Raw genomic sequence first — 72,089 nt, forward strand, 5'->3', positions numbered from 1 at the left:
CCGTAGAAAATATTGTGGTCAATATACTCAAATAATGACAATAATGACTTTTTTACTTTTTGCACTAACTTTTTCATTATTTAGTACTGATAAAGATGAAAGAAAGCAAGCTTATAAAGGATCAGCAAAAAAAAAAAAAAAGAAGTAACTTATTCTCAGAAGATAGAAAATAATGCACAAAAAAGCAGTTTTTGGATGAAATTGCAACATAAAAATTCAAATGCATGCAACAAAATCCGTCCCAGATGGATGGATTTAATTAAATTTTAATATTTGGGACGTTTAGAAACACTTTTACTCCAGCGATCCAGATTTAATTAAAACGGAACCAATCGGCTTTTTTTCTTTCTTTCTTTCTTTTTTTTTTTTTTGAATATTTCCAGTTATTTGTATAGTTTTATATAAATACAACATGTGTCGGAATTTTGAGCATTAATCGAAAAGGAAACGTCAGATCGCCAACTGCAACGTTTGGAAACTAGACACCTGCAAGGAGACCTGATTGAAGAGCTTAAAATGGATTGAATATACTAAATTATGTATAAATATAGTGCAAATGCATCAAGAATACATAGCTATATCTGAATAAATTAGAATATTAATAAAACGGCATCGTTTTAAGTTATATCTCATATTGTGAATACCTTCACAACGAGTTGCCATGATATTGCACTACTTCGAATAAGTAACGCTTCACCTAAGGAGAAGACTAATGTTACTTATTCTCAGATGGATACCACCACCCAGACGGCACCGTTTCAGGGCTATTTATGTATGTATGTGAATATCTACTCGAATATCCACTTGTCCCTATTAGACTTAGAAAAGCAAAAAAGGTAGAGGGAAAGTTATAGTAGGAGTGGAAGAGGAAAAGAAACGGTGTAGAAGAATGAAAGGGACAGTAACTCCTTCAACTCACACCACTCAAACTCCTCGAATAGGCAACGCTTCCCCAGTGGAGAAGGCTGTTGTTACCTATTCTTGGAAACTCCGGACATCATCAAGCTCCCCATAGCGGCACCGTTTCAGGGCTATTTGTGTATGTAATGTGAATATCTACTCGAATATCCACTTGTCCCTATTAGACTTAGAAAAGCAAAAAAAGGTAGAGGGAAAGTTATAGTAGGAGTGGAAGAGGAAAAGAAACGGTGTAGAAGAATGAAAGGGACAGGAACTCCTTCAACTCACACCACTCAAAAACTCCTCAAATAGGCAACGCTTCCCCAGTGGAGAAGGCTGTTGTTACCTATTCTTGGAAACTCCGGACATCATCAAGCTCCCCCTAGCGGCACCGTTTCAGGGCTATTTGGCCCTTCTTCGGTGGGTGGGTAGGTACCCGAGTGATGCAATGATGGCAAAATAGTTATGAAGTATAACTCCACAATATGAGAGATGCCTGATGGTGTATCATGTATTTAGACTCAAGCGTTTAGGGCATAAGCCTCAAGCTATGAAGGAGTCTAGACTATGTATAAATATAGTGCAAATGCATCAAGAATACATAGCTATATCTGAATAAATCAGAATATTAATAAAACGGCATCGTTTTAAGTTATATCTCATATTGTGAATACCTTCACAACGAGTTGCCATGATATTGCACTACTTCGAATAAGTAACGCTTCACCTAAGGAGAAGACTAATGTTACTTATTCTCAGATGGATACCACCACCCAGACGGCACCGTTTCAGGGCTATTTGGCCCTTCTTCGGTGGGTGGGTAGGTACCCGAGTATACTAAATACTAAATTACAAATGCTGATAGCATTCTTACCCCTTTCTTGTTTTCACCCAGAGTAATTGATGTTTGCAACAAAATTTCCATTTGATGTTGTGGAAATGGGTAGCATGTTTAGGCAATTGTTAGAGTGAATGTAGAGATAAGATGGATTTTTTTTTTTTTTTTTTTTTGCCGTATAGGTTTGCTTTCTTCAATTATTTATCACTACTCTGAACAAGCGATACTAAATTTTCAGGATCAAATCAGTTTTCCAACACATTCTCATATTCCCATTCGACAAAGACAAGAGAGATGAGGACGAGTGGAAGTCACGGCTTTAGGCCTTAGACATTGTGAAGGGTTCCGGATATGGGGTTCGGATCCCTTACTTGGGAATGATCGGCTAGCCTGCTGAGGCTCTTTGCCCCTGGGTGCCCGATGGCTCTCGATCGATGGCCCATAAAAATTGGTATTACTTTCGGCTGTTTGAGCATTACTTGAGAAGGAAATCTCTGATTGACACCGCATTTTCAACATCCTCATTGGTTTCTGGGAAGCTTTTACACACAAATAATCAATCTCGGTTCCATTGCTTTATGTGTTCCCCCCATTCCCACTACATAAATCTATACAAGATACACATAATATATGGGCCCTACTTGCAGGGTCATCTGTTTATAAATGATAATTTCGGGCATTACTCGAGAAAAAAAGGTGACAAAATCCCTCCCATCCAATTATCGTCCCATTGCAATTACTTCTACTCTTTATAAAGTAATGGAGAAGTCAATTAACCGCCAACTCTTAAACTACCTAGAAACCTTCCGTCTGATCAACGATCGCCAGTATGGATTCCATTAGTATCGATCCACTGGTGATAGTCTGGCTTATGTTACTCAATTATGGACAAATTCAATGGAAAAGTTTCGTGAAACATAAGCAGTTGCTCTTTACATCTCAAATGCTTTCGATCGTGTTTGGCATAAAGTTCTTCTAAACAAGTTTCCATCTTATGGTTTTCCGACTGTTTTTTGTAATTGGTTATCCAGTTTTCTCTCTGATCGCTCACTGAGGGTGATGATAGATCGCTCTCTGTCTTCTAACTTCTCCACTAATGCTGGTTTCCCCCAGGTTCAGTTCTTTTTCCCACTCTTTTCCTCTTGTATATTAATGACCTTCTTTCATCGACTGGAAATCCTATCCATAGTTTTGCCGATGATAGCACATTGTATTCCACTTTCCATTTTCAGAAACCTTGCCCTGCCCAATCAGCTTCCACTTCTCGAATATCCGCTACCAATTCCTTAAATGCCGATCTCCAGTGGGGCAAAGACAACTTAGTTGATTTCTATCCTTCTAAAACTCAGTCTTGTCTTATATCTCGCAAAAAGGATTCTTCTGCTCTTATGCTTATCTTTGGTGACACTCCGATTTCTAGGCAAAATGATATATCTCTTTTGCGGATTACCCTGACTTCTAATCTCTCTTGGCACAAGCACAATACAAATATTACTTCCTCTAATCTAAAAAACTTGGTTTTCTCTTTCTCTCTCGGCGTTACTTTTCTTCCAAACACTCTGTAAAAATCGCAAATCCGCTCTACCATGGAATATTGTTCCCACATCTAGGGTGTTGCCCCCAAAACCTCTTTCAGGCTTCTAGATTCCATTCAGAAGAGGGCAGTTAGGTTAATTAATGACTCTTCTCTAACAGAGTCTCTCCACTCGTTGTCTCATAGACGTACTATTTCTGCTGCATGCCTTTTCTACAGATACTTCCATGGGTACTGTTCTTCTGAATTGGCTTCTATAATATCCGCTCTCTCTTTCAAAACAGTCCGAACACGTGCCGCCACCAGCCAACGTTCATTTACTGTCCAACTTTTCATCTTCCTCGTTTATTCATTCAACTGCCGTTTTCTGGAACAACCTTCCTTCATACGTATTTCCTGAAAATTACAGTCTACAGTCTACTGTCAACAAATTTCGTCTTCTCAACCTCCAACCCAAGCACAGTACTAAGTACTATAGGTTCTAATACCTCTCGTGTTTGGGGTTTTCATACAAAAAAAAAAAAAAAAAAAGAAAAAGGGAAAAATCATAAAATTGTACACATCGCTTTAGGTTATTCTCGTGTCTCTGGTGAGGATTGGGCCCACTTTTGACTGCATATCAGTTCCTTTCCCCTAGATCGAATACCGAATTTGCGGAGATTTTTGTTAGTTACCGATTCTGACCTAACCGTTTAGGTCACGAAGAAACGTGATAAATTTTGAACAGTAGCTCCAATTCTTTACAGTACTTTTTTTTTTTTTTTTATAGATTTATTATTAACATGCACTACATGACCAAGTCACTAGTTCTCATCTACACAGAATAAAGCATATATTGCTTTTAACAGCATCTTGGAATGTCGTTAAAAGTAATAACAATGAATAATTGACTATTGAAATAGGAAGCAAGAATAGATTAGTGAAATCTCGAGTTGAGAGGAGAAACTAAAAAATTTACATTATTTGGTTTCTATTGATAAGAGTAGGAGAATCAATAAAATTATAACGCGATTGTAAATAAACTTAAAGCTATGCAAATTGCTCCGAGCACGAATAGAAAACAAATTGTCCCGAGTTCGCAAATAACTGTAATTCTTGTGACGAAACTTTACATGATTCCCATAACACAGAAATGGGTTAGTAATTTTACGTGGATTTGCTCAACGTTATCAGAAAAATGTCGGCGACTAAACAATGTAACTGTAATCTAGAATAGTGGTTCTCAACCTTTTTTCTGTGGCCCCACCCCTCTGTGGCCCCACCCCTCATATTGTTTAATTATAATAAATGTAATATTTATAATAAATATGTACTTTATCAACTGCACTTTTTATTTGTTTATGATATAAGAAATATTAATAATAATAATAAAAGGGATTTATTAACTACAATCTTTATTTATAATAGAATTTTTACTCATATAATACTGGTATTTTGTTTATTCGCAATATACAATTATGCTCCTAACAAAAAATATTGCATTAATATTATTGTCCCTTAGTTTAGTGAGATCCTTGCGGACTTCACTAATTTCTTTTTTATATTAGTAATAATTCTATTTTAGAAGTGAACTTTTCGTGGCCCACTTAACAGTTCCCATGGCCACCAATTTTACGACTTTTACCTGTGGCCTCCTCAGAAATACAGCATGGGCCTCGTTGAGAACCACTGATCTAGATTACGAAGAATAAGATGCTTTTAGAGTCAAAATAGCGGGATTTCCCTCTAGAGGAAGACGCTGAGCGTTTGTTTTGTTTGGCTTTTATACCTTTACCAATGCGTCCTCGCTCTGGATTCTCATAGCATTTCTTGAAATCGTGACTGGATCACAAATCTTGCATAAGAGCTATACGATATTATATTGCTTGTTCGCCATGTCGTGCTGTCTTATGTGATAAAGCACCTCTGGAAATTGTCATCGATAGCCAAAGTTCTATACCAATCTCGAGTTGAGAAGAGAAACTAAAAAAATCACCAAAAAATCTATTCACCTTAATTTAGCCCTAATTGTTGCTCTAATTTAGCCCTAATTGTTGTAGTGCCAAATCCCAAAAAAATCTACAAACAGAGTAGCCATCCAAGAGGAGAGTGAATTTCGCCACTTAACGAGATTTCTATCTACTAGCAGAAATCCGAAGACGATCATATTATTTTGCCTTTTAGTGTCATCTCCTACCGCAGTTTGGTATTTAGCGTTCCTCTCTGAAATAAAATCATTATATGAGAATTTCCAAGATTTTCGTAAGACTTGACCGTGGTATATTTAAAACTGAGCGAACAAAAAACATAGTTGGTAGACTAGATACAATCAGAATAAGACTGATTGGATCTCTAGTCTATCAGTCATTAAATAATCTTATATCTGTTCAAGAATGCGTCCATAAATATCAGAAGAACTCGCTTCATAACTTCGAAAACTTAAAACTGGCAGATAACCTTATAGAAAAATCTGAACTTAATTATGAAATCATGCTACAACTAAAGCAAAGTGCTATTCTCTAATAACGCTAATAATATTGGATCTCCCTTAAATTATAATAATAATGCTTTGGTGGATATTATGCAATGCAAATTATGAAAAAATCGTAATCCACATTCAGTGACATAACCTTACCTTCTAGAGAATAAAATCCTTTTGAGAAAGCCGCATTCACTGCAACGAAACCTGAACACCCCGTAAATCTCCCAAACATGTTAGCAGTATAACGGATAACCAACCCGTAACTAATATTTCCGATTCCGTTACAGTTTCTAAAGAATTGGAGGATTTTTCATCCCTTCCTAAATTAAAATCGTCCTCCGGCACCTTCAGTGAAAGTAACGAAAATATTCTTCCAAATCCGCCTGAAACCAACATAGGTAATGTTGGTTTCAGCTTCTCCCCCTCAATCTCAAAAACAATTCAAACAAACCAAGGAGATTCGGTTAAAAATAATGGATTTTTAACATTACAGTAAAAACATAATTTAGATACAGTGCAATGCAGTGACCAAACCTCGATTCTTTATTTCTGGAATGAAACTTGAAATCACAGAATACAATATTATTCATTATTTCCTGGTTAAATTTCCCAGTTAAAGTTCCTTTTGTGTTCAGTGTAACAAAGATCAACCATATATATTTTAAAATCTAGTGAGGTGTTCCCTGTGGCCGCTAGGAATGGCAACACGGTTAGAAATCTTTGGAAAGTAATCGCGCAAGAAACACCGTTCTATTAAACACTGTCGAACAAACTGACGTACCTAAAAAAATGTATTCATCACTTCAATACATGCCTATACTTGTGTAGGTAAAACTACTTCACTTATAAGGGTTTCATAAAAATGAAAATAATTTTCAATGATATACCAATATAGTAAGTACCTATATTGCTGTTCACCTACTGGGACGAAAGTTCAAAAGGGTCTCCTTTATTTGTGGGGACCAAACTCCTCCGGAGCATCCCATTTTAATGGTTCTATTTGTACACTGCTGTTTACTAAATTGTCCAAATCAAGTAAACCAATTTCTCTACATTTTCAGATTTAAATACATTACAGTATCTAAATCTGACAATTTAGAGACTGTAATGACCAAACCTCGATTCTTTATTTCTCGAATGAACATGAAATCACAGAATTATTCATTACATATTATTCATTATTTCCTGGAATTGATTTTGCAATTTGCATTTCTTTTATTTATTTTTTACTTAAAAATTATTAAATGATACTCATATGGACAGCGAGATGTTACGTCTGGCAATCGTGCATTTCTTCGTGACCCCAATGGAATAGGAGGTGAGAGTTTAGGTATTTTTGAACGAAAATTTAAAAATTATTTTCTGTGCTTCATTTGATGATATGGATGCATATACCGAGTGGTATAAAATAGGTTTCCCTATTCAGGAAACCCTAGTGTCAAAACGGTTAGAGATAACGCTGTGAAAATCGATGGGTACGTCATTTAGGGTATGGGGAGCGATTTGTAGAAACAAAAAAAATTAGTTTAAATTTCCCCCACCAAGGGAGAAATTGGCACCGAAAACATGTGATGGAATACTTAACTTAGGATTAGATTTTAATATCAGACCTTCTACAGATATTGTTCTATGTGCTTTCCTTCTTTTGAGATGACATTCTCAAAACGGAGGACTGCGTGCGACACAGTTTCGTGTAGCGTCTCATTGAGGAGAGAGAGAGAGAGAGAGAGAGAGAGAGAGAGAGAGAGAGAGAGAGAGAGAGAGAAAAGCTTCATTGCAACTGAATGAATAATACAATGTACATAGATGTAAGTGAAGTTGCAATTGTCCCGTCACGGCCGAAGGCCAGGGGCTCACATCAGAATAGATAATTAGTTATGTGCACACTGTCAAATTAAAATGTAAAAATTAAAAATGTAAACATGTTATTACACTCCCTCACATTACGCATAAATGGCATTATATACATAAGTGGCATTATATGGCACTTTTCTGTCAAACGAATTTTGTCGTGGCACAGGAAAGCTTGGCAGATGATGTGGAGAGTGCACGAACTTGTTCTTATTGGATTCTGGGATTGGAGCGAGCTTCTAACACTTCTTTCCTGTAGATTTAATTGCTACAAAACCTATGCAAGTCAGCGTCGAGGTGCTGTACTTCCGGTAGAATTTGGTTTGGGAGGAAGCGGTCTGAGATATGAAGCCTCCGATTCTTCGAGCAGAGCATCGGCGTTGACCGAAGTTCTGGCTTGTGTATTCGCCGGTAACACGAATCCCAAATGGACAGTGTTGAGATCTGCCCCGTGATCATTTTAACTGTAGCTATCAGTCGTCTGTGGGTGTAGCACAGTGGTATTGTCACCGTTCTTCTTACACCGGGTGGAAAAGGCCCAGGTTCGAGTTAGTCGATGACGCGAGGAACTTTAGTGAGCTTTTTTCACTCCGTGGCTGAGTTAGTCGGTCTCAGGCGTAGATAGCAAGGTTTTCCCCCCAGAAACTGGGGTTTTTTCCGTCCAGAAAAACAGGCAAATCGACCAGAGAACACATGCAATTTACAGTCATAACACATATATGAGTATATGTAAGAGATTACGGGTGGCCCTAATATAATAATTTGAAATTTGATTTTGTAGATATCAGTCGTTGTATTTCGATGATATCAGGCAGTCGCTGTATCCCCATTGAAGTAGCTAAGGCTGTAATTCTGTCCTGTGTTGGGAGACAAGCTTTCCATTTAGTCCATTTTAGTAGTCAGAATTCTGCAGCGAGGATTGGTTTCTTCGTTGCAGTAGCTGCTGATGCCAATACTTCAGCAGCATAGAGGAGTGGAGAATAAATTACTGTTGTGATGAAATTTATAATTATATGAGGCACCTTAACATAAATTAGTTGTATAGCTTGTAGCATGAGCGTGAAACCGAAGGTTTTGGGTCAAATATTATTACCAAATCTGCATGGGTGGGAGTGGCACAATTACATCTAGTGTTGGGGCTATTATTGTAGGGGTTGGTTTGAGAGAGAACACCATTAGTTTTGTTTTTTGTGGGTGATTGAGAGTCCATACTGTTTGAGGTAAGAGGCGACGTTGATTAAACTATATTAATACATGCTGTAACCCCAAGGTGATTGTCGGAAGCAATAGGCGTTAGAATTTTTATACCATCTGTTTACGTTATGATTTTCTCATTTTTACGGACAAGAGGCGTAATGATGGCTGTAAATAATATACCAGATAGGACTCCTCCTTGTGGAACACAAGCAGAGATCGTCTTCTTGTGCGATTGTCCATGGGCATCGATCTGTAGCATCCTATCATGGAGTAATGAGTGAGGAGTGATGCTGTGAATCAGAGGATGTTACCTTGGATTAGATAGTGGTCTTCCAGTAAGCGGAGATGCGCCGACACGTTGATGGCATCAAAGGCAGCTTCAATATCCAGGTACGTGATTACGAGTTCCTCGTGCTGTTCAAAGGCGGACAATATATTTCATATGGTTGCAAGGAGGTTCATCACTGTGGATCGGTTTCGATTGGCGTAGTGGATCTGTGGCGGCTTATCTCTGATAGAATCTAAAGAATCTGATTCATTAAGGTGGGCAGCATAATTTTTTCCAGGATTTGAGGTGCTTTGAGGGGTTAGATATCGACCGAAAGTGCTTAGGTAGAGTGGAGTTTGAACTTTTGGATGTGGTCTGACAAGGTAGCTATTCCAGCTTTAGGAAAGGTTCTTGTGGTTAGAGTTCCATTGGAGTATGAACGGACTGAGGCATTTTACTATGAATTGTAGCACTTTGTTGGCCCCCATCTCTACACACCTGCTTTCAGCTGGTGTGCAGAGATGGTGATGGAATGCAAGATGTCTTCTTGTAATTCATTGCTGGGACATAAAAGAGGGTTTAGTTGACCTGCGGGCATATTGAATCTGGTAATATGATCTTTTATGTCCCGACAATTAATTACAAGAAGACGGGTCCAGCTGACTAGGAAAGCTATGGGATCTGAAGTGGTGAAGTTGGGTGCCCAGGTGTGCTGTTATTGCTCTTGATTTCTCCCTATTAAACTGATGAATACTTTTCCAGATCTGATGTAGCTGCTGCTTTAATAGGAAGGCCATGTGTCCATTTCGATTCCATTAGGCTTTGGAGTAAGATGAGATCCTTATCTTTTTGATGCGGAATATTGTGCAGTGTTGGTTAATAGTGTTACATCCAGTTTGTTAATAGTGTTACAGAAAGCGAGACGTCACACGTTTCAAGGACATGCCAAGGTATAAGGGTGGCAGCTTGCAGGCATTTTTGGATTATCTACGCAAAATTAATTATTCCTACTCGGGACCACCTGCAAAGGTGGTCCCGAGCAGGAATAATTAATTTTGCATAGATAGGTTGGTGATCCGAATTGTAGTGCATCTCAGGTGGTTCTTCAATCATACTTGCTAAGGTGGAAAATAGCATGTCAAGATGGTTTTCTCCTCTAGTAGGGCAGTGATGGATTTTTTTTTTTTTTTTATGTAAACCACAAACGCGAGAGGTATTAGAACCTATAGTACTTAGTACCGTGCTTGGTTGGAGGTTGAGAAGGCGAAAGAAGATATTTGTTGACATTGGATTTGAACTTCTGTAGACTGTAATTTTCAGGAAATACATATAAAGGAAGGTTGTTCCAGAAAACGGGAGCTGAATGAATAAATGAGGAAGATGAAAAGTTGGTTCTGTGAGTTTGAAGTTGGACAGTAAATGGATGTTGGCTGGTGGCGGCACGTGTACGGACTGTTTTGAAAGATGGAGCGGGAATTATAGAAGCCAATTCAGAAGAATAGTGCCCATGGAAGTATGTGTAGAAGAGGCATGCAGCAGAAACATTTTTTTGATTTCAGGAACATTTGCTGACTTCAGGTAGTCGAAACATTTGCTGACTTTAGGTAGTCGAAACATTTGCTGACTTCAGGCAGTCAACAAGGATCTTCTTGTGGGCTGTGAGCTGTGGAGTAGTGAGGTGAAAATTCTCGATGACGATATGCTAAGCTGAGGGGTGAAAGTGGGTTATAGACCAGTTGGCTGCTTCAGTAATGATATCAATAGTGGATACAGGCGGAATATACATTAAGCGGATATCTATTGTAGATGCGTTTCTGAGCAGCGTGATGGCTAAAGCTTCGATATTTGGTGAGTCACTGGAGTTAGCATTGATCAATTTGAAGGCTTTTGAAGAACATGGCAACACCATGAACACATACAACTCTAATACCTTCAACTTTGAGGGAATTTCCCTACTAATCCAAGTTAAGGATTCTCTGCTTCAAATTTATAATATTTATATTCCACGTGGACCTACTGATGATATCATTAATGAAGTAATAACCTGTATAACTACTGTTCTTAAGCCTCAAACTAACATCATTATAATGGGCGACTCTAACCTTCCCCTGCCCAAATATAATTTACAAATGAAGTTGCTGTCCGACTCATTTTTAGTTCTAAGAGCTGAAAAAATCAACGTCCCTGTTACAAGAGGTAATCAAGCACTTCGATCTTGTATATGCAAGAAAAATTTAGCAGCAACATTACATTTAAACCTGACCACAAAAGTACAGAACTGCAAGCAACAATTTTCTGCGGGTATCCTCCCGCCCTCTGGAAATCATTAAAAGAATATCATAAATTAAATTCCTTCAGAAAGAAAAGTTTTTGCAGCTCTTAAAATACTACCCATGGGATTCGGTTAAAATATTCCTATACAAGACGCCATCTTGTTCTTATGAAATGGCTTAATCAACTGAAAACTTGTTAGAATATCTTCCCACTCCAAAACTTGGTTGGTTCAAATCCAATATGAAACCATACTTTAATACTTTAAAAGTAAGCAAACAGTACCACAGACAGTGGAAGAAATACGGCACTTTATAGCACACATACAATATAAAAAGAGCAGAGCATTCTTTCAACTCAAAAAAACTCAGTCATACAAAAATTATGTTATGTCCACGCTAAAGCAAAATAAAAGAGTACTTTCAACAAAAACAACAGTTACCTTACAGCATGATCTAGTTTTTGAATGGATAAGATGCAATTTTGTATACTTTCAGTGCAAATTTCAGAATTGCTTGTTTCCATATTGGAAACAAGCAATTCTGAAATTTGCACTGAAAGTATACAAAACAGATTTATAGCATTTAATTTTTATGAACAAGAAGCCCACGTGCAACATGATATGTCTCCTGGTCAAGCCTTGCTAATTAACCAACTTGTGAACAAGAATACAGTTCAGCATGCAGTTAACCAATTACGCCCTGATAGTAGTAAAGGCCCTGACGGCATCCCTGGTTTTATTATTAGATTGTCCAGCGTATACATCATTGATTCGTTAGTGCATATCATTTCCAGGTGCATTTCCCAGCCATTCCTTCCAAGACAATGGAAAACTTTCAGGATTACGCTGATTCCAAAAAAAAAAGCTTGCAGAAATAGCCATCCCGGCCATCGACCAATTGCTGTTTCCTCAATAAGTACTAAAATTATTGAAAAAATCATGCTCCCATATCTTCGACATGCAATCTTCACTAATGCACCTGTCAACATGCATTTTGGTCCTAGAGGGCGCTCCACAACAACAAGCCTAGCTGACACCATTGTGACACGCATCCAGAGCTGACACGCATCGAAACTGCGTTTCGATAAGGCACAATGCGATGTATATTATTTTGACATCAAAGGTGCTTTCGCATATTATTTTGACATCAAAGGTGAAATCAACATAGATTTCAAAAAAGCTTTTGAAATACTTCATCAGCACATATAAAATATGTGTAAAAAATCATTTTCTCGTTGACACAATGATTATTTCCTATCTTCAATACCGCCTAAATCGCAGACTTCTCCTCTTCCCCACTAGTACTGACAATATTCTCGTCACAACCTCAACAGGCATTCCTCAAGGAGCCGTTCTCTCCAGTACTATATTTTCAACCACTTCTACAAGAAAATCCAAATCTACTGGCATATGCCGATGATTTAAAGTTATTTATAATCTCCAAAGCCAGTGATGATATTCGCAAAGTTATCAATGACACGAATTCACAGATTGGTGAAATCATCAAGTATCTGAAAGACTAAATCTGACTATAAATGCACGCAAATCCGCTCAAATTACTTATTCCCTTCAGAAACAACCCAACCACAGAAATAAAATCGCAGATGTCCCAATCCCAATTGTTTATGCTCAGAAAGACCTTGGAGTTGTTTTTGATAAAAATCTCTCCTTTAATGCCCACTATTTATCTATCGTTCAAAAATTCAAAAAAGCAAAATGGTTAATCAAACAAGAAGCAGCAGCGATTCAAGATAGAAAAACAGCCATTAAGCATGTTCAAAGATGCATCTTTCTCATTCTGTCCTATGCTTCCGAAATCTGGCCTGGTGCTCCTCAAGTAACCATCAAGAAATTCCTTGCCCTAGAATACTGGTTTCTTATATGGCTCAATAGTAAGCTTCTTTTTCCCCATACAATATCCAGGCAACAGCTTTATGCAAACTTAAAAACAAAGCCTCTGCAACAGATGATCAACGAGTCTGGAGTCATGCTTCTTAAAAAGTTAATCACTTCTGAATGCGATTCACCAAACTTAGCCAATATAATAGCTGCCCCAACAGGGAAAATTCAAGAAACCAGCGATTCAAATCCAACTTCTCCAGGCTCAAACAAATGGGCAGAATGTTCCCCAATGCATCCCTTCACCTCATAAATCATCACAACATTGATTTCAACAGGTTAATCAACTCTGAAGCCTACAGGAGTCAGATCTCCGATAAAATGAAGAAAACTAATCCAACCCAGTAATTGCAACTGAAAGCCGAATGTCTTGTTCTGCAAATTCTTGTTTAATTCATAACTGTAATTTCTAGTCATTGTTAATGTCTATATGAAGTCTGCTATTATAACATAAAATATATTCCATTATTTTATGTTATTTCCTTTGTATCTGCCCCTAGCCATGTGCTGGGATGGACTTACTGTATTTGCAATAAATTAATATTTATTTATTTATTATGTTTTTCTAAAACCTCTGTATACTTGATGTGTAAAAATAAAATATATCCCAACTAATATTTTCCAACGTAAAATTTAAAATTAAGCAGTTATTGAAAAGATTATTACCTATTCTTGAAAAGCTGAAATTTAAACCTGTGTGGTTGTTTGAAGTCTTGTCTAGTTTATCTGCAATGATTGCTATTTTCTCAAACCTCTGTATATACTTGATGTGTGAAATCTATTCCCAGGTAAGATTTAAAATTAAATACTGAAAAGATTATTTTCCTCTGTAATACTAAAGAATCATACAGAAGAATCCCTCATTGTAATATTTGTAAAAAAGAATAATTTTTATTGGCTGAAAAATAAAAAAAATAAATATTACAATGAGGAAGGAATGCTTATTGCCATATTTTTTTTACAGCTGTGAATTCTTTTGTTTCGTTCACACTTCTCTGTAACTGCTCTATCATATGTTATTTTCTGAAACTTCTGTGTATACTTGATGTGTAAAATATAGTGAAAACTGTCTGTTTGTATATTTGAAACTTAATCCAAACAATTAAAAAAATGTCGGTGGAAGACATGTACAAAATCCTTTCTTCTGTAGCCCTAGTGGTCCTGACGTCCGTTTGTGTTCATTTTTTCCAAAACTATTTCTCAGTGACTGTAGTTAGTTTTTCCTTAAGATTGTAATTTTTTCATTTTAGTTGTTAACACAAGATGTTAATGTGAAAATTGCCAACATTAAGTTCGACGTTTCAGCTGTTAAAACAACAATAAAAGTGAAATCATCGACGTCAAGTTGTGCGTGCTTGCTTGCTTAAAGTGAAAATTACCAACGTTAAGATTTGGCATTTAGGCTATTTTCGATGTTACCTCAAGAATGAAACTATATATTTTAGCATTATCAAGTGTGGTTTTTGACTCGATCTAAATTTCCAAAAACAAACGAAAACACACATGTTAACCATTTAGTTTTGTCAAGCAATTAAAGTGTGTATGCAAAGCCGACATGACCAACAAATAACATTGTTTTTCTCAAAAACTTAAAATTACCGATATTAACGTTGACATCTACTTCTTAACAAGCCAGCAAATAACATCAACAGTTTAACAATTAAAAAAAAAATAATATATATATATATATATATATATATATATTGTGCTCATGTGTGTGAGTGAGCTCGTCTGTATGTGTGTGCGTGTGTGTATTTTTCAAAGGCATTTTCTTAAAGACTACTTAAACATTCCGAAAGTATTAAGATGATGATTTTTATTGTCAACAGTGAATTTTTCGCTCTCTAGTACTTAGGTTTACTAACCACACGCGCTTACAGAATTTTCAAAAAGCATAGTTGACAAAAGCACACAAACTATTTACAAGCTTAATTAATAAGAGGGACAACAAAGCAGACGCGTTATTTGTAAGTGGGATGAAAAATCCTTAAACTTAGTATTTCTCTGCTGATATGACCACCATCATATTTGTTGACCTTATGCGATGTATAAAGCGGACACTACCAGTTTCTATAGGTAGTGTCACTAACCACACACAAACACACACATGAAAATCACATGGTGATCTACTACATGGGTTAGATTTTAGGCCTTTTTCAATTTATTGAATCTAAATAAGTTTATTTACATATTAACGGCAGAACGCAAATTAAAGCTGCCTGGAGGTAGAACGTACCTCCAGGTACACAGAACGTACATTCTTTGACACAGAACGTACTGCCTGGAGGTAGAACGTACCTCCAGGTACACAGAACGTACATTCTTTGACACAGAACGTACATTCTTTTCTGCCTACTTTCGAAAACTTCCCCCGATATTTTTGGATTGTAACGCCACAAACGATAGAAATGAACTTATTTCATGTTAACAACAGCACAAGGGTACGCATGTTAACCAAAGAAGAAAACACATTTTCCACTTAGCTGTATGAAAACACAAACCATATACAACTTCAACCAACAGAAAGAACGCTGATTCTTTTTTAATCCCCCTTGTTCACTTGAATATCACTAGCGAACACACGCCTGTACACGCCGTTTCTACCAGTTTGACTGATATACGGACGCACAAGAAGAAGTGTCCGACGCGTTTGAGCCCATTTCCGGTCTATTTGAAGAGAACAAAATTACCCGTTTTTATCCTCAAGACATATGATTTTTCTGATAGATCCCAATACGATTTTTCTGATAGATCCCAATACGATTTTTCTGATAGATCCCAATACGATTTTTCTGATAGATCAAAATTGTAGTCTATAAGTAAAAAATACATTTTCCTGATATTTTGCCATTGAAAAAATTGACTGAATAAAAAATTGACATTTTCCAATGTATACAGAATAAAATTATAAGTAATAATGCGTTTTCGCTGCTGTAATCTGAATTAAAACACAAAATGGGTAAATTCTTATTTTTCGCCTGATTTTTCATTGAAAAACAGGCGCGTTTATGTAGGATAAACAAACACATCTTTGCAGTCTACTGCAAAGATGTGTGAATAGTTAAAATACACTCTCGTGTTTTTATTTTATTTAAAATACACTCTCGTGTTTTTATTTTATTTAAAATACACTCTCGTGTTTTTAATTCGTGATATAGTAGCTCCGAGTTTCTTGTCGAAACTCGGAACTACTACATCACGAATACTGTACGATTTTTCTGATAGATCCAAATTGTAGTCTATAAGGAAAAAAAAAAAACATTTTCCTGATATTTTACCATTGAAAAAAATTGACATTTTCCACACCCCCAACTATCACTCTGAAAATTATGAACAATATCTAATTTTAAGGGGCAAAATTTCAATGCTGACGTTTCCTGTAGTTGGTCTAACGAATAGACAAAGGACTTATGACTTTTTAAAGATTATTAACTTTCTGCTTGATCACAAGCAACTCGATTTTCATAGTTAAACTTAATTATGGTGCCCCTCCCCACGTTGGAACCTCAAACATTGAAGCCTACTAATCTTATGGGAAATATTCTAACCCTTGATTATGGCCATGATGGGAATAAAGATTATTTATTTAAGCAAATAATTAGTTAAAACTCTATTAACCGGTCCAAGATATAATAATTCTACATTTATTATAAGCACGCTCTGTAGAAACAAAGATGGCTAATTTGGAGATTCGCAAACTCTAGCCGTAAAAGCATAAATAAATAAACAAATATTTATTGTGAAGTAGAGTTACAGCACAATATCCCATCACCGCGACGAGCGCCAGGGGTTCACATATAGATAAGTACAGCGTACAAATACAAAAGGCTACAAAATACAGCGAACACATACAAAAAGGCTACAAAATACAGCCGAACACATACAAAAGGCTACAAAATACAGCGAACACATACAAAAAGGCTACAAAATACAGCCGAACACATACAAAAGGCTACAAAATACAGCGAACACATACAAAAAGGCTACAAAATACAGCGAACACATACAAAAAGGCTACAAAATCCCAATCACAAATGCAAAAGAAATACAAATACAGCATAAAAACACAGAGCTAGAGCTTCACTGGGCTGATTTTTAGATTGAAGTTTGCCAGGTACAATTCTAGATCCTTAAGTTGGGAATTGATCCTGTTGCTGAGCTGAACGGGATTGTCGCCAGGATTAATTTGAGTCAGCAGTTTGAGGTCATTGGCATAGCATAGGAGACCATTCGTTGAGTCAATAATGGGCACGATGATAGCTGTGAACAGGACACCGGATAGGACACCCCCCCTGCGGTAATCCAGCAGTAATGTCACAGGATAGGGTGTGTTGTTGCCGATGGAGAATGCATATTCTGTGACAGAGAAGAGATTCTACAGCATATCACCTCGAATGTGAAATTTCTCCTTAAGTAGGAGGAGCAAGGCCGGGATCGACACGGCATCAAAGGCTGCGCTTATGTCGAGATACGTGGTTGCTAGCTCAGCTCTTTGTTCGAATGCTGAGAGGATGCGTTCTGTGGTGGCTGCCAAGTTAGTGATTGATGATTTTCCTGCGATGGCATAGTGGATTTCAGGTGGTTTCGTCTGGAGGATTTGTTGAGTGATTGTGGGTAGCAAAGACTTTTCAAGAGTTTTTAACAGACAAGAGGCAACTGATTGAATAATAGGTGCTGAACTGGTTGACGTTTGTGGCAAATTTGTTTTTAGGGAAGGGGTATACTCTGTACTTATTCCACTGGGGTGGGAAATAATGCCCAGTGAGGCATCTGTTGTAGATCGAGAGAAGAGGGTCTATGATGAATGCGCTCAAGCATTTGATCATAAATTGCGGAATTCCATCCTCCCCAACAGTGGCTGTTGTGGGAAGGGAATTGATGGGACGTATGAGCTCCTGTTTCGTGATCTGGATAGTCCCCACGACATCTGAAGGGTTTTCATAGTCAGACTGGACAACTGTAGATGGGACTGTGGTTGTATTTGAAAACCTGGTGATGTATTTGAGCCATTCTTGAGGATCAAGCATATGATTGAATTCACCATGTGGGGCAGCATAGAATATGGCTTTCCTTTCCTCAGAGTGCCGTTAAAATTTACTTGGATTGAAGCAGCTTTCTTTCGATTAAAGTGGGCCCTGGCGCGGGAAAAGCTATTCTGTCTTGGCTGCCATTCTTAAGCTTCCATTTCTTATGTAGGACTTGTTTCATTTTGAAGCTGTTGTTGAGATCAGCAGTCCACCACGATCTGGAACGGGAAGTTACTGTTACTCGTTTGGTGGCAGCATAGTCGGTGACGGATTTAATCCAGTTTGACAAGAGTGTCACTGTGAGGCTGAGGTCGCAGTCAATGAGGACATCCCAAGGAATGCAGGATGCTGATTCTACACAGAGTTGAGGATTAAGGTATTTAGGTGCTGAAACATATTTGACTGTTTTGTTGTCATGGATGTTGAAGTTTGGCACCTGCAACGACCATGTCAAAACTATAGGCTGGTGATCGGACAAGAAGAATGCGATGGGATCATCCTCAGCTGTGCATGGTGTTGAAGCAAAAGCGAGATCCAGTTGGTTCAATCCCCTGGTGGGGTTCTCATTGACCCGTGTCATGTCAATGGATTTGAAGAACTCACAGAGCCTGATAAAGAAGTGATGGCGGTTTGGAGGCAGGTTAAAATCACGACAAACGAGGCGTTGTGCAGACGGACAAAGATGGTTTAAGAGCCAGTTCCGTAGATCTTCAATAATTTCAATTGTAGGCCCTGGGGATATCAATGTGGCAGGTATACACAGATGCGATATCAATGTGGCTGGAGTGGAAGCGTAGCGAGACTATAATCGCTTCGAAAGCTTGAGTTGTAGTTGAGGTCGAATTCTCATATGAGAATAGGGAGGTGTTGTACAGTATGGCTACTCCACCGCCTCTAGATTGCTCCCTGGAGGCAGACAGCATGTGGTAACCAGCAATAGCTGAGCAGAAGAGTGTGTCTTGATTAGGTTGAAGCCAAGTTTCTGCGAGGCAGACCACGTCAGCGACCTGGGAGAGGAAGATCTGTTCTGCTGAGTCTAGTTTGTTCCTAATGGACCTGATATTTTGAAAGTACACCCCCTGATGACAGGTGTTCGACGAACTTCCGTCCTGATTGGAGGTGTCCTGAGTTTGCATGTTCGCGAGCGAATGGCACGACTTCCTAACGACATATGGACTGGTATTTTATGGGGACCATCACATAGGGGACTCAGGATACTCTTATCATGGCGGGGTGGTGCTTTAACTGTGGGGCTTGACAGAGCAGTGGTATGAAAGAATTGCTGAGATCTTTGGAAGTTGTCCAGGAATGAGTCCAGTCAGCTGTGGGTGGTGATGTTGCAAACTTGGTTTTGGTGCAGAGGTGGAGGTTGGGGAAGGTGACTGGTTCTCCTATTATCGAAGGGTCGAATAATGGTGCCAATAGGCCAAATAGATTCGGTTCCAATTAAATTGAACAGGTCTTGTGCGCATTCAACCCTGAACGATGCGCAGAGGAGGTTCCTTGTGTGAAGTTGCTGCACTTGCTGTTTCATTCCTAAATTAATTTTGGATGATAAAGGGGCTTCTTTCCGTTCACAGATCGTGACATTGTTCCCGAAATATTTCGAGCAAGTTTACTGTACTGACGTTCAGAATTTACCTAATTATACCATGGAATACGTTGCCCTCAACACCGAATATTGTTGCGATGTTTGATTACAAATACTGTACTTGTATTGTTGCAAATCATACTCCTCTGACCGTGTGAGTCGTCCCGGAGTATAAGAAGAAAATTTATTTATTTATTGCAACAATACAAGTTACGATAATTCGCTTCGGCGGAAACTGCAAATGATGTTACTTTCGTGTCGCATTTTTCGTGACCGATCAGATTAACTTCACTGAGGTGCCCCCAAGGATGTAAAAAAAAAAACCCAAAAACCTCAACATATTACCCATTATTTCGGAAAAACAGAAGGACAGTCTTTACATTTTCCGAATAAAGAAATAAAAAAAAAAAAAAAAAAACAGGAACATTGGCAATTCTAGCAACAACTGTCTACTTACCTTTTACTTTATTATTATTATTTTTTTTTTAATGTGTATTAATTAAGAGAGAATATATTATTTAAATTGGTATATTGATAATAATAATATACACTGTGCTGCCAGTAGGTACACCCCTGCTGCGCACACAAATGATTTGTCCCACAACGTTGCAAATCACATGACCACAGTTGTATATATAAATGCAGCAGAACAACCTTTCTAGTATCAGTTAATCGTACAAACCGTAGCAAGAATGGGGAATAGAAGTAACTTAACGGAATTCGAACTACACATTTTTCACATACATGGTAGTAGGTGCAAGACGTGCTGGACTCTGAAACGGCAGTTCTCCTGAACTTTTCACGCACCACAGTTTCAAGGGTGTATCAAGAATGGTGCAACGAACAGAAAACATCTTCTCAACGGCACTCCTGTGGAAGAAAATCACTTGTTGATGAGAGAGGTCAGAGGAGGATGGCTAGAATTGTGAAAGCAAATAGGCGGGCCACAATGTCGCACATCCCGTCAGAATACAACCTTGGTGCGCAGAACAAAATATCGCAAAGGACCACTAGTCCGTTGCGATATTTTGTTCACGACAAAGTGCGACAAAGTCGCACTTTGTTGTGAATGGGCTACAACAGCCGACGGCCACATCGCGTACCTTTGTTATCAATGAAGAACAAGTGAGCACTCCTCCTGTGGGCACAGCTATACCAGCACTGGACTATCGAGGATTGGAAAGCAGTTGCTTGGTCTGACGAGTTGAATTTCCTAGTGCATAATGTTGATGGAAGGCTCAGAGTTTGACAAAAACAACATGAATCCATGGACCCGTCATGTCTGACGACTACTGTGCAAGGTGGTGGGGGCAGTGTTATGGTGTGGGGAATGTATTATTGGCATACGTTGGGTCCAATGATACCCATAGGTTCACGTCCGAATGCTGCATCGTAACTAAACATCGTTGCTGACCAAGTGCATCCGTTCATGTTGACAGTTTATCCTCAGTCAGATGGTTACTTCCAGCAGGATAATGCGCCGGTGCAGAAAGCCCGAATCACTATGGAATGATTCCAGGAACATGACAATGACTTTTCTTTGCTGCAGTGGCGCGCTCAGTCCACAGATCTCAATCCTATTGAACATCTTTGGGATGGCGCCTTCGTAGCCAGGTGGGCAAGAGCAGCAGTGCGTAGAACACATTTCTTGATTAGACCGGGGTTCGAGCCCGTGATCACCAAATACGGAGGATGCGGAAAGGTCAGAGAATGACCACCGCATATCCCCGCAGCAATATGGCCTTAGTTGCTAATGCTCCTAAAAAACAAATAACAACCGCATCTTTGGGATGAGCTGGAAAGGGATGTTCGCTGCAGGCCTATACCTCCGTCCGACGAACCTAAGACAGGAGGTCAAAGAGGTGTGGCATATGCAACAAGTATTGATCATCCCGATAATCGTGTTAACCACCGGTATGGTGCCAAAGACAACAGTCTAGAAGCAATAGGATGCAAGGTTACCGCTGTCACCCAGCGAACACCTACAAGGAACTCCAGAAAATAGCAATCCTAAAAACCTGTAGGATACTCAGAGAGTTCCTCGACGAACAGTAACATCAGACATAACAATAACCACCCTGTGTACTTTGCAGCAGTATCTGTAACGAGGTGGAACCCCCAGTCAAGGAGAAATAATATAAGAGCATAATTACAACAATAATAATTATTATTGTAATTATGGTTTCATATTATTTCAGGGCATTGGGCACATCATAATTTGTAGATTTCATCTTATCAGGCGGGCACATAGATGCAAAAGTTAAATTGACTTGCTCAGCCCCAGTCCTGTCTGGTTACGTGTCGTAATCTGGATAGAAAAGACTTACATTTTTCTTTCATATGCTTAGCATGAGGAATAAAACTCAGTGAATCATCAAGCGTTATGCTCAAATAATTTATTGTTGAGTTGTATTTGATTGACTGACCCCTATATTTTATTACAGGCGGACGCTCTCTGTCTAGCTTACCTTTTATATTTGTGAATTCTTACAAGTTTAAACTTGAGGAATATATCTGCCCACTCAGATAATGCATTTAATAGATGGTTAGCCAACTCTTCAGTGGATTTCCTTGAAGTACCTTGAACTAAAATAGTTAAGTCGTCTGCCCAGGAGACCATTAATATCTCATCAAAACGTATAAACAAACCAACAAACCAAGAATCAAAAGGTCCGAGAATAGCGCGCTGAGGGCAACCTCGTGTGACGCTTCTGGAAACCTGGACAATATTACTTTTTACAACCAAGGACGGTTGAGAAAAACGGCTGGTTAAGAGACTGTACGATGGCTTAGAGACCCCGGCCTCCCGGAACCTCGCCAGTGCACTTTGCCAACAAAGAGTGTCAAAGGCCCCTTTGAAATGCACAAAGAGCCGAGCAAATACATAGTGTAGTTTTCCTCTGAAGAGCCAAAAGAGTAACTACAGCATCCTCAGTCCCTTTACCTAGAATAAAGTGAAACTGAGTGGTGAACACATACTTTCAGAAGTGGAAATTAGTATTAGTATTAGTAATGGCCGCATGGTGCAAGAAAGCCTATGGCTTATACTGCACCAGCCAAAAAAAAAAAAAAAAAACCGAATAAAACTGATAAAAAAAATAATAAAATAAATAATAATAATTAATAAAAGAAAATGAAATTAAACCTATCATCCTATGCACTTCCCTGACCCGAGGTACCTTCGGGTCTTCCCTGACCCGAAGGTACTTCCCTGACCCGAAGGTCTTCCCATCAAGTGCATATGATGATAGGTTTAATTTCATTTCATACTATCTAGATGGTACTTTCCCCTAACTGTCAGCCCCTACCACCCATGTAGTAAATTTATTCCAGTAATTTATAACTCGCTGGCTAAAATAAAATTTCCTGCAGTCCAATCTAAACATTTCCCCCCTGTAACTTGCATTTATGTCCACTAGTTCTAGCATCATTTATAATCTTGAAAATTTCGACGTCATTCATTTTACTGATGCCTTTCAGAGCCTTAAACACCTCAACCAAATCTCCTCTAACGTGTCTAGTTTCCAAATTCTGCAATCTACATATTCGAAGTCTTTCTTAATAAGGACGCCCTTTTGCCGATCTCACCAGGCGAGTTACCCGTCTTTGCACCCTTTGAAACTCGATGTCTTTCTTTAGGTTCGGTCTCCATATTTGAACACAGTATTCCAAGTGTGGTTTAATAAATGCCTTATAGAATGGGATTATCACGTCTCTATCTCTACTTGCAAAAGTTCGATAGATGCAAGTTCGGTAGATAGGAAACCATGGGCCTTCCTTGCAACCTGTTTACAATGCTGAGAGAATTTAATGTCTCGCCGTATCGTAACACCCAAGCCCCTTTCCTCCAGTACTGGGTTTAGTTGAACTCCACCAAGTGAATAAGTTATTTTTGGATTACTGTTTCCCAGGTGTAACACCTTACAATTTGTTTGATTAAAGCATAGCTGCCATTTTTCTGACCATTCCGGAAGTCTATCTAGGTGTCTCTGAAGAAGCTCAGCTTGACATCATCATCAACATCAGCCATTTTCAGTCCACTGCAGGATGAAGGCCTCTCCAGCAAATTTCCAGTTCCTTCTGTTTTGAGCACTGGCTATCCATTTACTACCCACAAACTCATGAATTTCATCTATCCATCTCCGCCTTTGTGTTCCAGGTTTTCTTCTAGCTCCTCTTGAATACCATTCTGTTATTTTCTTTGTCCATCTGTCATCATGTCTTCGAGCTATGTGTCCTGCCGAAGACCATTTTAGTTCTTTTGTTTCGATAAGAATGTCCTTTACTTGAGTTTGCTGCCTAATCCATATGTTTCTCTTTTTATCTAAAAGTCTGAATCCCAATATAATTTGTTCCATTATTCGCTGTGTAGTTCTCAGCTTCTCTTCCATTCTTTTGGTGAGTGCCCAAGTTTCACTTCCATAAGTCATGGTGGGGAGAATACATTGATTCATTATTTTACGTTTCAGACAAACTGGGGTATAGCTCTTCAGTATGTGACTATATTTCCTGAATGCTATCCATCCAAAATTTATTCTTCTCTTGACTTCCAGCCATTTATCATTATTACAGCTAATAGCTTGTCCCAGATAAGTATATGACTTCAGCTTTTCAATTACTGCTCCTTCAATCATTATTTCCCTTTCTGTGGCATACTTGTTCATCATTACTTTTGTTTTAGCCATATTCATCTTTAGTCCAAAATCCTTACTAACTGTGCATAACTGATTAAGATTTTCCTCTTATTCTTTGGGATCCTGGGTTATGACCACAATGTCAACTGCAAATCGTAAATGGTTTAGGTACTCTCCGTACACATTGACTCCTTTCTGCGACCAGTATAATCTTCTCAAAGCTTCCTCAAGTGCAGCAGTAAACAGCTTTGGAGATATTGTGTCTCCTTGTCGAACTCCTTACTCAATTTTAAATTTCCTACTGTCTTTGTCTAGTCTAATAAAGGAAGTAGCACTCTCATATATTTTCTTCAAAATCATAATATGTGGGGTATCTGTACCTTGTCTTTCCAGTGCCCGAAACATTGCCTTATGTTGCATGGAGTCAAATGCCTTTTCATAATCCACAAATGCCAGGTATTTGTGGATTATGAAAATGGTGTTGCATATTCATTTGCTTTCTCCATTAGCTGTTATATTACGTGAATGTGATCCATAGTTGAGAATCCTGTCCTAAAGCCAGCTTGCTCTTTCGGTTGATTCTCATCAAGTATTCTTTCTAATCTGTTAGTAATGACTCTTGTGAACAACTTGTAGATGTGGGATAATAAGCTAATTGGTCTATAATTTCCAATTTCTGATTTATCTCCTTTCTTATGCAGCAAAACTATGATTGCCTTATTCCACTGCTTAGGAGTCACACCTTTTCTAATGCACTTTGTGAAGAGCCTTGCCAGTTTTTGTGTTATGTCTCTTCCTCCCAATTTTAATAACTTTACAGTAACTTCATCTTCCCCCGGGGCTTTCTGATTCTTCATTTTCTTCAATGCATGTTCTACCTCATCAGGAAGAATATCGGGTATGTCGTATGTGTTGCTACTTTGCAATCCATCTTCCCCACTGCTGGCATCATTCCCCTGCTCCTTGTTTAATTCTCTATAGTAGTCTTCTGCTATTTGAATTATGCCTTTTCTGCTGTTTATAAGTACACCATCGCTATTCTTCATATTCAGTATCATTTGTCTTTCTGTATTACTGCTAATGGCTGCGGATTTAAATCCTTTGTTTTCCCTTAATGCTTGTTCTACTTTTCTTGTGTTAAATCTTCTTATGTCCTCTCTGAGTCTCTTTCTAATGGCTCTTCATAACTCAGTATACCCAATTTTATCCCTGTCAGTGTTTTTCTTGCTCTTCATTTGTCGTCTTCGGTTCATCATTACAAGTGTTTCTTGACTAATTTTTTCTTCTCTGGATTTCGTTTTCCCTATAGGTTTCTTGGGCTTTATCACTTTCAGAAAGTTGTAATATTCCTCGTCGATATCTTGGTCCTGAGCAGTCTGCAGAAACTCAAACTTGTTCTTAAGTTCCAGTACATACTGCTTTTTCTCCTCATCTGTTATCTCAAAGACCTTTGTATTATTTACTCGAGTCAGTTTTTTCCTTTCCTTTCCTACATCTATATCAAGTGTGCATCTTACCATTCTGTGATCACTTCCACCATTTACCTTATTCAGAACGGTAACATCATTCACAATATATCTTCTGTTAGTGAGGATGAAGTCGATTTCATTAGTTGTTAATCCATTTGGACTCTTCCATGTCCACTTTCTGTTCACCCTTTTCTTGAAAAACAGTGTTCATTACTGACAGTCCTTGAGATTCTGTAAATTCCACAAGTCTTTCACCTCTTTCATTTCTTTCACCAATTCCAAAATTTCCTATAGTTCCCCTTTCTGCACTGTTTTGTCTTTTTCCAACCTTAGCATTGAAGTCCCCCATAAAAATAGTGTAGGGGGTTTTCTGCTCATCTAGAAGACTCTCAATTTCGGTGTATATTTCTTCATCCTGTTCATCATCATGGCTCGAGTTGGTGCATACATCATTATAATCTTTAGCTTGTACCTCTTAGAAATCTTGAGTATTAGTCTTGACACCCTTGGTGATGTACTTTTGAATTCCAAAATGTTGTTTTTAAAATCTTTATGGACCAGAAACCCAACTCCACCTTCACTCCTTTCACTGTTTCCATTGGTGTACAGCAGCTTGACAGTGATCATTAACTACTCTGCCAATTTTAGCATCAACTGCAAATTTAGCATCACTCCCTCTATCTCTCCATCGATGTGGTTTATGAAAATTAAAAACAACAGTGGTCCTAATACTGATCCTTGGGGAACCCCACTTCTTACATTAACCCAATCTGAGGAATAGCCATTTAACACAACCCTCTGCCTCCTACCCTGAAGCCATCCTGCTATCCATCCAAGGATTTTCCCAGAGATTTCAACCTGTTCCAGCTTATAAAGCAACTGCTCATGTGGGACTGAGTCAAAAGCTTTGCTGAAATCTAAATAAACAATGTCGAAAGTATTCCCTAAATCCAGCTCGTGAATGACCCTTTCAAAATAGCGAACCAGATTTGTTAAACATGATTTTCTCTTTAGAAACCAAATAATGCTGAGTATCCTTGAGAATTTCAATTCGATCCAAATGATTCTGAATTCCACCCTTGACCAGCGCCTCCATGATTTTCCCTGCCACTGACTGATTTTCCTCCATGATTTTCCCTACCCAGTCAGAGTAATAGATCGATAATATCCCAGTTACAGAGTTAGGGAGATACATTGGCACTTTTCTAATCCAAGGGAATCTCCCCAGAGTCTATTGATGCTCGCATAAATAGCCTCAATAGTTCAATGCACTCACTTGCCGCCTCCCTTAAGATTATAGAATATATTCCATCAACTCCAGGAGCCTTACTGGCCAGTGTTTTCATTAAATAATCTTGTGAAATTCCAATATCATTAATTACATATTTTTCAACTTCGCTCCCACAATTTCTCATTGCCAAAAAAAGGTTTTTCATTTGTAAATATCGATGCAAATTAACTGTTAAGTTCATGTGCAACGGCAGTTGGTGTATTTAATACCATCCCCTTTCCCTTACGTAAAGGTCCGATCTGGTTTGTCCTGCTCTTCTTGGCATTTGAAGAATTCCTTAACCCTCCCCCCTCTTTGCTCTGTTTGCTAGTGATTTCTCATAAACTGTCTTTGCCTGTTGAACCTTTTCTGTGGCTCTATTACAGATCATCTTGCAGCTGTTATAGGCTTCAGTACTTTTTATTGCTCTGTAACCTTTCCATGCCACCTTTTTCTGCTCAAGTAATACGGCAACTTCACTATTAATTGAACTTGGAACCCTCCTCGTGGAGTATTTTTTTAATGGTATATACGCATTCAAGGCATCTGTGATTAATGTTTTAAAAGCATACCACAGTTCAAAAGTATTCATTCTCTGCGCGATATGTACCCAGTTAATAGGGGCCATGTAGTACCTTAAGGCATCGTAATTTCCTTTTCCGAAATTAAAACCCATTCCTTTGCCTTTTACTGCTGCTACGTTTCTTATCATCATTCACCGTAGAACTCTTTAATCACTTCCTGCTACTGGTTCCTTTACTGTCAGCCCTGTTATGTCATCTGATTCATGGGTGATGGATATTCTTTTCTCTAGTACTTTCCCTAACATGTTGATTCAAATAACAGTCATCTTGTTGATTTAAAAATTTTGTTCCCCATGTCGAGTTCCCTTCCAATTTTTATTGATTGTAAGAAGCCGATTTGCAATAACATTTTCCAAAGCCATGACGGAGAGGAAGCAATTGGTCTATAAGAAGAGGGATCAGACACAGGTTTCCTTGGGTTTTTGAGCAGGAGTTTCAAATTAGGCAACTTCCAAGCCTTGGGAAAGACATTATGAGAAAGATAAGAATTAAATAAGAACAAAATGACATTGGGAAAATTTTTCCCAACTCGCTTTAGCACTATAACTTCTATAACGTCAATATCTGAGCACTTCCCCGATGGCATAGATTTAATAGCTAAATCTATCTCCTCGAAAGTAAAGGGGATTTCATCATCAGGACCCACGTAATTAGTATTTTCCCTTTTAATACCTAGTTGTAATGGGTGCTAATATGCCTCCTCTTCCTGGTGTATGATTACATCCAATATCCTATCTATACTAGGAACCCAGGACAAAGTATCAAAATTATCTTCTGTTCTCACTGAGGCAAAAATTTCGCCAGAAAGAATCTCATTATTATTAAACAATTTGTAGATGAGCCCCAAGGATCACTATTTCCTTGAGTGCTCACAAGGTTTACCCAAGCTACTTTTTTCCTTTTACATATTTCCTGATGGTAATTTGGATGAGTTTGCTTATGTCGACTCTTAGGATGACAATCTCCAAACTAGTACGCGATGTATCCCTTTTGGCCTTTTGAAATTCCCTTCTAGTTTGTCGAGTTATTGATTTTAAATCAGACAGTTCAGGAGACCACCACGGCACATGATACGGTTTCCTTTTCTTATAAAGCATAGACTGTTTACAAGCTGTGATGATGTTTATCTTGAATAGTTTCCACTGTTAACAGTGAATGAAGTCAGATCATTAATGTGATCGTGTATTAGTAACTCCTTTAAGACACTATCAAAAACAACCCATTTGGCATCCCTGACAAGGAATCTGGGAAGATCACTAGAATCCAGCCTGGATCTCCTGACATTACAATTCAATTGAAATGTAGTCACGTTGTCATCGCTTGTGGACAAGCTTGTGTGTCATTTTTTCCCCAGTTATTAAGAATAGGAGCGAAAAGATAAGAAGCAAGAGTTACATCAATAAAAGATAAACCCAAAAGCGTGACACATGTAGGAGGATGGCCCATGGTGTTTAAGATGGTCAATCGACGAGATAAAATTATATCTTCAAACAGTTCTCCCTTTTCATTCGTGCTGGCACTGTTCCAGAGAGTGGAATTGGCATTTGCATCTAACATTAATTTCAATGATTTTCTTCCTTTCCTGGTTTGGGTTTTCATCAAGATTAAGAGTGACACTAGCTGTTTCGGTGGGAATACTCTTCTTCAACCGCTGAAATAATTCTCTTCTTATAACCTTTGAATATAGGGACACATACATCAAGCTAGAACCTGTAGAGCTAGATTTCTAACTGTACAACATACCCCAGTTACAGGAGGAGCATGGAACGTAGTGTGTAGTTCAGTTTACGGCGATTTCAGTCGAGTAAGGCCTACTAAATCCAAATGGACATATTATCTAGATGTTCTGGGGGCAAAAACGTTTCAAGTGAGCGGGTAGTTAATGCCAGGGAAGAGAGCCTAAAAGTATATTTAACTACCATAACACTTCAAGGGTTGTGTTAGGGTAGTTAAATATACAAGAACACTAAGTCTTAATTGTTTATATAGTAATGTTATAAGTGTCGTCAATAAAATGAGCGAATTCGAACTGCTGGTTAAAACAAATAACGCGGACATAATAGGGCTTACGGAGACGTGGTGCCACCCGGAAATTGGGGATGATGAATTTCAGTACGGCTTGTATAATGTGTGTAGGAAGGATAAGGTAGATAGGAGGGGTAATGGAGTAATGCTTCTTATCAGAAGCAGCCTGAGTGCGACGATAGCTTTCCCGGATTCAGACGTTTCACATGCTATTATAGAATCTGTATGGTGTGAGATAGCTGGAAACAAACGTATAATGCGAGTAGGAGTAATCTACAGACCAGGTGATTGTGAAGATTATGACGAAAGCCTCTACATCCAAATGGAATGGGCAAGTAAGCGTCAATGTCTTATTATGGGTGATTTAAATTTGCCTATAATTGATTGGAGTAAATGAAAACCCGACATGGGGAACAAAAGTTTTAAATCAACTAGATGACTGTTATTTGTATCAACATGTCAGGGAAAGTACTAGAGAAAATAATATCCTAGACCTCATCATTACCCATAAATCAGATGACATAACAGGGCTGAAAGTAGAGGAACCAATAGCAGGAAGTGATCATGGAGATCTACGGTGGAAGATGATGAGAGAGGTAGCAGCAGTAAAAGGCAAAGGAATGGGTTTTAATTTCAGAAAAAGAAATTACGATGCCTTAAGGTACTATTGAACTGTTGTATGCTGCTTTTAAAACATTAATCATAGATGCCTTGAATGCGTATATATCATCAAAAAATACTCCACGAGGAGGGTTCCAAGTTGGATTAATAGTGAAGTTGCCACATTACTTGAGCAGAGAAAGGTGGCATGGAAATGTTACAGAGCAATAAAAGGTACTGAAGCCTATAACAGCTACAAGAAGATCTGCAATAGAGCCACAGAAACGGTTCGACAGGCAAAGGCAGTTTATGAGAATTCACTAGCAAACAGAGCAAAGAGGGGGATAAGGAATTCTTCACATATATAAATGCCAAGAACATCAGGACAAACCAGATCAGACCTTTACGTAAGGAAAAGGGGAAAGTATTAAATACACCAGCTGCCGTTGCAGATGAACTTAACAGTTATTTTGCATCGATATTTACAAATGAAAATCCTTTTGTGGCAATGGGAAATTGCGGGAGCGAAGTTGAAAAATATGTAATTAATGATATTGAAATTTAGCAAGATTATTTAATGAAACACTTTCGAGCCTACAGGCCACTAAAGCTCCTGGAGTTGATGGAATATACCCAATAATCTTAATGGGGGCGGCAAGTGAGTGCCATTGAACCATTGAGTCTAATTATGCGAGCATCACTAGACTCTGGGGAGATTTCATTGGATTGGAAAAGTGCCAATGTATCTCCCATGCATAATGGTGGCTCTAATAGTGAAGTGGGAAATTATCGACCTGTCAGTCTAACTTGGGTGCTAGGGAAAATCATGGAGCCAATGATCAAGGGTGGAATTCAGGATCATTTGGATAGAATTTAATTTCTCAAAGATACTCAGCATGGTTTGGTTTTCTAAAGAGAAAATCATGTTTAACAAATCTGGTTCGCTATTTCGAAAGGGTCACTCACGAGCTGGATTTAGGGAATAATTTCGACATCGTTTATTTAGATTTCAGCAAAGCTTTTGACTCAGTCCCACATGAGCGGTTGCTTTATAAGCTGGAACAGGTTGGAATCACTGGGAAAATCCTTAGATGAATAGCAGGATGTATTCAGGACAGGAGGCAGAGGGTTGTGATAAATGGCTATTCCTCAGATTGGGTTGATGTAAGAAGTGGGGTTCCCCAAGGATCGGTATTAGGACCACTGTTGATTTTATTTTCATAAACTACATCGATAAAGGGATAGAGGGCGTGATGTCTAAATCTGCAGATGATGTTAAAATTGGCAGAGCAATTAATGATCACTGTCAATCTGAGCTTCTTCAGAGAGATCTAGATAAACTTCAGGAATGGTCAGAAAAATGGCAGTTATGCTTTAATCCAACAAAGTGTAAGGTATTACACCTGGGAAACAGTAATCCAAAAATAACTTATTCACTTGGTGGAGTTCAACTAAACCCAGTACTGGAGGAAAGGGACTTGGGTGTTACGATACGGTGAGACATGAAATTCTCTCAGCATTGTAAACAGGTTGCAAGGAAGGCCCATGATGTCCTATCGATGATCTATTGAACTTTTGCAAGTAGAGATAGGGACGTGAAAATCCCCTTATATAAGGATTTTTTAGACCACACTTGGAATACTGTGTTCAATTATGGAGGCCGCACGTATGGAAAGACATCGAGCTTCTTGAAAGGGTGCAAAGACGGGTAACTCGCCTGGTGAGATCGGCAAAAGTTTGGAAACTAGACACCTTAGAGGAGATTTGGTTGAGGTGTTTAAGGCTCTGAGAGGCATCAGTAAAATGAATGAGGAGGAAATTTTCAAGATTATAAAATGGACATAAATTCAAGTTACGGGGGGGGGGGAAATATTTAGATTGGACTACAGGAAGTTTTATTTTAGCCAGCGAATTATAAATTACTGGAATAAGTTGCTTACATTGGTGGTAGAGGCTGACAGTTTGGGGAAATTCAAAGGTTATCTGGATAATACCATCGGATCAGGGAAGCGCATAGGATGATAGGTTTAATTTCCTTTTTTTTTTTTCTTTTTTTTTATTCTTTTTTTTTTTTTTGGCTGATGCAGCATAAGCCATATGCTTTCTTGCACCATGCGGCCATTAATAATACTAATATTAATACTAATACTAATGGCAATTATAAAGTCTTATAAAGATTGTTTATAAGACCTTTATGCCAAACACGATCGAAGTCTTTGAGATATCAAGAGAACTGCTTGTATTTAATGGAACTTTTCCATTGAATTTGTCTATAAATAGGTAACGAAAGCCAGAATATCACCAGCGGATCGACACTGACGGAATCCAAACCGGCCGTGGTTTCAGACGGCACGTTTCTAGATAGTTTAAGAGTTGGCGGTTAATTGATTTCTCCATTACTTTAGAAAAAGTAAAAGTAATTGCGTTGGGATGATAAGTGGCGTCGGAGGGATTTGTCACCCTTTTTAGGAATTGGATGGATGTAATCCAGTTTCCAAGCGGAAGGAAAAGCACCTAAACACCTTTGGAATAAGAAAGTGAAAAAATGCAGCAAAGAACAGGAGTAAATTCAGGAGCGTAGGTTTTGAGAACAAGTGGAGAGGACCTGGAGATTTCGTAGCATCAAGGTTCACTCAAAATCCTTCTGACATACTTTTGACCGAAGACCACAGGAGGCATTGAATGCAGCGTGTTGGGAATGGTGGGAGGTGTTTTAGCAAGATCATTAATACATGAGTTGGAAAAAAAATTGGGATGCTAGCAGGTCAGCTTTATCCATGGCTGAAGTGACAACAAAACCATCTGTTTTGGACAGAGATGGGCAAAAGTTGCGGCCAATAGCTTTGGCAAGAGACCAGAATGCTCGGCTAGCATTCACGCAAGAAACAAGTTTTTTACTCTTGGCTTGTCCAAAATCTAATTTGGACTGATTAATAACTACTTTACAATTGTTGCGAGCTCTGGTGTAGGCAGAAAATGAAACTGAAGAATTGGAAACAAGCCAATTACTATATGCAACATTCTTCTCTTGAACAACCTTAGCACATTTATTGGAAAAACAACGTTTACATTGAGGACGTGATTTTAAGGTGGCGAGTGGAATAAAGGATTACATTCATACAAGAATAAAAAAAAAAACAACTATTATTTTTAGGCCACACGAATAATTAAAGTCATTTGCCGTGTTGTGTGTCTTATGTCTGTTAACTGCGTATGTCCGATGGTCAATTTGTCTGTTTTGCTTGAAGAAAAACCCCAGTTTATGCGGAAAAAATCTTGCTATCTATGTTTCAGACCGACTAACTCAGCCATGGAGTGAAAAAAAAGTCCATTAAAGTTCCTCGCGTCATCGACAGGTTTCGAACCCGGGCCTTTTCCACCCGATGTGGGGAGGACAGTAACCATACCACTGTTCTACACGCGGAGGCACTTCCTACAAAAATAATTTCACTGACACGATCTGAGCAAACGTTGACACCAGAAGTTTAGAAACAGTAATCCGACCAAGGAAAAGAAGATAAGAAATCTCGCTGGTCATCCCATTTTGCATTCTTGTAATGCCATACAACGAGGTTGGGAATACCATGAGATAGGAGAAGGCTCCATTGGAGAAGAGATAATTACCAAGTTGTGAACTGGGGTGCCTGAAGGACCACTCACTTCGACCTTGTACTTAGAAAGGTTATTTGTGAGAAAAAAAACCAAGCGTGTTGGCTGTATGGTCAGGATTGTTCGGTATTCTAGTAGTTAAATTAACAATCTGTGCGAGGTTATTAGTAATTGCAAAAGTTTCAGCATCTCGACTAGCTGGATCTGTGTGACTAGAAAACGAAAGCCACCTGAAGTTGTGAACAATAAAATCACCAAGGAACGTTATCTCACTGTTAGGAAAGTTGGACTGGAGAAAGCGAAGTTGCAAAGAGCGGAAGTCAAAGAGTTTCAAGTTATCAGTGGAGTTGGAAGTACAATAGAGACAACAGATGAATTTGACAGAATGAGGTAGAAGGACATTAAGCCAGAGAAGATCGAAAAGAGAAGATTCCAAATTATCAAGTCTCTGATAGGGGATATCAGAACGGACACATGCATAAGTACCACCTTTCAGGCGAAAGGAATCATACAGCGAATAATTCGGGAAACTGAGATGAGCGGTGGTTGAATCAACCGATAACTGAGATTCTGTCAGGAAAAGTACATGGGGTTTGTCAGACTGTAAATGGAAATGTACGTCATTGAGATTAGAACTGAGACCACATTTATTTGTGAAATGAACTAGAAAGTGTTTGGGAAGTTTAGATCTTTTCGCAGATAAGTCTGCTCTATTAGTTTGATAATTCATGGTGTATTCATCAGTAAGAAAAGTGGGGGGGGGGGTGGTATTCATCAGTAAGAAAAGTGCTGTATGAAGTAATGAAATTTTTGAATATGGCGTACACATGGTAAGAATATATCCACATCCTTGACATAACGACGCCTCGACAATGCTCCCCGCATACACACTACTCGGACTCCCTCCAATCACTATTTGTCAGAGTCGGGGCAGCAAGATTATATACTAACTGATCCGGAAGCCTTCTCGAGAGTTACAAATAGGTTCGGTCCGGTGTACTAACTAGAGGCCGGCCTGCAAACACCACTTTAGAGCTGTCACCTCGAAATGTAAGGGAATTTGGATCTCGCGATTGTGTTCATTATAACCTCAAAAGACATCAATCATACTGCATGATGGGAGTGATGGGGGGTTTTCTGGAAATTTGTTCTGGAGACTAAACATTGGTTCCACCATTTCAAGCCTCAAATAATCAAAGTGAACAATCTGTTTACCGTTAATGACTCTCATCAACTGGTAATTCACTGGCTGATGAGAGTCATGTACCATCTAATATTTCCTGGAAACACAAAGGGGAGGCATTCCTCCGTGTGGTATGGGCGTCAGACCTCGACCCCTGCTTACATTGGTTCACACCTGGGTGTTCATCCACAGTGTGCTTGCGCATGGCGGTTATACCCAGAAGTACTAACAGTTCCACTGTTGTGAAGGCCTGCTTTGTTGGACGAAACCTGGGTTCGTTCCATGGGTTCCAGGGAAAAAAAATTGCTGTCTATGCGTGAGACTGACTAGCTCAGCCACGGATTTAAAAAGCCCATAAAAGGTTCTCAGTTTGATGACGGGATTCAAACCCGGGCGTGTTCCACCCGGTATGTGGAGAATAGTGACAGTGAACAGTGAAAATATATGCAAATAGACCTTCTGTTTTCATTTTTTTACATTTTTATTAACACGTAGCCCCTAGCCTGAAACCTGCCAATTCGCTATATACACACATAGATATTATATCATATTATATACAGATGATATACAGATTCAAAGTCAAATTAATTACAATGTCATAAAGTGAAATTAACATAAAACATGTCCAGACAATAAATGACATGACTCAATTAGACAGAAATATTAATTGTTGCCGCCCAAGGAACCACAAGACTAGTACAGGCACATGAATAAGCCCAAATGTGACACAAGGAGCCACCGATCTTATGAAGTCAACATGAGATGAAGACACATATCAGTATGGTCACAAGTACTTACTTGTGACCATACTGATATGTTACATAAATACTGATACATAAATTATCCAATAAGATTATCCTCTTTATAGAGGAACAGGATGATCATTAACTACAAGGTCAATTATGCAGTTTATTTAAGCATCCTAAACAGTTACAAAGAATTCACGTCAGTACTCTATAAGCCTTCTACTATTCTTTCCTGAACTTCAAGCAGCACTGATCTTCTCTGGAATAATTTCTTAGAAAATTTTTGAAAATCCTGAAAAAAATCTTCAGTCTTAATTAATTGAGCTTCATCGCCCTCAGTCAAGCGAGCAAGATTAGGGCTAGCAAATAAAAATTTATTTTTGAGATCTGAGTACTCACGAAAATAATATAAAACATCGTTCGATGTCTCCAGAGCTGTGTAGTGACATTGCGGTCTGTCCCAAACACTCATCTGATTCAACTTTGCTAAAAATGAGAATTACCGTTTAATAAAAACATAGTTTGGCATAGTAGGGTACAAACCATTTTTCTGGGAGAACATCAACAACAGAGGGAAAGAGCTACGAGTTATTTCTGTTAGCCCATCTATGATTCCAAAGAGTCATTAAGATACCTAAGATTCTCTTGACCTCATTCTTAGGATCGTTAGTCATATCCAACTCATAATCATGAACAATAAAAGGAGTTCCATGCCGAATGTTGAAAGTCGTTACTCTGTAAATCAGAAAAAGGTCAATTGGCATTTTCCTTGTGACAATCTGTAGTGCATCAGTGGAGACTCTGCAAACTAGAGCCATCTTCAGGAGCATGCATCATCCTCTGAATGTAATACAGGTTTTTTGCATATTTTATAAAATTAGCACAGTCTATCCAAGATGAGATACCATAAGAATCAATAGGAAGGAAAACACAGTCATAAATAAAAGATAGTGCCCTTCCTCTAATAGCCCAATTATTCCTAGTAATTCTTGCTATCATGTTAACAAATTTTGCAACCTTTTCAGATAGAAAATTGATATGGATGTCGAATCTAAGGCCTCTCTCAATGAAGACTCCAAGATATTTAATGTTCTAATGGACTTTATACTCTCACACGCAATCAGCACATGAGGTTCTCTATGATCAGACAGGTTCCCCTTTAGCAACAATATTTTTGGTTTTGACCTGGATACTGTTAATTTATGGAAGTCACACCAAGATTTCAGATCTTTTGTTATTTCATTAGATCGTTGTTCAATTTGTAGTGGCGAAGAGCCTTCAACTAAGATTACCAGTTCATCTGCATATGCAATCATATGGCTATATTCTTTCCAAAACCAATCCTCTAATACCAATTTCCACATTAGATGCCCAGAAACAGATCCATGCGGACATCCGCGAATAGCAGAGCTAGTTATCGAATTCCAACTAGGCTTAACCGAAAAAGATCTTTCTTTAAAATAATTCACTATAATGCTATAAAGCTGATGGGAGAATTTTGTAAGGCGAAGCATCAATAACAAACTGTCCCAAGAGATATTATCAAAAGCCCCTTCAAAATCAACGAAAATGCCAAGAACATATTTTGCATTTGAATCTCTAATCAATTTAACCCAAATTTTCTTGCGCATATTGAAATATTCACTATGAAAGCATACATTCATAGACCTGGCCGAAACCTGGAAAAAGAGCAACTGGATTACAAGAAGAAGGCAGAGTGTTAGGTTTTTCAGGTGACTTCAAAATGATCTTGAAAAAACACTTAATAACTTCCCCTTTAATGAGATCCATACCAACACACCTGTTATTACGAATTTTGTTAACAGCTAAACGATCGTCACGTAAAGGTTTACGTGACGATAGTTTTGCTGTTTTAATCAACATATACCAGTAAATACTGCAATGCGCTGACTAAGCTGATGAAGAGGCACTTCGTCTCGAAAGCTACTATATATTTTATCCATGTAGTTTTATCCATATTTTATTGTATTTTAACCTTTTTATTTTATTTTATCTCTGTTTTAGTATTTTATTCAGATATTATTTATTTATTTTAATAAGTTTATTTTAAGACAGTTTGTCGGTCGTCACTAGAAAGTTTTTTGGTGGTGGGAGCTAAATTAAGACCTTCCATTGAAAAAGGTTCCTCTTGAATGTCGCTAACACAGCCACAATTTGACTGATCAGTACGATCAGAATGCTCCACGTCATCCGTATGATGATGGCATTCATTGACTAAGTTATCAAATATAACATTAATATTGCCTAGCCAATCTACAGTTTCAGAGTCTCTACAACGCATAGAACATCACATCTCCAGATGGCCTTAATTTGTGCAATCATAACTCATAAACAATATTCCATGGATCCTCATTACCTGCTGTTTTCACTAAGATTTTCCATACCTCAAATTTCCTTTTAGCTATTAAACATGTATTTGCTTTTGATAAATTGATACTCAATTTTATACTTGCAGTAGATTCCTTATTACCCCACAATTTCTGACGTTGGAAATTCTTACGCCCGCTGTTGACCTCTCTCTGGAGATCAGTAAGATCATAGGACTACCATTTCACGGGAGCACGTTATATTCAACTCAGTTAACGATATTTCACAAAATTTATCCTAACAAATCTGTCAAACTGACCCCCGTGCTTAATCGCAAATCTTCGAAATTGTAACGAACGAGGCTCAATAAATTTACTTCTAACACAGCCTAAGTTGAAAGTAATCGCTTTGTGATCGCTGTTAATTCAATCTGTTTTAATGTGCCGATTACATATGAAATTGAATGCCTTCTATTGGCTAACGTTACATCTATGTTAGACTCACCATTAATACTTCAAAATGTCTGTTCATTATGAGGCTCTCAAACCTTGTAATGAACTCATTATTATCTCATTATCTAATGATATCAATTTTAAATGACGATATCACTTCCTCCAATAACCTGCCTCTGGCATCCGTAAATCTAGAATGCCATAAAAGATTTTTACCATTTTAATCCAGATAGACAATCACTTTTCTGCTTTCAATCTGAATAACGCCTTTTCCAAACAGCCAAGAGAGCAATGAAGGTCCGCATCAGGCTAAGAGTACATAGATATAATGAAATTGTCCCCGACTAGCTTCAATACCAACACAGATTGCATACGATGTACATAAGGAATCAATTCTGGTGACAACCAGATCAGAGATGATAATTAGTATAACAGCCCTTAGTTTGTCACAGTTTTAGCTGACCCCTGTAAACATAGGTTCCTGGAAAGAAACAATGTCGATCCTTTCACCTTCACAAACTAATCTTAGTTCATCTGCTATAGATGAACTATTTAAAACATTTGATGAAACCTTTGGAGAACCTTGAGTTCACCGTAAATATTATTTCTAAGTGCTATTGCATTACCGTAAAGCGCAGAATACTTTCTTTCCTTAGTAAAGAAAGTAGTATTCTGCGCAAATATGTTCAGTGAAAATATGTCACAAATAAAGTTCAGTGCAAATATATCACAAATAAAGTTCAGTGCAAATATGTCAAAATTAAAGTTCAGTGCAAATATGTCAAAATTAAAGTTCAGTGCAAATATGTATTTACGAAACTTCTTATCTCTAACTGAATGAGCAGCAGACCTATTTTTTGCACTACGATTGGAACAACACCGAGATTTATTTTTATTTTTAAATATTTAAAAATATGACCAGTCATACCACAATCACTGCTAACCGACCTATCGCTTCTACATGTTTTAGAAGTGTGCCCCTACCTCTGACAATTATAACAAATGGCTTGAAATTCCTTAAACCTGTAATTCATGTTTAATTCATGTTTGTTCATCAAGAAACTTTGTAATTCTACAGGATATTTCCAAGAACCAGGTAATTCCATTTTTGTTTTTGCTTTCATTAATAAAACGTATTTTCACCTCATCATTGACATCATCTCTGCATAGACCAATATGTATTAGGTTTCTTTCATATAACTCATTAAGTAGATCTTCTTTATTTATGTCCTTATTTAGATCATATAATATTATTTTTAAACAAGGTTTATTCCCAGAAACTGGGTTTTTTTGTCAAGCAAAAGAGGAAAATTCGATCAGAGAACACAAGCAATTTAGCGACATAATACAGAATGCACGAAAGATGAATTTAATTATTCGGATGGACTTAAAATAATAGTTTGGTTTTTATACAGAGGAGCTGTTTTTTTCCCCTCTCTCCTCTTTTATTTTCACGATCCAATTTTTTTTTTATTTACACTACGGGAATTATTTATTATTTTAGGTTCATCATCATCATCAGCCATTTTCAATCCACTGCAGGATGAAGGCCTCTCCAGCAACTTTCCACTTCCTTCTGTTTTGAGCACTGGCCATCCATTTACTACCCACAAACTCATGATTTTTCATCTATCCCTCTCCTCCTTTGTCTTCCAGGTTTTCTTCTAGCTCCTCTTGGGTACCATTCTGTAATTTTCTTAGTCCATCTGTCATCATGTCTTCGAGCTATGTGTCCTGCCCAAGACCATTTTAGTTCTTTAGTTTTGATAAGAAGGTCATTTACTTGAGTTGCTGCCTAATCCGTTCTCTTCTTATCTAACAGTCTGATTCCCAATATAACTCGTTCCATTCTTCGCTGTGTAGTTCTCAGCTTCTCTTCCGTTCTTTTGGTGAGTGCCCAAGTATCACTTCCAAAAGTCATGATGGGGAGTATACATTGGTTCATTATTTTACGTTTCAGACAAACTGGGATATTGCACTTCAGTATGTGACTATATTTCCTGAATGCTATCCCTCCAAAGTTTATTCTTCTCTTGACTTCCTTCCAGCCATTTATCATTATTACAGCTAATAACTTGTCCCAGACTGACTCCATATGACTCCACTTTTTCAATTACTGCTCCTTCGATCATTATTTTCCTTTCTGTGGCATAATTGTTCATCATTACTTTTGTTTTAGCCATATTCATCTTTAGTCCAAAATCCTTACTAACTGTGCATAACTGATTAAGATTTAGCATTAGCATTAGCATTAGTAGAGGCATTTGATGCAAGAAAGCAAGCTTATGCAGCATCAGCCAAAAAAAAAAAAAAAAAAAAACCCACTTCCACTTCACCCCTCTGTTCGTTCAAAATACCTGTCCAGCTGAGCCTTAAACTTATTTAGGCTATCAACTTCCACGACAAGGGATGGAAGTCTGTTCCACCCACCAACCACCCGCTGGCTAAAGGCAAATTTCCGCACATCTATCCTACATCTGTCTTTCCTCAATTTGAATTTATGCCCTCTCAGGTGATTTTTCTGAGCTAGAGGAAGAATCCCATCAGCATTGAGCATGCTCAAACCATTCAAGGCTTTGTACACCTCTATCAGATCACCCCGCTGGTACCTAGTTTCCAGACACTGTAATTTGCAAAACTTAAGCCTTTCTTCGTAAGAGAACCCCTTTGTCCCATTCACCAATCTAGTTGCCCTTCTCTGTACTCGTTCCAGCAGCTCTACATCCTTCCTGATTTTCCTCTAATTCTTTGGGATCGTGGGTTATGACCACAATGTCAACTGCAAATCGTAAGTGGATTAGGTACTCTCCGTTCACATTGACTCCTTTCTGCGATCAGTCTAATCTTCTGAAAGCTTCCTCAAGGGCAGCAGTAAACAGCTTCGGAGATATTGTGTCTCCTTGTCGAACTCCTTTCTCGATTTTAAATTTCCTACTGTCTTTGTCTAGTCTAATAAAGGCGGTAGCACTCTCATATATTTTCTTCAAAATCATAATATGTGGGGTATCTGTACCTTGTCTTTCCAGTGCCCGAAACATTGCCTTATGTTGTATGGAGTCAAATGCCTTTTCATAATCCACAAATGCCAGGCATAATGGTGTTGCATATTCATTTGCTTTCTCCATTAGCTGTGATATTACGTGAAGGTGATCCATAGTTGAGAATCCTGTCCTAAAGCCAGCTTGCTCTTTCGGTTGATTCTCATCAAGTATTCTTTCTAATCTATTAGTAATGACCCTTGTGAACAACTTGTAGATGTGGGACAACAAGCTAATTGGTCTATAATTTCCAATTTCTGATTTATCTCCTTTCTTATGCAGCAAAACTATGATTGCATTATTCCACTGCTTAGGCTTCACACCTTTTCCAATGCACTTTGTGCAGAGCCTTGCCAGTTTTTGTGTTATGCCCCTTTCTCCCAATTTTAACAACTCTACGATAACTTCATCTTCACACGGGGCTTACTGATTCTTCATTTTCTTCAATGCATGTTCTACCTCATCAGGGAGAATATCGGGTATGTCGTATGTGTTGCTACTTTGCAATCCATCTCCCCCACTGCTGGAATCATTCCCTGGCTCTTTGTGTAATTCTCTATAGTAGTCTTCTGCTATTTGAATTATGCCTTTTCTGCTGTTTATAAGTACACCATCGCTATTCTTCATATTCAGTATCATTTGTCTTTCTGTATTACTGCTCATGGCTACTGATTTAAATCCTTTGTTGCCCCTTAATAATGCTTGTTCTACTTTTCTTGTGTTAAATCTTCTTATGTCCTCTCTGAGTCTCTTTCTAATGGCTTTGCATAACTCAGTATACTCAATTTTCTCCCTGTCAGTGTTTTTCTTGCTCTTCGTTTGTCGTCTTCGGTTCATCATGACAAGTGTTTCTTTACTAATTTTTTCTTCTTTGGATTTCTTTTTCCCTATAGGTTTCTTGGGCTTTATCACTTTCAGAAAGTTGTAATATTCCTCGTCGATATCTTGGTCCTGAGCAGTCTGCAGAAACTCAAACTTGTTCTTAAGTTGCAGTACATACTGCCTTTTCTCCTCATCTGTTATCTCAAAGACCTTTGTATTATTTACTCGAGTCAGTTTTTTCCCTTCCTTTCCTACATCTATATCAAGTGCACATCTTACCATTCTGTGATCACTTCCAACATTTACCTTATTCAGGACGGTAACATCATTCACAATATATCTTCTGTTAGTGAGGATGAAGTCGATTTCATTAGTTGTTAATCCATTTGGACTCTTCCATGTCCACTTTCTGTTCACCCTTTTCTCGAAAAATAGTGTTCGTTACTGACAGTCCTTGAGATTCTGCAAATTCCACAAGTCTTTCACCTCTTTCATTTCTGTCACCAATTCCAAAATTTCCTATAGTTCCCCTTTCTGCGCTGTTTCGTCTTTTTCAAACCTTAGCATTGAAGTCCCCCATAATAATAGTGTAGTGGGTTTGTCATCTTCTTGACTCTCAATTTCGGTGTACATTTCTTCAACCTCTTCATCATCATGGCTCGATGGTGGTGCATAAATCATTATAACCTTTAGCTTGTACCTCTTAGAAATCTTGAGTATTAGTCTTGACACCCTTGGTGATGTACGTTTTAATTCCAAAATGCCGTTTTTAAAATCTTTATGGACCAGAAACCCAACTCCACCTTCACTGCTTTCACTGTTTCCACTGGTGTACAGCAGATTTCGACTTGATAAACTTATAAGTGATTCATTTCTTCTTCTTGTTTCAGCCAAACCGATGATATTCCAATTCACATTTTCTAATTCCTTTTCCAACTCTAATATCCTTCACCGATGAGTGATCTTACGTTATAACAGGCCAAGTTCAGTTTCCGTGCATGGCAGTCTGGTCGTACCCAGAGATTCTTAGCACCCTCTGCTTCCACTCTGATCCTCTCGCTGCCGTAAGAGGAAGAGTGAAAGCTGCAGGGGACTGAGGGCCATTTGTTTTGTCGTGCTGTCATATGCTGGAGGATTTGGTCTTTTCCTCTTCACGCTGACCAGGCGTCTTGAAGAGAACCACTCTATACGTTCGTTGCCACCTAAGTGACGTAACGAGAAGGTGTGCATTTTAGGGAGGCAGGACAACCGGACTTCTCCTAAATCTTTTGTCATAGAAAGATATTGGATCCATCAGTGTTTTAGGCTGAGTGTCTGATAACACACAGGATACCTGTTCCCCTGTATTTCACGTTATTCATTTATTATTATTATTTATTAAAATAAATTTTGTTATTTTTTTTTTACATCACGGGATTTTTTTATTTTTTTTCTTCTTCTTTTTTAAGGGTCCTTAGTCTAACGAAGGATCCTTATGATGTCACTCGATTGTCTGTCTAACACAGCATCATATCTCTGGAACCGCTGAAACTATTGACTTGAAATTTTACATTGGTTTGTACGTCATGTAGGCCAACATAACGCCTAATTGATCATTGTTGACAAAAAATTGTCTGAGAAATGGGGGAGGTAAAATTTTGTTGTCAACCTATAGCTTATTATACACCTTTGGAAAGAACTCAACGAGTAGATATCGTTTAAAATATTTTTTAAATTAAAAATGGCGCCGCCAGAGTGGAAAATGTGAATAATTTTCGTGTCCCCATCACTAATGGAGTGATGGGGACATATTTCCATCACTAATGGAGCTAAAAATTTGAAATCACACTAGCTATGCGTTATTCGATGCTTATCAAGGGAAAACTATTCCGATTGAAATCTATCATTTACTTTTTGTGTTAAAATTAAAAAAAACAATTTTTTATTGCACTTTGATAGCGCGCTTCTTTGTACTAAGTAACTCTCCTTTTGGTGAGAAAAAAGTTGTTAAATAGTTATTAATTCTATAAAGGTCATTTATAAATTTTGTGATATATAGAAGTTTATTTTAACAATTTTCAAAGCTGGAGTTGTCCCTCAAGGAGGTACTCAGAGAGCCATTGTTGAGGCGGTGTGGTGGGTAGGCGCCTACGCGGAGTTTTGCACGGCCCTCACCTGTCAGTCGCTTCTCCTTCAGGACTTTAATCGCTTCTCCAGGAAGACGTCGGAGAATCGCTTTTCTCACCATGTCATTCACAAGAACTGGAAAGACTCAAATAGACAACGTTTTCGGTGTCTATTTGAGTCTTTCCAGTTCTTGTGTTCCAGGTCAAGCCTGGGTACTAGAAACTTTTTTTCAGTTATCATAAAGCTCTCTATTTGAGATACTACAGTAACGACCATTCGTGACTACGGACCCTTCGTGCTGAGTGCCCGAAGTTTTCTTTTTTTTTTTCCTGGTAGTTGTTGGCGCATCGGCTTCTGTGGCCATAATGCACCTCCCAAGGTTTTTGCAGTACTTTGATCCAAGTCCGAGGCGGGATTCGAACCCGCGACCTTTGGGTTGCCAGGCAGGCACTTTACCCACCCAGCTAGCCCGGTCGGCAAGTGCCCGAAGTTCCCGAAAAAAACGGCACTTTGTAGTTGACCGGTTTTTTTTTCTTCTTCTCTAGAGTGGGTCCCCAGAGGAATCTGGCTCACCTTTTCGCAACATCAGGTGGGTCAGAGTCTCGAATTGAGACAGTACGAGCTCCATTAGGACTGGCCCACCTTCGTGTGGTGTGGATAAGTACCTAGATTCATCTCTCCAGGTGACTGATGCTTCTGGCTAGCCAAGCAGCCAGAACATAACAACAGAACACTCACAATACACACAAACCTACGCTACTCACATATCTGACTCTTTTACAGTGGTACTGATCTTCACAGAGATACGAGGAGGAGTTGAACTGACGTTCTAGGAGCCGCCCCTTGCAAAAACACATGCCCATGTCCACATGTATTTTTGACTGTTGTCAGTAAGTGGCGCATAGCATCTTCCGTAGGATGCCCTGCTTGAAACCATACTGATTGTTTGAATGATGTCCAGGTTCAGTATAATAAGTTGAGGTTCTATTGTAGATTTATCTCTCATATATTTTCCCCATTACTGGGAATAGAGCTATAATAGAGTCTATAGGATTTAGGATTAGTGGGAGGTTTTTCGGGTTCTTTAAAATGAGCCTGAGCACAGATATTTCCCACATTTTGGGGAAATTTCCCTCTGTCAGACAGTGTAATTTTGTCCAGTGCAAATTTAGCAAGTTTTTTTTTTAATTATTTCAACTTCTAGAACGTCAAATCCTGGGCATTTATTGTTTTTAGTTTTTGTCAAGGCTACCTGTAATTTTTCTATTGTGAATAGAGGCTCATGTTGGCATTTTCAAAGTGTGAGTTTTCCCTGATGATGTCATTCTGAGTAGGGGAATAATCTCCAGCCTCAGTCTGGATAATAGTGTCTCATATGTTGTTAACAGGCTCTACCCAACACAAGGTTGGTTTGATTGTAGTTTGTATAAGATCTCCTCTCGGAACTTGTTGGTCACTAATCTGTAGACGACTCCGCCTTATGGATCAGCGTTCCAAGAAGTTCCCACAAAGTGCCTCTAGGATTCTTTTTTCTTTTCTCTAATGAGGATGGTGTGTCGATTCTTGAGAGTCCTATAGGAATCTCTCAGTGCATCAGTGCATCCACCTCATTTTGTGGCCAAGATGTTCCGGCTCTCTGAAAATGTCTCCTCGCCTGGTGCACCCTTCTGCCGAGTATAGTCAGCTCAGAGCACCACCAGGATAGACGCGGCTTTTTGCACAAAAAAAAAAAAAAAAAAAAAAAAAAAACACGCAAATCGGCACATTACAAATGATCAGATGGTTCTCGGTTGGCTCTAATATGACAGTTTTCTCTCTCTCTTTTTTTTTTTTTTTTTTTGATATAGGCAGTGTTCCTCAATACGAATTACTTTCGCGGTTGTTAATCTTTGTATTTTACTTATTAATTTCTTTTTTGCGTTTGTAATACTTATAGCTCATTTTTTATGGACATATATGTCCCATTTCTTTCACGCATGCGTAGACTCATGGTCTGTAGAAGTCAGCACATTCATAGGTGCTTACTAAGGAATTAAAATTTTTAATTCCTCATCCCCCGCTTTTGTCCTTCAAACGTAGCTGTAAGATGAAATGATGTGGGAGTGTCACGTTTCCTTGACACTTTCTCTTGGTTGTTGAGTTGGGGGTGGCAGATATATCCTCTTAATGCGCAACAAGCTGGCAAAAAGCCATAAATAAACCCTAACACCCGTCTAAGGGTGTTGTGTTCTATCAATACTGACAAGTTCTTGACACATCACCCCTCCAAAGGTCTGCGAGGAAGTGTACTTACTTGTCTGCATGGGAGGAAGTGTTTTCACTCTCTGCATGGGAGGCAAAAGATCTTTACATCTAGTTTGTCAGCCGCCAGGTTTGGGTCAGATATATTATTAGAAAGAGGAAATTATGTAACACGTGCAGCTTGCATAATCAAACAGGGGTCGTTCAATTTCGAATAAGACAGTGTAGATTACAAAGAATATAAGGCTCCTCTGCCTTGCTTTACATCATATAATAGAACAGCCCGATTACAGGTTTCAACACAGAACCAGATCCAAACAGTTTATCTAGGGAGGTAGTTATTGTTATTTTGGTTTTTAGGAGCATTAGCAACTAAGACCATATTGCTCCGGGATATGCGGTGGTCATTCCCTGACCTTTCCGCATCCTCCGTATTTAGTGGTAACGGGCTCGAACCCCGGTCTAATCAAGAAGCGCACTGCTGCTCCTTCTCACCTGGCTATGGAGGCGGCTCTAGGGAGGTAGGCGATATAAAGATGATGATATATGCATGATGTTTGTTTGTTATTTGGTTTTTAGGAGCATTAGCAACTAAGGCCATATTGCTCCGGGATATGCGGTGGTCATTCCCTGACCTTTCCGCATCCTCCGTATTTGGTGGTGACGGGCTCGAACCCCAGTCTAATCAAGAAGCGTGTGCTACGCACTTCTGCTCCTCCCTACCTGGCTACGGAGGCGCCTATATGCATGAGTAGCATTAACTGAATTAGTTACATAAAACATGCAGTATTTGTTTCAATTTACTCAAGCTCTGGATCCGCCGCTACTCTAGTGCCAAAATAATGGAGACTTTTCTCCTACCGTTTGTTAAACTTTGATCGTTTGCATTCTCTTCTAACTTGGCCCTTTTTTTTAATCCTTCAACGTTCGTTAAGAAATGTTAATGAAATATTTCCCTGGAAACCACTATTCTAATATAGTAAAATTAGAATTACAACTTTTCATAAAAGAAATCAAAACATGTATGAGATATAAATTATCGGAGTATCAGACATATTTTAGAAATAAAGAAAGCAATACACAATTGCTAGGGTAGTTCAGAAAATAATGCTACTTTATAGAGAAACAAAGCATTCTTATTTTTTTTTATATTTATGTAGAATTATTTGGGAAAATAATCGTTATTTCACTTCTCAGTTTTAATACATGTTGGATAGGCAACTTGTGTAATTGATACCCGCTAATTGGGATTACGCAAATTGCCTACTCAATATATCGTAGTACCAAGTTTCGAGACAATAGGATTCTCATAATGCTTTTTATACGATGTCAATGTTTCGCAGTTTTAATTTGACTTTCCTGTCTTATTCATAACGATATTTGACCGATGCGCAATCAGAGCATTGGTCTTTTTAAGGATATTTGGATGGCACTATAATAAGGGCGAGTACTGAGGACTAATGCATTTGACAAAGATACAAACGTTCATTTACTTTGGCAAGTGGCGAGAGATTAAACTTCATGGAAAACATGAAAAAAAAATTGAAAATGACTTGTGTATGTTACCCACTGATGCCCGCAGGGTTCAGTTCTGGGTCCCTGTTTTTCAAACCTAGTGTTGAACGAGTTTCTGGGAGCAGACACAAGCCTGGTCGACAGGGTCTCGTATATGGATGACCTTGTTCTCCTCGTGAAGGGTAACATCATTGTCTTTTAGGGCCCCTAAAAGACAATGGAAACCTGCTACAGGACCGGGCAAAAACTTGCAAGCGATTATTTCAAACACAAAAACCAAATTCATTCTCTTAAAAAGAAAGTCATATATAAGAAGACGGCCTCAGAGCTTTGACAAACAAGGTTAAAATATGTGAGAGTCACTTTTAACTCTAAACTAACCTTCTTTCCTCATCTTGCAAATGTTGATAACAAAGTGTTCGCATGATAGCCAGGGTTGTAAGAACTTATAGGGCTTAAAAAGTTAAACATTTGCACTGAGTACTGATGAGGATTAGGTCCATGGGACCATGTCTTATATGACTACCCCAATTATCAACAAGCTAGCTTCCAATACGGGGTGTCCCCAATATGTCTGGTGTCCTAGGATGTTGTTAGCCGACAACAGAACTAAGCTAGGATCTATTCAGCGTGTCATTTTACTCACAATAACTAGGGCATGATGCACAGTGACCACCCTACAATTCCTGGTTGATGTGCTACCACTGCATTTGGAAGTAATAAAAAGAGGCTTAGAATATGAATCCGTACGATTAATTAATTGTCGTGCGATTAATTAAGTGTAAAAAGTACGATTAATTAAATGTGCGAATTAATGTGTCCGTGCCATTAATATGAATATGTGCGAAACCTTGAGAATTAATGTTGACCAAACAGCTGATCTCAAACAGGAAAAGAAGCGAATACTAATCTTGCTTTACCAGCAATGGCAAGACAGGTGGGATCACCAGACAAAGGGGAAGTCAGTAGGAGGTTCCTGCCACAGGTAACCCTGGTGTCCCCAAAACACTATCCTTTAATTTTTCGTCACATTTTAACCGAGTGTCCACGTTTTACACATGAACATGATTTATATTTTACCGTGTTTAGTTATCTGGCTGAACCTTATACACCGATGAGCCAAAATATTATGATCAGCGAGTCGTTATACAAATCGAACAACCACAGGTGAACTACGGCGCGTGCCGTAGTTCACCTGTGCCGGACGTGATATAAAAAACACCTGATACTGAGCTCCGTTAATCAATGTTACTGTTCGTCTTCAGATGGGAAAGGCAACGGACTTAAGCGAGTTTGACAAAGGCCAAATTGTAATGGCCAGACGACTGGGTCAGATCTCGTCCAAAAAAAAAACAAGCTATTATATTCGGGCCACCCGAATAATTAAATTCATCTGCCGTGCTATATCTTATGTCTGTTAACTGCGTGTATTCTATGTTCGATTTGTCTGTTTGCTGGACGGAAACCCCCGGTTTCTGGAAAAAAAAAAGCCTTGCTATCTACTCCTGAGATCGAATGACTCAGCCACGGAGCGAAAAAAGCCCATTAAAGTTCCTCGTGTCATCAACGGGATTCGAACCCGGGCCTTTTCCGCCTGGTGTGCGGAGGACGGTGATGATACCACTGTACCGCGCAGACTGGTCAGAGCATGTCCAAAATGGTACGGCTCGTGGGATGCTCACGGTCAGCCGTGGTTAGTACCTACCGAAAGTGGTCCGAGGAGGGAAACCCAAGAACCGCCGGTGAGGTGTTGGACAAACGGCTGATCGATGCGCGAGGTGAGCGAAGTCTCTTCCTGATGGTACAGGGCAACAAGAAAGGGCGACTGTGGCACAACTCGCAGGTAATTGGAATACTGGTGATGGGAGTAATGTCTCTTCCTGATGGTACAGGGCAACAAGAAAGGGAGACTGTGGCACAACTCGCAGGTAATTGGAATACTGGTGATGGGAGTAATGTGTCACAGCACACAATACATCAAACCCTGCTGAAAATGGGGCTGCATAGCCTGTAGGCCACTTCGAGTGCCCATGCTAACCACAGTTCGCTGGCGACAGCACGCGAGTATCGAAACTAGACCTTGAATGATTGGAAGAAGGTCGTCTGCTCCGATGAGTCACGTTTCTTGTTGCATCATGTGGATCATTTACTTGGGGAAGTGATGGTGCCTCTATGCACCGTGGGACCAAAACCAGCCAGTGTCATGCTTTAGGTGACGTTCTGCTGGGATACCCTGGGTCCAGTCATTCCTCCCCACCGTCACCAAGTTCAACCCCAAGGCCCCAGCATGGTTTCACATCGGTCGGAATACCACCTTCCTCCTTACAAGACACGGCCCGTTTACATCTTAGCTTCACCAACTAGAGGCATCATAGATAACGCAGACTGTCCCTGTAGCAACCCAGTATGTAGTGTTGTGTACTGTTGTTAGGGTCTGCGCGTGTAGCACAATGGCAATGTCACCGTCCTCCTCACGCTGAGTGGAAAAGGTCAGGTTCGAATCCCGTCGATGAGGCGAGGAACTTTAATGGTCTTTTTTCACTCCGTGGCTGAGTTAGTCGGTCTCAGGCGTAGATAGCAAGGTTTTCCCCCAGATCTGGGGTGTTTTGTCCAGCAAAACAGACAGAAAAATCGACTATAGAACAGACACAATTAACAGACATAAGACACGGCATGACAGATGGATTTAATTATTCGGGTGGCCTAAATATAATAGTTTGGTTTTTTGGTTTGTATCGTTGTTCAACTGGTCATTTAGCCACTCAACCCCTGCTGAGGCCCAACATTGCCCCACTTTTGCCCCGTGGATGCAGACCAAGTACACCAGTATTATAATTATTTACTCTGGCAGGTCCTGCCACTTAATTTCCTGTGATTTCAGTGGCTAGGACCTAAAAAAAAAATTCATTTGATTAGTTTTATTTCAATTGCAAAGGGTAATGTCGTTTGAATAGGAAAGGCCTAGAATACGGGTGAAAGTTAATTCGAAGAGAGAGAAGGGGGGAGAAGTCTGAAGACTGGAGGGAAAAGGCAGAAATATGGGGGCAATAGAGAAGGCACCCCAAGGAAATCAGTGAGGAAGGCCCATGTCCCACCAGGAAGGAAAATGAGATCGGCGAGGAGGAGATATAAAATACCCCCATCCCCTCCCCCACCTTGCCAAGGCGAGGGAATGAAAGTGGACAGCCAAGGTTCCTGTTCCTGGTCTCCAGGTGGCGTATTGGTTGTAAGGTGCTGTGGGATCGTGGATAGCTAATGCAGGGGGCGGGGCATTTCTGTACTCTAAGCTCTCCCAGGATGTTGAGGCATGGGACAGAATCCAATCCAGGTTTGGTTGTTGGAGTCAATATGTTTTTCTTTCTTTCCTTCATAGCATTTCTCTCTTACTTCTTTCCTTGTACTTTATTTTTTCTCTTTTCCTTTCTTTTCCATTTCTTTTCTTATTCTCAACTCTTGTTCTTGTAATGTATTGTCTCTTAAGAGTCCTGAGTGTGGAGGATTTTGACTGATCGTTGTGGGCTTGTAGACTTGCTGAGAAGCCATGCCGGTAGCTTTATGAGGTGTCAGTCTGTGGTTCTATGGTCGTGGAAGAGTTTTTTGTCTTGAAAAGAGCTCTTGCACAAAGAGTGTGAAGGCACGGTAGTGTTCCTCATTTTGCAACAATAGCTGTTCTTGGTTCCTGAGTGTGAACTGGGTCTTTTTCATGAGTATGCGTGCGGCACAGGTCCTCGTAGGTAAAAAATCCATGTATGAGGTGGACCCAGGTGTCTTCCTCTCTGCAGTGACACTGTGGTGAATTTGAGAGACCAAGTTATAGAGTTTCCTCCTGAAGGATCCATGTCCTGTGAGGAGAAAGGTCGTGTGGAGGTCTGAATCGAACTATCGGATAATACCCAGGTTGGCTTGTGCATATCCGATGTACATCTGGGAAGAATTTCCGTGTTATGGCTCCTTTGGGGGAGTCGGGCCATCGGGCCTGCGAGGTCAGCAACAGGTGTGTCGTTAGACGCCTCTTTTCAGCACTTGTGTTGTTTGTTGGATCGGTGGTGAAGCCAATGCAGAAGGCTGCTCTACCTTTGGACAGCAGCCCACATCGCACAATTTCCAGGCCCAGGGGATCGAGGACCTGGAGCGCGTGGGTGCTAACCATACAACACGCTTTGGAGATAGTCAGGAGGATAGAGCGCTGTATGGTGTCTAGTTTTCCCCTGTTTACTGCAGTGATTGCTTTGTTGTACCACACACACACCAGCAGCATATGACAGAGCCAGGATGAAAATAGCTTTGTAGGAAAGGGAGAGTGTCCTCTTCTTCAAGCCCAGTCCGTTCTGGTAAACTCTGGAAATCATACTGGAGTAATTCCTGATTTTGGTACGTAGGTAATTGAGATGTAGAGTGAATGACATGTTCTTATCCAGGACTGTCCCAAGATATTTTAGTTCCATTTTTAGCTTTATGGTTGTTCCGTGGTTTTTGAACTCGTTTTTTCCGGCGAAATTCTGAGCTGGTTCTCTTGGACAAAAAAATCTGGGTTTTTTTTTGTCCAAGGGGGAAAATAGGTAGAAATATGGGGGATGAAGAAGACGGCATCCTCCAGGTACAATCGAATACATCCATCAGGCGAAAGTAGGGATGGGAGTGGGAGAAAAGTTGCCGTGCAAGAGAGCACAAGCGTGATCGCCATTTGGGACAATCTTCTTGCTCTTCTCATTCAGGTCCGGTCTTGATGTCAATTTCAGTTGTGATGTCCAGTTTGGTAGTAAAGTCCTGTCCAGTGATCTGTGTCTAAATCAGTAGGGATATAAATAGGAAGCAGCTGTGGTTGTCCTATGCTGGATCTTCTCTGATTTGGTGGTGGTGTAGTCTCATTTGCTGGTAGGCCTCTGCATTGATTCCCAAAATATAGGTGGTTATCTTCTCTTGGTTTTGATGATGATCCGGATAGTGACTATATCCATGGTACAGTCTTCCGTCGTGCGAATAAGTCTTGTGCGTAGTGCGTAAAGGCGACACAGTCTTCTTCTCTTTCGAGGATGTGCTGTTCTTTGTTTTTAGAAAGGTAATATATCCTAGTCAGGAGGAGGCATCTCAAATCTTCATATTTTCGAATATGAAGTCTTGATATTGTTGTAATATGTTTCTGTTATTTTTTGTCTTAAAAGATGCTCAAACAACTTGATCATTACTGACAGGAAAGCGATGGGTCTATAGGAATCTATAGGAATCATGGGGTTGGATCCCAAATTCATTTTTTTTTCATTTATTTACACACACAATTTTATGTACATTTTCATGATTATACATTAATTTATAAACAAGATTTATATACACTTTAAAAAAAAAAATTAAATATACATTCTCATGTGAGAACATCTGTATGTGTGTGTGTATTAAGTTTCCGGGTGGCTCCTAGGCTAAAAGCCCATCTCCACCTTGTCCTCTGTTTTGGTACAAGAACTCTGTATATTGGGCCTAGAAAAGTGTAAATGTTTGGATGTTTGATGTTAGTTTGTGTTCTGGTTTGTGTCAGGCCACTTTTCCATCAGGGAGCAGCCAACAGCAGGGCAGCTTCTGCCTGGTGTCCAACCCTGGCACTAGAATCCAGGCCTGGGTCTATTATCACCTGTGATGTGTGAAAAGCACTAAATCCCGTACCCACTGGAGGTAGTGCAATACCAGTGGGTGCCCGCAATCCCGTTCCCAGGTAGCCCATACCTGGGAGCCAGAAAAAAAAAAAAATAAATAAATAAAAATAAAATAAAATAAAATAGTTATAAAGAAAATAAATAAAATAATAGTAAAATCCTTACTGAAAAAATGAGAGAGAGAGAGAGAGAGAGAGAGAGAGAGAGAGAGAGAGAGAGAGAGAGAGAGAAAATAAGTTGAGGCGATCACTTAATTACATCCTCTGAGAGCCAAGGATCTTAGTTGAAGACGCTTCTTGAAAACATTTGTAGCAAAATCTTGAAGGTCTTTCAAGTTACTGGCACACTCAACAAGAATACTGACCTTCTCTTCTGATAACTCTGGAACAAGACCACCTAAAGTCTGTCTAAAAATTGTTCATATTCCTGGCAAAATAAGAGAACATGCATCCAAGTTTGGAGGTCATTACATGTACATTGTGGATCAGGTTCGAGTCCACGTTCAAAGAGCTTAGCCCGTAAGGAGCCGTGCCCCGTGAGCAGATAGGAAGTGTACATATTTGGAGTAAACCATGAGTTGATAGCTGGGGATGTTAAGTAGTCAGCCTTTTGTATATATTTCCTAGTGATGAGACCAAATTGGCTTTCATCCCATCTGCGTTGCCAAATTCCAGTTAATTCACTTCAAATTCTAGCCTTATCTTGCTTTATGTTATTTGCGGGGTCGGTTGTTATTCGGTACGCTGTGATCGAAAGTCCCTTTTTGATAGTGTACAACATTCCTCCATAAATGATATAGAGGTCAAGTGGCATTACTCCTCCCAAAACCTGCAAGGCATTGCTAGAAGTAGTTCGTGGAATGCGGCGAATGGTTAGCAAGACGGATCTTTGAAAGGATATTAGCTTTGAAAGGATCTTGACTTTGGTAACATTTTGATGCCAAATGCTGGCGGCATAAGAAACTACAGTCAAAAAGATCGTCTTATAATACAGTGATAATGTCTTCCTAGTAAGACCCCATTCTTTCCTAGAGATCCTAACCACTGAGGCAGTAATATTTGGAATTTTGTTCTTCAATTTTGAAACCTGCGACTGAAAACTTAATCTGTCATCTAATATAACTCATAAATATTTAGTCTCGAAGACATATGGTATCTGTATGTTATTAATTAAGAAAATTAAGAAGGATCTTAGGTGGTCTGTTATAGTTGAAGTGATTGCCCAAAAGTCATAAAAGTCGTCTTACTTGGTGAATTTTTTAATTTGTTTGTATTCACCCATGTTACCAAATCGTCAATCACCAGAAAGGTGCTTGAGGTTGCATATACTCCTCAAGCACCTTTGTCGATCTCCCCTCGATGGCCACCACTAAGTCCTCGGCATATGCAATTTTAGGTACACCTTGATGATCTCTCAAAAGCCATTGTCTAGAACTGCATTCCAGAGGAGAGGCCCCAACACCGATCCTTGAAGGCATCCTCCAGTTATAAGGGATCCTTGAAGGCATCCTCCAGATATAAGGGATCCTTGAAGGCATCCTCTAGATATATGTCAGGTGCTTTGCAATTACTTTTACTATACGGTCACTGAAATAAGATCTTAAGACCTTGTGGGTATAATCATCACAATTAGCAGCTCTTAAGGACTTGAGGGCGCTCTCCTACCAAAGGGAGTCGAGAGCACCCTCGGTCCACAAACACACCAAAACATACTTTGAAGTAGAAGTCCGAGCATAAGTAGTTAGAGCAGATGTGGCCTCCTCTGTAGATTTCCCTTTTTTGAAGCCAAATTGTAGGTTAGAACAAACTTGTTTTTCACGTAACATCTTATGGAGTTTCGGGGCTAGAAGTCTTTCAAAGAGTTTTCCGAGATTCGCAAGCAATGAAATTGGTCTGTAAGCACGGGGATCGGATGTTGGGTTCCCTGGCTTGTGAAGAAATTTCAGCAAAGCCACTTTCCATTGCCTTGGAAAAATGCCCTCAAGGAGACATTTGTTCATAAGATTTACCAGAATTTGCGGAAACAGGTCAAAAGTTTAACAATAACACCATTCTCAATAACGTCAATCCCAGGACATTTTTTACTGTTTAGTTTATTAACAGCAGCACCAAGATCCAAGAGGCTAAAGAGGACGATGTCCGTAGGGACACTATACATTTCATTACTGTATCTTATCTCCTGTTATTCCGGTGTATTAAATTCAGGGGAGTCCAAAGGGAAAATGTTGGAGACAATAGATCTTATAGTGGAAATCCAGTCACTTGTTTCCTGTCCTTTCTCCGTAACAGTATTATACACGTCTCATGTAATCATTTTATTTTTTGTAATGCGGTAAATTAAACCTCACGGTTCCCGTTCCCTATTTTTTAACTAAGTTTTGCCAACAACTGCTCTTGGAATTGGCAATCTCTCTATGGTATCTTTTCCTGAGACTGCCGTAAATTTCCTGGTAAGTCTGCACAACCACAGTTGACAGATGTCTGTTTCCTGAAGGTTCCTCCGCGCTTGAAGGGCTTGTGTTCGTAAGTGTGACAGTTCAGGCATCCCCCACGGGGCAAAAGGTTTCTTGGACTGTTTTCTTCTGCTGCCGTATTGCATAGCAAGGAAAAGATGAGTCTGGATAAAGTTGACATATTCGAGTACTGTCTTTGAGTTTAAGGCGTTTTGAATATCCCGTAAGATAGCATTTAGGTACTCCTTTAATTTATTCTACTTTGTCGACTTCACAGAAAATCGTCGAAGATCTTTAGGTTGTTCATCAATGCAAGTGTGTCTAAATGAGACCCCAAAAATAATAGCCTGGTGGTCACTATTAATAAGTCCTGGAATTACATCCCGGTCCACGATCAAACCATCCATTTTAGCGCCGACCGGGCTAGCCGAGTGGGTAAAGTACCTGCCAGCAACCCAAAGGTCGCGGGTTCGATTCCCGCCTCGGGCTTGGATCAAAGTACTGCAAAAACCTTGGGAGGTGCAATATGGCCACAGAAGCCGATGCGCCAACAACTACCAAAATCAAAAAAAAAAAATCAAATCCATTTTAGCAGATGTTAAGGTTATGCCAATATATTAGATTCACCGTTGGATGTGGAGAAGGTGGGAAGTTTGTCGGATAAGTTTTGGACACAAAGATTAAAAGATAGGATAGAATTATTGACCCTAGAGGCTTGGCCTCTAGGGTCAATAATTCTGCTATGCCAAAAATTGTATTTTGCATTCATATCAGCCGCTATAATTATGTTTTTAGATGAAAATTTTGAACATATACTGTCAAGGCGATGTTTAGTTTACTAACAGCAGCACCAAGATCCAAGAGGGTAAAGGGGTGACAAAAAGTGACAGTTGGAATTCCTCAGAATGTGAACAATACACCGGTGCTAGATAGAAGGCAGTTGGTGATGTAGAAATCATCACACAAATTACAGTGTCAGAACAATCTCCTGAAATCGTAGTTACAACTAAATCATTATTCATGAAAATAATAGCTGCTCTAGGAGGAGAATCCAATGAGTGTATTAATCTGACAAAGGAAAACCCATGACCTTATTAACTGCTCCACCAAACTGCCTAGAATAAAATGGTTCTTGCAAGCAGATGATATCAATTTTATGCTCTATTTCTGTAGCTCTGATCTCGTCCATCACAACTGTAGACCTCTGTCCATTGATTTGCATGATATTGATTCCTTCAAAATTAATATTATCTAGCAGAGGATTTGAGTAGGTCGTATTATTCATATTGGGTTACCTTGTTGACCATTTCAACAGCTTTTATATATTCCGGGCATTGTCTGTCACTGATTGAATGATGGAAATCTTTATTTCTCCTTTTACAGTTGACGCATTTTGGATTATCATCTTTATGTGGGCAGTCTGCATAGATATGCCCGCCACTGGCACAATGCAAGCAGATGCCGTCGTTTTGCAGAAGGTAATTCATCAATTTTGGGACAAACAACCCAGTTTACAGTCTTGATACCAGAGCCAGAACTGAAACGGAAAGTAGTGCCCCGAGTCACACTTCATCTCGGACAAAACCCTAATCTTGAAAATTCTTTTTATATAGATCCTCTAAGATGTCTTAGAGTAATACTTTGGTACACTGTATATCAGAACCGTGGGGTTTTGTAATCTCGGTCTGTCCATTGATAAACCGGCCTCAGTCAGAGTAGCCGATTTTCGGATCATATTGGCATCAATGGGATTGGTGGTTTTTACCAATAAACCCTTATTCCTAAGCAATTGGATGTTTTTAATCTTAATATTACGGTGTTCCTTCCTAATGTTTTCAGTAACTGTATTACGAATATCTTGGCTGGAAGCGATATTGCTTTCAGGCAATGGCCTCAATATAATTATATTATTGGGGTCGCTAACCCTTGAATTGTCCAATCTTGTGTCCAATGTATCTGTTACCAGATACAAGGATTTGCTCAGAAGGCTGGTTTTTATCAGGGGAAGTCTGAGACCTGGAAGTTTGCGGAAGCTGATGCTCACGATCAGCACCAACAGTGCTGATCGTGAGCATCTTATAATATCTGCGAATGTGCCTCGTTTAGGCTGGTCTCGAAAAAGATTGTCAAAATGGTTGGCTCTTATTTGGAACCCTGCAGTCTTCACTTTCAACCGTTCATTTTCAACAAACAGCGCAGTCGTGACCGCCTCAAGATCCGACCATAAACCCTGAATGATGTTCGAAGCCGTTTTGGTAACTTTGCTACTCTCCGCGGCCAAATATTCCCCAATGGCTTTCTTTATTTTCAACACTGTGTTGAACATAGCTGTAGCATCGAGAGATCCTGAAAGATCAAGTCCCTGTATAGACGAGATATTTTGTTCAGCAGGGGCAGGTAACTGAGTAGCATCTGTGTTTTTATTCATTCCTTTTTGTAAGCCTGAACTATCCAAGGTTGGGTTAATCTCGTCTGGGGGAACAACTTGATCACAGCAACTTAAAACACTTTAGGAGCTTCCTTGCCAGCGGATTTGCTTGGTGTTTCTAAGGTTGTACTTTCGTGAGATTCAGAAGTACTGTCTGAGGAAATCTTGAGGTCTTTTGTACCAATGTACAAACTTTCAGTGTCCAAATTTTTTACAAACGTTCAGTGTCCTGAAAGTTTGTTCTGGTGCCAAATCACTAAATTCCTTTTGACGGTTTTTATTAACTTGCTTTCCTGGATTTTCATCCAGCTTGACAACATCTGAAGCCGAATCACTTAGTTCCTTTTTACTCTTTTTGCTATTTTGTTTTTCTCGATTTTCATTCATCTTCATAGAGGGATAGGGGTTCGAATCTGAAAGTGCCTTGGGACGTGTCTTCCGGATAGACTTTAGCGGGACATCTGCAACCCGTCTGGAATTATGATCAGACGAAGAGTCCGAGGGCTTTCTCGCAGCACCATGAGAAGAGGAAGATTTTTAATTCATATTGTCTTTGTGGTAGGATACCTCTAACACATGGAATAGAGCAAACAAACAGTACAATTCTTGTTGAGAAGGGAAATGGACAAGGTTCAAACCAAGGGACAGTTAAACTCAAAGAATCAAGCCAGTGGACAGTTAACCTCAAAGAATCAAGCCAGGGGACAGTTAAACTCAAAAATTCACTCACCAGAACCCAACAGCTATTTTTTTTTTTTTTTTTACATCCAGAAATATAAATTATTGCACTAAAAAAAACAATTTGCTTATAGTAGAAAGCATCAAAACTGGTTAAATATTGATATTCTGTAAACTTGGTAGTTACCACCAAGTTTACAGAATTTCCGAAAATTGAGTAATTTGCTAAAATTCCTTTCCTCCAAGTTTGTCACCAGCAAGGAACAACCAATCGTAGCGATCCTACGTTATCACGTGACTTGTTGTTGGAAGCAAGGCCTTTGTTCTTCTACTTCCGGAAAGAAGCAATCGTCGTCCGAATGAAATGATATTTTCCGTAGACTTATTACTGTACTCCAACAATTGCACTTAAAAGCTGTTCAACTTCAAAATTTTACCACTTAAGATTGTATAGTTATCTTCAATACTGATGATACACATTTTAGATCTAATTAGTAAATTATTCTGATTAAATTGCATTATTAAAAATTTTGGTAATATCGACGGCATTACCTATGCGGCGTGGCCGTTATGATCACGCATGTGGCGGTCAGTACCTGTCCCAAATTTTGAAATGTTCATAAAAATTGAACACCAAAGAAGCTTGCCATAAAAATGGAAACAAACGACTCACCGACCCAATACGAATCCAATGGACACTTTTAAATACTTGCTCAATCCAAAAACAAAAAAAAATTACAATAAACACTGAGCATCGAAAAATAATGCGCCCAGCCAGTACTTGGTCAGCACACACAGAAGTTGGATCCCACATAGTGTTAGGGTCGCGCGCCACCTGTGGTTTCCCACATCTGCACCATATGTACACTGTAAATGCCAGAAAAAGTGTAGTGTGTTGAATATGTAGTTTTGTGTTGGGTTCTGTTGTGTGTCCTGGCATTTGGCCGCAGGACCCCAGATGAGACCCCACGTTGCCCGCACACACCACTAGGAGGTAGCCAGGCTGCCCATTATTTTCTGGCAGGTCTCCGTCAGGGTCGCCTGAGCTTCCTGAACGGAGGCCAATTAAAAAATATAATAAAAATAAATAATTAAAAAAAAACGATAATAATAATAAAAAAATAAAAAAATAAAGTAATAAAAAAAATAAAATAAATAAATAAATAAAAAATAAGGTAGAGGTAGAGTGCGGCAGTACCCGGTGTACAGAAGAAGATGGGGGATGAAAGTAAGCATAAGTACTCAAGGCCACGCCTTGAGTACTGCGTACAGGTCTGGAGGCCTCATTTTAGGAAGGATGTAGATTTGCTTGAGCGTGTACAGAGAAGAGCAACACGATTGGTGAGGGGAATGAAGGGATTCTCTTACCAAGAGAGGCTTAAGTTCTGCAAATTGCAGTGGCTGGAGACTAGGCACCTGCGCGGTGATCTGATTGAGGTCTATAAGGCCTTGAATGGGTTGAGCACGCTGAATTCTGATGGGATCCTTCCACTTGTTCAGATTACCAACCTACGGGGACATAAGTTCAAATTAAGAAAGGACAGATGTAGAATAGATGTGCGGAAATTTGCCTTTAGCCAGCGGGTGGTTAATTGCTGGAACAAACTTCCATCTGTTGTTGTAGAAGTTGATAGGTTAAATAAATTTAAGGAGGAACTGGACAGGCATTTGGAGGGAATGGTGTGATTTTTTTTTTTTTTTTTTTTTTTTTTGGCTGATGCTGCATAAGCTCCTACACTTGCTTTCTTGCATCATGTGCCACTACTACTACTACTACTACTACTATAAGGGGATGTAGTTGAGGGCATCCCTGAAATTGACAGTGGAGCATATGCCCCACCAGGAGAAAAGGGGGGAGGGGATAACTCCAGAAGGGTAGAAAAGCCACTCAGCTAGAGTGCTGAGCGTGACTTATATTTTGCGGTGGAGTGGTCAAGACCACTGGAGCCTACCCAACCATATGGAAAGTTAGCAGGTAATCCTACTCTGGATGTTCCAGGGTTAGCAAGTCGATGCTGGTAAAACGGTCAAGTGCAGATTTTTTATTTCAAGTTTGAAACCTTACAGGTTTCTATCCCTGGCTTGAGTTGGTTGTAGAGTCCTGCGCCTAGAAAAGAGGTTCTGTGCGTACTCCGTTAATGATTTGTAATATTGTTCTTCAGAAATTAACAGGTGCTCCTGTCCTTGAGGTATGTGTAGGAGTCTGGTGTACAGTGTTCCTCGAAGATCGTCATAAATTGGGCAGTTATAAAGAAGATGGTCCCAATCTTCAATTTCTCCGCATGTACAGTAGGGGTTATTGATGATTCCCAAGGTAGTCAACTTATGATTTATAGAGCCGTGTCCAGTTATAATATATGTACAGTAGAGGCCAGGAGAGAACCAAGGCGGTGACTTTGGATAAACTAGTTTGACATCCGGGATGAATTTCTTAGTTATCAGGCCCTTGTTCGTCTCCTCCCATCTTGTCTGCCAGATTTGTAGTAGCATGGCAGCTAGTTTTTTATTTTCTTGCTTACAGTCAGTGCGGGTGTCGATGGTATGTCCAATGATGGTTACTGGGATTCCCCGCGACAGGCAGTAGTGCAATCCTCGACGGATAACCTCCATGTCAAGGGGGAGGACACCTGCAAGAACCTGGAGGGTCGGAGAACTTACTGTGCAACAGGCCCTGGTAATGGCAAGCAGTATACTTCACTGAATTGTTTCCAGTTTGCATTTATTGCGAACAATTATTGCTCTATGGTACCAAATCCCGGATCCGTATGTAATAACAGGGAGGAATATAGCGTTATACAGGAGTTTGAGTGTTCTCCGGTTCAGACCCCAGTCACACCTGTTTACTCGGACGATTAAGGCTGCATAATTTCTGATTTTTTCTTGAAGGTATGAGAGGTGCGGGAAGAAGGAGAGCTTTGAATCCAGGATGATACCCATGTGTTTTAGGGAAGTTACCAGCTTGATGGTTTTTCCTTGTACCTTGATCTGAGGAGGCCTTGATATTTGTAGGGTGCCTTTGAGAAGTATGTATTGTGTCTTCTGTGGAGAAATCCGGAGCTTGTTTAGAGTCGCCCAGTCCTGTAAGATCTCTACTGCTTGATTTCCAGTGGCCTCAAGAGCTGCTCTGGTGTCCGCTGCGATGGAGATGGTAATATCAACTGCGAATGCTTGGATAATAACAGGGCCAAGTAACTCATCAAGGACGATGTTCCAGAGGAACGGGCCGAGGACCGAACCCTGTGGGCAGCCTCTGTAGATAGATTTGGTGAGCTTCTGGTATGGTGAGAGATAGTGATCTTCCTGTTGGAAAGATAACTTTCTATACACCTGTAAAAGTTGGCTGGTATGCATGCCAGTCTTAGCCTGCGAAGAATGCTTGGCCACCAGAGCATGTCAATGGTTATGAGGAGAAAGTACTTGTAATTAGTGTTGGCTGCAGCTTGGGTTATTTAGTAGAGGGCATCCCCTGTGCAGCGTCCTGGGCGAAATCCATACTGTGAATTGGATTGTAGGCCAGCTTCTGTGTAGTGTGTTAGAAGTCTGGTATGGAGGAGGCGTTCAATTAGTTTGCTCAATGTGGACAAGAGGGCAATGGGTCGGTATGAGTTAGGCTGTTCTGGAGGCTTCGATGGATTTTTGAGTATTAACTTTAATTCAGCTATTTTCCAGCTTTCTGGGAAGGATCCCTGGGTTAGGCATTTATTGAACAGGTTAAGCAGAAATTGGGGATTCACTTGGGCGACATTTTTTAGTATTTCTGGTTCAATGCGATCCAGTCCTGGGGATTTTTTATCCTTCATTTTGCGAAGGGCTTGCTGCAGTTCTTCAGTGTTAAATTCTTCCTCCTTACTACATTATTCTCATTAAATTGCATTATTAAAAATTTTGGTAATATCCCACATTTTTTTCATTTCATTTATTTACACACTCAAATATTATGTACAATCTCAAGAAACATATACAATAATTTATATACAATTTTATGTACGTTTTCATTCTCATATATAATTATCCTAGTATATATATATATTTTGTTCAGAATACAGTTGAGGAAACACAGTACAAAACACGCGTGTGTGTGTGTGTGTGTGTGTGTGTGTGTGTGTGTGTGTGTGTGTGTGTGTGTGTGTCCTGATATCAAGGGTGGCCGCTAGACATAGCCCATCTCCATCTAGTGGATCTGTATTCAATACAGGACTTCTGCAAAGGAGCAAGCTGGGCAGCTGCTGCCTGGTGCCTGTTCCCAGGCAAGCCGGGCCTGGGTTTTTTTATCCTCTTACGTGCCAAAGTGCACGAAATCCCGCACGACGGTTCCACCGTATCCCCCCCCACGCGCCACCCCCATTCTTACTCTCTGGTGGGCCATGGGCTAGCCCCACTGTAAACTAGAGCTGTCTTCTCTATCGGCTCCATGTCTCTGCCTTTCCCCCCCCCAGTCTTCAATCTACTCCCCCACTCTACCTGCACGCAATGCCCACACAATCTAAAATCACCTTCGCCCACTACTTTCGGCCTCTCATTCGTAGCGCCTCCCTGCCACGCAAGCGCGTAGAGGGTGTGTATATGTGTATATATGTTTGTGTGTAGTATATGTATATATATATATAATATCGGTGTTTAGATACACCATAGACACTCTTAAAAAAACTAGAAAGTAGTTGTTGTGGGCATCATTTGCTCTTTCTCATATTGTGCTCTGCCTTCACGACGAGTTGCCATGATACTGCACTACCTCAAATAAGTAACGCTTCACTAATAGAGAAGACTATTGTTACTTATTCTCAGTGAGTACCACCACCCAGACATGTTTCAAGGCTATTTGTATGTGTGTGGGATAATAGCTCTACTATCCACTTGTCCCTATTAGACTTAGAAAGCAAAAAAGGTAGAGGGAAAGTAATAGTAGGAGTGGAAGAGGAAAAAGAAACATGTAGAAGAATGAAAGGGACTAACTCCTTCAACTCACACCACTCAAAAACTCATAAACTCCTCGAATAGGTAACGCTTCCCCAGTAGAGAAGACTGTTGTTACCCATTCTCGGAAACTCCTTGAATATCAGGCTCCCCAGACATGTTTCAAGGCTATTTGTATATGTGTGGGATAATAGCTCTACTATCCAATTGTCAATAATTAGACTTAGAAAGCAAAAAAGGTAGAGGGAAAGTAATAGTAGGAGTGGAAGAGGAAAAAGAAACACGTAGAAGAATGAAAGGGACTAACTCCTTCAACTCACGCCACTCAAAAACTCATAAACTGCTCGAATAGGTAACGCTTCCCCAGTAGAGAAGACTGTTGTTACCCATTCTCGGAAACTCCGTGAACACCAGGCTCCCCAGACATGTTTCAAGGCTATTTATGTATGTATGTGAATATCTACTCGAATATCCACTTGTCCCTATTAGACTTAGAAAAGCAAAAAAGGTAGAGGGAAAGTTATAGTAGGAGTGGAAGAGGAAAAGAAACGGTGTAGAAGAATGAAAGGGACAGTAACTCCTTCAACTCACACCACTCAAAAACTCATAAACTCCTCGAATAGGCAACGCTTCCCCAGTGGAGAAGGCTGTTGTTACCTATTCTTGGAAACTCCGGACATCATCAAGCTCCCCCTAGCGGCACCGTTTCAGGGCTATTTGGCCCTTCTTCGGTGGGTGGGTGGGTGGGTAGGTACCCAAGACTGTTGTTACCCATTCTCGGAAACTCCGTGAACACCAGGCTCCCCAGACATGTTTTGAAAATAGTATTGGATAAAGATGTCCGTTATCCTCAATATCCCTATTACACTGAGCAAAGAAAAAAAGAGGTAGGAAAGTGACAGTAAGAGAAGGAGAGGAAAAAACATGCCGTCGAAGAATGAAAGGGATTTTTTTAGTTGTGATTCACCTGAACTCAAAACTCCTTGCCCCGAATGGGCAATGCGTCCCTCTGATGGGGATATTTATTACCCAAACAGAGTCCTACATGTTTCTGGCTATTTGGCCTTCATCAGTGGGGGGTAGGCTTGCTGGTTAGACCAGACATAGTTTCCTGATATTTATATGGAATTTACCTTCAAGGATCCTATATGGATCCTGCTTTGGGATTACCTAGCGGCCTGTATGGCTGAAAAAAAAAAAAAAAAACCTCCCTGTAATGAGCAGACAGGGACAGACACCCTTGTCCGCTCATATCTTTCACCTCAACCCGATTGGGCTGCTCAATCTCCCACTGACACACTCCGAGGAAGGCCCAGTCCATGTGACCACCTGGTTGGCGGCCGCCTGGAGTTGGCTTGCTCTACATGGATTCTAGGGTCATCCCCCTCTTCCACACTACTGTTACTTCATGCAGCCTTCAAAGCTCGGCTGCCGTTCATCTGGGAGAGAGACCAAATACCTGCAGCTGACTTGGTCCCTTTCCTCTAATAACTAAACTAATCTGTTTTGTACATACGCTTCCCTAGCCTAGATTCATCATTACCATCTAAGCTGCACATATATGTTGTCATCTATTAGCCGGCATAAAGGTGTGGGGAAACACCATAATTTTAAGAATCTTTGTTTACCAAGTTGTCGTAATTCTAATAGCAAAAATCTCCTTATTGCACCATGCATCGTTCGAAGGGCACATTTGACACCTCCTGTGCAGAGCCGCCTTCTTTTCTTTTCCTGATTTTCCAGTCCTGATATTTACCTTCATTTAAGAGGTATATCAGGATGTGTGTTGCTCTGGAAATGGGGGCCGGGAACTGTAAGAATAGTACTTGTTCCCTAGTCAAGCGTGGTATTCCCATTGTTTTGTGTACACTAAGCCAGATGCGCTAAGTAACCGGACAAGAGAAGAATGCATGTTCCACTGTTTCACACGCCTTACAGAAAAAACACTCAACATTCGTGTGCCCTCGAAATTTGGCTTTGTTCTTCTCCACTGGCAAGTGTCCGTGTATTATTCTCCATGCCAGGTCTTTCCGTGACTCATAACCTATATGATGGTGTAGGTTGTCCAACATCTGAGTCACATCCAGTCTCAGCCAACTGCGTGGCACCGGTACTGGCGGTGTATTCATGTCGGATAACTTCCAGTATATTTCCGAAATCTTGAGCTTGGTTCCCATGTGCAAACCCCGTGCAGATAACTCTTGTAAGTGTTTGATTGCCAATTTGTAGAAGGGTGTTATTATTTCTACTGTTGGACCAGTGTGCTCCTCTCCTAGTAGTTTAGTAAACCTTCCCATATTGTACTTTGCTAAGGCAGCCGCTGCATGGGCTCCCCGTAGGGCAGTCCAAATGTGCTTTAACACATATGCCCACCTTAACCACTTTAACCGTGGTACTGCATAACCTCCCTCACACTTCCTGCAGTATAGCCTCTGCTGCGTCACTTCTTGCTGTCTGCTGTTCCAAAATAACTTAAATAGTCTTCGAGTTAGCTTTTTCTGCATGCAGTAATTAAATGATGTAATTGACACAGTATTCATCAGCATCGGTATCAGAATCGTCCACATAATACACACCCTTCCGGAGAAAGATAGCATCCCCAGATTCCACTCTGACAGAGCGTCCTCCCAAGAATCTAGTAATTGCCGGGACGATACAACCGGATATTTCACAAAAGGAACCCCTAGGATGGTTATAGGTGCTGTCGAGAATGTGAGGCCTGCTGGCAATTGTACTGAAGCCTCAGTTCCCCACTGTTGACATTTGGTCTTGCTTTTGTTTAGACATAGGCCGCTGGATAAGCTGAAATGACTGAAGGTTTCCAGCGCTCTTTGTAGAGAACTGCTATCCGCCAAAGTTAGGATCACGTCATCTGCATGTGCTACATATTTGCAATCAGAGTGTGGGCCAGGAAGATGAACCCCGCTGATGTTTTTAGAAATAGCTAATTGCCTTAATATGGGTTCTAATGCCAACGAGAATAGTGCAGGGCTTAGTGGGCATCCCTGTCTAACTCCTCGTTCCTGTTTTATTTTCTCCGAGCTGTGGCCATTAATCAAAAGAGTGGTTTGTGCCCCTTTGTACAGACTGATAATGGCTGTTCTTAGCAAAGAACCCATTCGGACCGTATGCAGCAGATTTTTAAGGTACTCATGGGAAAGCTTATCAAAGGCCTTTGCCAAATCCAGTACAGCCACCGCTACACTGTATTGTTTTTGCTTACAGTATACCTGCAAATCTTTTAGAAATGACAGATTTGCCATCACAGATCTTGTTGGAATTGCATATGTTTGATTGGGACCTATGATGTGCCCTAAATGCCTTTTGAATCGGGCGTTTAATACTTTGGCATACAACTTATAATCTGTATTTAGTAGTGATATTGGCCTCCATTCGCCCACTTCTTTCCCCATTTTACCCTGTTTTTTGAGAAATATGGTTTGGGCTTCTATAAATTCTTCCGGGACAGCCCCTTCCGAGAAGAATTCGGAGAAAATGACGGCCAAGACTGGCCCAATTTCCTCCCAGTGCTTCTTATAAAATTCCACTGTTAGCCCATCTCGACCTGGCGCTTTACCTCCTTTCATATCTTTCAATGCTGATGATAGTTCACTCAGGGAGATAGGTTGATCCTGTTCATGTCTGTGAACTGCCAGGAAACTTGGTAATTCCCAGCTCTCTAGTAAACCTGGTCCTTTGAATGCTGTATACATTTCCTTGTAGACATGTGCAAAACACTTAACGATGTCACTAGTGTTCTGATATTGGTGCGGGCCTACCTGTATTTGATGGATTAAACTGCTGTCTCTGCGTGATCTGTTGAATTGCTTAAAGAAGAAAGCAGACGACTTATCAGCTTTCTTGTAACATATACGCATCTGGATAGCTTCGTTTTCTGCCTGCCTCTCTAATAGCGACAGGATTTCTTTTTGTATTTCTCTTTCTCCCAGATCATCCTGACAAGACTTTAGAAGTCTCCGAACTTCATACAGGTGTCTTAGCTCTCTCCTGCTTTCCAGGTGCTTTTCCCTTGTTAATTTTTGAAAAGCTGTTTTTATTGCATTTTTGTAGTGCACCCAGCTCCCTTCTGTCCAGTGATTAGGATTTCTCAAAAGCTGTGTTAGTCTTTTAATATCCTGCGGGTCACCTTGCAAGAGCACCGGTTTTAACCTCCAGGGGCCCTTCCCCTGTTCTACAGTTAGGCTTAATGGAAAGTCCATTATAACTAATTTGTGATCTGTTATTGCGCGGGGTCCCGAAATGTTGATATGTCTTACCCGATTTATTTTATCTGCTATCTTGCTTGGGACATAGAACCGGTCAATGCGGGTCCCTACTGTTCCCCTAGACCAGGTTGCTCCGTGACTTATGGGATATTTCTTTCTCCATATGTCTATCAGGTCGTGTTTTAAGCTCAAGCTGTTGAGCTCCAAGGAGCCCTCTGTGCCAGTTGTTGGATCCCCCGTACCTGTCTTATCTTTAACTGGGTCTAACACGCAATTCCAGTCACCTCCTAGTATAATCAATCGGGCCCCCACCATAAAAAGATGTAAACTGCTAAATATCCGCCTCCGCTCTGGAGCGGTGTTTGGTGCATATATATTCATCAGTCTTATTGTGTGCGACCCTATTCTCCAGTCAATGCAGACTATTCTCCCTTCTATGTCCCTTTGAAGATTGCAGAATTTTCCTATGACCAGTGGTAAGACTATGATGCCTACCCCCTTGGAATTGCTTGAGCCAAAACTCCAGAAGCTTAGACATTTGTATCTGTTCTGGAATTTTCGCACTTGGACACTGTTAAAAAAGTGACTTTCTTGGATGAATAAAATTCTAACCCCTAGTAACAACATGCTTCTCCATACATGATGCTGAGCATGCCCTTGAGCAAAGCCCCTTATGTTCCAAGTACCTATGATTACCATGTAGATACTATTGTGTCAGAGATATGCTTAGAGCATACAGGGTTCTGCCTAACTCTTGCTCATGTCCTAATAACCATGAGATTCGGGAATTATTTAGCTGCTGCACTATTCCCAGTAACGTCTGTCCTGCTAAGTTTCCAAAAAATATGTCTCTCCACATAAATTGAATGTTGTTTACTTTGCCTCCTTGAGCATGCTCAAACACTATTCTCGGCTTCCCTAGCCGCTGCTCCCATTCTTCTAATTTAACAGTTAATGTTTCCGATCCTATTGGCACGTATTTTTTTAAATGCTCGACCCCCAGTAATTTATCACTACCCTCGCCTAATGTCCCTTCTGTTTCGGAGTCATCTGAACTTAGCTCATTCAGATCTTCTATTGTGTCCTTTCCTTTTTCTACAATTTGCCTCTTTCTTTTTCCTTCAACCTCTAGACTTTCTTCGTCTTTGTTGTCCCCCCTCTTCATACCTCTTGCTATTTCCACCGTTTCCATTAAAGTGGGGGTGTCTTGACTTGTGTCTATAACCCCTTTTTCTTCCCCTGTTCCTGTAATTAGATTCACTGGTTCAGCTGACAGTATCTTTTTTATGACTCCCTGTGGCCTTAAAATGACCATATTTCCCTTTTCCGAATTTTCTTCGCCTACTTTTCCTTCCCCTCTTCTGATCGCATCTGCATATGACCTAATTGGGCAGCTTCCCGCTTTGTGGCTTGTCTCCCCACATTTGTTGCATGCTTTGGGGCAGTCACTGCTGATATGCCCCACTTCTTTGCAATTGAAACAACGCCCATTTGTACAATTCGCGCCTAAATGATCCAGGCTACCACATTTTAAGCACCTCTTCTCTACCCCTCTGTAATTCAGAAGTAGTCGATTTCCCATTACATAGATGATGTTTGGAACTGGTTTTCTCATTTCCATTTGCACTGTTACTTTTCCCGTATACAACTCTGGAAAGCCCTCCCACGCGTGCATTTCTATTCTCGAGACTTTTCCATATGTTTTTAATGAAGTTTTTAGATATGTGTTCGGCATTTCAATTGGGTAACGCTCTATGGTGATATATTTCCTGATACTACCCACCAAATGGGGGTGTATCACTTGGTTTTCAAAAGGGAAGCCCCTCAGCAATGTGTCTCTTGTTACGCAGTCTTTACAAACTACCTGGTATTTCCTCAAGGGTAGGAGGGTGAACCCCTGTAATCTAGATAAATTTACGCTTTTCGCTAAACCCTCAATTACTTGTCTCGGTTCATACTCTGCATCCAGAGTGAATTCCAAGGTTCTCTCACGTATATAGAAACTCATATTGGGGAAAAAAAAAAAAAAAAAAAGTAACAATGGTCGTGCCCGCAGGCACTTAATCCCACCCTGGAAACTTTCGCAGGGTCAGCAAAAAAAAAAAAAAAAACTTAATGTAACAACTTACGATCTAGAAGGACCTTGAAGCAGCACAACCTCGTCAGGCGATTATACGAAAGAAGAACGTTTTATCCGGCCTATCGTCAGTGGGTGGGCAGGTACCCTGGTATTGCAGACATGACAACCCAGTTGTGAAGTTAATCGCACAATATGAGAGATGCCAAAAGGTGTATAAGATAATATTTAAAATAATTAAATGCACATGGCATAATACTTTAAGAGTTTAGTATCTATATAATATCGGTGTTTAGATACACCATAGACACTCTTAAAAAAACTACAAAGTAGTTGTTGTGGGCATCATTTGCTCTTTCTCATATTGTGCTCTGCCTTCACGACGAGTTGCCATGATACTGCACTACCTCAAGATACCCACTGATGATAGGCCAATAGCCTTGAAACATGTCTGGGTGGTGGTACTCACTGAGAATAAGTAACAATAGTCTTCTCTATTAGTGAAGCGTTACGTATTTGGGGTAGTGCAGTATCATGGCAACTCGTCGTGAAGGCAGAGCACAATATGAGAAAGAGCAAATGATGCCCACAACAACTACTTTGTAGTTTTTTTAAGAGTGTCTATGGTGTATCTAAACACCGATATTATATAGATACTAAACTCTTAAAGTATTATGCCATGTGCATTTAATTATTTTAAAGTATATATATATATACACCTGTGTGTATTATGTATATATATATATATATATATATATTTTTTTTTTAAGGTCCTAGCCACTGAAATCTCAGGAAATTAGGTGGCAGGACCTGCCACAGTAAATCTTAGTCGACTGGTGTTTCCTGGTCTGCCTCCACGGGGCTAAAGTGGGGCAACGTTGGGCCTCAGTAGGGGTCCAGCGGCTAAATGACCTGATAAACAACGGTACACGACACTACACATGTACAATATCCATACACTTTTGAATCTCTGGCATTTCCAGTAAACTGGCACACCCATCACAATGCAAGCAATGCGGAGATGGGGGAAACCCCTGGTGCCGCATGACACCAAACACACTTTACACTTTACACCCACTGGAGGTAGTGCAACCCACATGTGGACATGTGTGGACATGTGTTTTTGTAAGGGGCGGCTCCTAGAACGTTAGTTCGTCCGCCTCGTATCTCTGTGAAGGTCAGTATCGCTACAAATGGGCCAGATATGTG

The sequence above is a fragment of the Mastigoproctus giganteus genome, chromosome 10 (assembly GCF_048544385.1).
Source record: "Mastigoproctus giganteus isolate SK-2022 chromosome 10, ASM4854438v1, whole genome shotgun sequence".
Taxonomy (NCBI): Eukaryota; Metazoa; Arthropoda; class Arachnida; order Uropygi; family Thelyphonidae; genus Mastigoproctus; species Mastigoproctus giganteus.